Genomic DNA, 72,089 nt, shown 5'->3' with positions numbered 1-72,089 from the left:
TGTCAACAAAGGTGCCATGAGCGTGTGTCTCTCGTGGATATAACTAATCTGATGCTACTAATTAAATACAGTGAGGGTGTTTCAATTATAAATCTTTTTTTTTTTTTTTTATTATAAATTATAGTAATCTTTAAAGTAAGGGTCATTTTTCTGTGTTTAAAGAATTTAAAGACATTAATAGGTCTCCTTTAAAGTAATGTATCGACTCAAAGGGCCTGGCTTCTGTACGTCACACTGCCTGAACTTGCTCTTTTCTGTCCTATATTGCCCTCTTGTCCACCCTGGTAGTCGATAGGATCTTTGTATGTGTATGTTTTCACTGTAACATTCTAACAAGCAACTGGAAATGATTAGCTTAAGGATTTAAACTACATAATAGCTCTTTGATATAAGAGAAACAAAGCCTGCACTAACGCCTAACTGGCTTCTTGCCTAGTGTGTGGTGCCATTCATTCCCGATTTGTAGATATTAACCACTGTGTCTGACCTACTGCAGAGGGACATTCTCCAAACAGGAAATGAGTTAACAGACCACGGACTGCTCATATCTCTTGGGTATGCCAATTGGTCATTGGCATCCTGTAGGCTACCTGCATGACAAACCCTCTTGTGTGATATTAAAGCAGAACTGTTCACAGTAAAAATAAACAGCCATGTTCTGAGTCACTGCTCTCTGCAGCCACAACAAAGGAGAAACCAACTTTAAATGCACCAGCTGCTGAGTAAAAAGTGTCAGACAAGAATTGCCCGTAAATGTATTTGTTCAAACCCTCTTTAAAATCAGTGTGGTCAAGTTACTCTCTACTAGACAGATTAATTAAAAAGGTATGGATTCATATTGTCAGGTCTAGAAGATGCAAGAACAAAATTATTTTATTATGAAAAGGTAACGGACATTCACTTAGCTTCACAAGAGTTGCAATAAGGCTTTATGAATTCATCTTTTTCAAATCCTAGCCATTGCTAGGATTGGAAATTCAAGGGTCATGAACCCACAAGTTTTGCCAATAACCCGAGGGAGTCTGTCCTGGGTAGTGTTTGCGAGAATGTATTGTTTTGTGTGTATTTTCTTAAGTGTTAGCAGTGTGGTCTGAAAAGGCTGTTCGTGAACATAAATACTATTGGAAGGCTAAAATATTTGAAAAAAAATTCCAATCACACTGTATAAAGAAATCCCTTGTTATTTTATGATTCACAAATTGGTCAATTCTGGGGAAATCCATGTTGCCAGTGTATTGTGCATGTTGTCACGGAGTGACTCTAAAACCTGTCTTCCCTCGTACAAGATGCAAGCACCTTTTTTGAGTGAAAGGTGTACGCGGCAGGGGAGTCTGACTCTGATAGAAACAGCTTAATTTATTTCAGGTTATCCCAGTGATGATGGGAATGAGAATGTATATTGGCAGCCCAGCTAACAAGATTTAAGTTGTTGCAGGTATCAGGCTTTTAAAGACTCGCCCACACCTGTGGTGGCTTTGACAGACTAAGTGAGAGCAGAAACTGACCCAAGACTGTCACTCCTGCTGGAAGCAGGCTGATCTTTGGGATACAAATTGAACATCTGTGAAACTGCAACAAATATTGTAATGGGTTTTAAAGAATATAAAACCAGTAGAGGAAATTATTAGTAGATCTGTGTAAGGCCTGTGTGAAGAAGTTCAGGTCAGGCTGGCCTGATGAAAGTTCCTAACCTCCATTATCAGGCAAAAGCATCTTTTTTAATTAGACTCAGAACCTTAAAACATTCTGATCCAGCGAGAGCAGAATGGCAAACTCTATGGAACAGAGTTAATATTCCAGAAGCAATTGAACTAGGATAGGTAAGTGGTTTGTTTATAGTAAGAAAAAACAAAAGTATTTAAATAAATAAGAAACCTAATATAATAACATTAAATAAATGTATGAGCAGTCTTAAGTTTTAATATTCAACATTGAATAAAATGAATAAACCGGAAGAGCACTACTACTGCTCTGATTCATTAAAACTTCAAATTAAATGAGTCTGTGTGATTTTCTTGATTATTAAAAGGTTGTCTGGACATATAGCAAGCCCAGTGCTTGAACAAAACCACTCACAGGAATTTAAAACATCTCTGTCCTCTTTAAACGTCTCCCCTGAGTTTAAGAGTGTGCTCAGAGCATATATATAAATAAAAGAAGATCATGCATTTCTGACAATATAATATACTTTCCCGTATAAGGGCCCTTTTCAAAATATCACAGAGCACCGTATAAAGAAAATATAAAAAACAAACAGTTGCTGGGTGACTGTTACTTTTCTTTTGCTAATACACTGTTTTACTCATCTGCATTACTTAAAAGAAAGTTACATCTTTAAACAACAACCACAGGATTTAGAACCAACCCATTTTACAACGTACTGTGTAACCCTAAAGTGGATTTCTGCTGGCAGGATACTGGTTTTAATGTTATATAAGAACTTTCATGTGTATTAAAAGGCAATGTAGAGCATATTAGCTCTAACTAAGCTTTGTGTAATAAAGATAGGGGATGCATAGGATGACAATCTTGCTCCACATTCATTGGGACAATTTGGGACATTTCATAGTTTGTAACTGTAATGCACTGCACTCTGGTACATGTAATTGTGCAACTCTTAGAAATCTCTCAAATAAAATATACCATAATGCATTCTGATGCAAGTTTTTTTTTTTTTTTTTTTTTTTGCACTGCACTCCCAAACTGTCATAGGGAACATGGATCCATATGGTAACCCTAGGGATTCAGGGATTGACAACTACAACTTTAGTTTTGGGGAACTGTTTGTAAAATAGTCTGCTCCTCTGATAAGAAAGCAAAAAACAAATAAATAAATAAATAAATAAATAAATAAACAACATTATTCTAGCAAATAACTGTACAGGAAAACTAAATTACATCAATAGCAGTCAAACCCAAACCAAGCAAAATGTGAATAAATAATTCTTATTTGCCATAGGCTTGCACTACTGCACCCCTTTGTAAGTGAGCCAATTTGTTTTCCAGTTGTATTGGTTTTTGGCTACCACACACACAATGGGATATTAATGTTCAGATTACAACATCCCCTACCAATGAAAACACCTGACTTTATTCTAAAATGCATTCTCTTTGAAGTTCCTGAGTGGACTTATCAGCCAAATCATATGATGATCAACTCTTATACAGCTCGGTTGGTTGTCACAGCTAGTTCCTCTTAATTGGTTAACATGTGTGAAATCAAATGCCATTAATCTGATGTCAAAAAATGTCAAATAGAATAGCAGGTCTTGCCCTTGCCACTGTTCATTGAACTGGATTGTCTGCAACTGAGCCAGGCGTTTTAGACGGAAATAGCTGTCATGATAGTAACAATGAAATCCACTGCTGAATCATTGCTTGATATATTGTAAACAATTGCATGCAATATATTTGTATTTGTTGTTTATTATTGTTTTATGTCTTGTCAAGTATAATACATAACTGCTGCATACTATTAATTGAATTGTGTCTGATGGACCAATCTAATCTTTAATGATTTCCTCCTAAGGTAAGGTCAAAAAGTACTGTTGTTTATTTTTCATTACAGTTGAATAAACTGCAAAAATAAAACATATATGAATATTATCAGTGGAATTTCCATTTTTGTAACTTACATTACATTAAAATATAGAACATCTCTGTATGTGGTACCATCTTGATGGTCACCATTGCAGTACACCCACTTAAAAAAGAAATATCCCACTCTGTCATTTTGCATTGGTATTAATTTGATAATATTTGGGGTACAGATTTTGTATACCAATTTTTGTATATGAAATTGGGCTGATTATCTTTTCCAAACAAGGGGTGTGTGAGTAGGGTTAATCAGGCAAAAATGTACCCCAGTACTATTTTAAAATATTACTAAAAATGATTCATGAAAAGTGTACACATGGCTGGAGTATGTTTTACATTAACAAGAAAGAAACAAACAGGAACAAGTTGTAATTACACACCCTTGCTATAACGCCCTTCATTATAATAAACCTTCGGTTATAACGAATGTGGCCGCTGGACTCCAAGTAAAAAAAAACAAAAAAGAGAATATAAAGACACACTGTCAACATCGTGGTCAGTACTCCATGCATGCCACCTCCACAGTGACGTCAACCCTTTTATCTTAATAAAACACATGTGCTGTGTAACTACGCCTCCGAAACCAAAATCACTTTATGCAACAAAGCTGGAAACTAGATTGATCATTTAAAAAAAGCAGTAACGCAGCCTATCTCGGTCGTGAATATAGGTTGTCAAAAACTACTTTTTTGGCTTGTTCAGCAACCATCCGGCAAAGCAAAATTGATTAAAGAAACAAAAAAAAACACATAAAACTGGCATACCCAATTATTTATAGGCTCAGTTCACCGCTACCATCCCTGCGCTGACTCGGGAGAGGCGAAGAGAACACACGCTGTCGTCAGTACCGTGTGCTGTCAGCCTACCACTTTTTTTTCACACTGTAGACTCGCCATGCAGATACCTCAGAGCTACAGTGTCGGAGGACAACGCAACTCTAGCCAGACTGCAGGGGTCGTTAGTGCGCGGTGAGACGAGGACACCCTGGTCGACTTAAGCCCTCCCTCCTGCACCTGTACACAATCAACCACTTTGCCACACACATTAACAATTCTAGGATCATTGTTACATATTTACTACCCACTGTCTGAATTCATTGGGGATTGTGATTTACAGTTACAGTTATGGGTTATAATTTGATTATTTATGTGATTAATTTAATTTGAAACAACAACTAAACAAAAGTACAAAATATGAACTATACACAGATCATAAGATTGGAGCCTGCAACATGTACAGTAGCACGCCAAGCTCCTTGTTAAAAGGCAGTATTAGTAAAGATGGGTATGACAGTAAAAGTCTAAAAGTTTGATAGACAAGTCCATTTAATGGTGTATTTCTTACAAAAACACCTTGTTGCCACAGCCAAGTCCAATAAGTCCTGCTCCCGATGATGCCCTTGGATCCTATGGCGATAAATGGCTAAGTACATAAGAATGGAATGATAATGACCAGCAGGATGGAGACACTATTGGCAGTGATAAGGGCCAGCCAAGGGTACCACACTAACATAAACATGTGCCAGTTGCTTCCTTTTATTAGATCTGCGGAAAATTATATTTAAATTAAGGTGGTACACTACAGTATTAGATACATTCTGGTTGATATTTACTGTTATAATTACTGTTTTAAATTGTTGCATTGCTTAAATATGCATTTGTATGGAAATAATTGATTAGGCAATGTTATGCCAGAGTTGGTTCCAGACTCCCACAAGTGGGTAAGAAAATGCCTCCTATTTTCTGTTCTGAATGACCCTTTATCTAATCTCCTTTGTGACCCCTGGTCCTCGTTTCTTTTTTCAGGTTGAAAAAGACCCCTGGGTCGACATTGTCAATACCTTTTAGAATTTTGAATGCTTGAATCAGGTCGCCACGTAGTCTTCTTTGTTTAAGACTGAATAGATTAATTTTTTTTAGCCTGTCTGCCTATGACATGCTTTTTAAACGAGGAATAATTCTAGTCACTCTTCTTTGCAGTCTTTCTAGAGCAGCAATATCCTTTTTGTAGCGAGATGACCAGAACTGAACAAAATATTCTAGACAAGATCTTACTAATGCATTGCAAAGTTTTTAAATTACTTTTCTTGATTTAAATTCACCACTTTTCACTATATATCTGAGCATTTTGTTGGCCTTTTTATAGCTTCCTCACATTGTCTAAATGAAGACATTTCTGAGTCAGTATAAACTCCTAGATCTATTTCATAGATTCCTTCTTCAATTTCAATATCTCCATATGCTATTTATAATGGACATCTTTATTGCCTGCGTGCAGTACCTTACACTTTTCTATATTAAATGTTATTTGCCATGTGTCTGCCCATTTGTGAATGCTGTTTAGATAATTTTGAATGACCTTTGCTGCTGCAACGGTGTTTGCCACTCCTCCTATTTTTATGTCGTCTGCAAATTTAACAAGTTTCTTACTATACCAGAATCTAAGATAAGGAAGAGCAGAGGACCTAATACTGATCCATGTGGTACTCCACTGGTTACCCTGCTCCATTTTGAGGTTTCTCCTCTAAGCGGTACTTTCTGTTTTCTACATGTTAACCACTCCTTAATCCATGTACATTTCCTTGAATTAACCTTTTATGCAGGATTTTATCAAAAAGCTTTCTGGAAATCTAAATAAACCATGTCATATGCTTTGCAATTATCCATTGTCAATGTTGCATCCTCAAAAAAATCAAGCAGGTTAGTTACACACGATCTGCCTTTCCTAACCATGCTGACTGTCTTCCCAGGATGCTGTTACCATATAGGTAATTTTCCATTTTGGATCGTGTTATAATTTCCATAAGTTTACTTATAATAGAAGACAGGCTTATTGGTCTATAGTTAACTGGTTCGGTTTTGTCTCCCTTTTTCGATATTACGTTTGCAATTCTCCAGTCTGTCGGTACAACCCCTGTCTCAAGAGACTGCTGCATGATCTTAGTTCATTTGTTTGAATACTATTGGGAGGATCTCATCTGGCCAAGACGATTTGTTTACTTTAAGATCTCCTAGTCCCTTTAACACTTCTGCTTCTGTTATATTAAAGTTATATACTAAAGTTATTTAAAACTGGATAGGAACAGGACAACTTGGGGCATGTGGTCCATATCATCTTTTGTAAAAACTTGTGAAAAGTAATCATTTAATATATTTGCTATTTTTTTTCTCTTCTTCTATGATGTTGCCGTTTGTATCTCTTAGACATTTTACTGTTTTTAAACCCCCTTGGCAATGTTAATTTCTATCTCTACCTTGGCCTTTCTAACTTCTTTTTTGACTTGGGCTTGCAGTTTTCAAGTACTTTTTCTGTTTACTTTGTTCCTGGTCCCTTTTAAACGCTCTGTAAAGTGCCTTTTTTCTCTGAATATTTTTTTATTTGATCTATTTAGATTTTTATTTGTCTGGTTTTTGGATGTATTCGTTTTGCGCCTATGCAAATGTTGGTATTAGTTAATTAAAGGTTATTATTGTGCATGAAAAGGGTCAAAACATATCTGTGTACAGCTAATGGGAATGAGAGATCGAGCAATCTTTTGGTTATTGTAAGCTAACCTGACAAGCAAAAACATTAGACTTACAGGCTGATGTTGACAAATTTGCCAAGATGAAAGTGAGACCCTGTCCCTGCTTATTTTAGTTTATTTGTGATTACAATTTTGTTATTGTTCATATTACATAAAATTTTAAGTGTACAAAAAAAAGTAATTCAGGATTTGTTTCTACAATCTTGCACATTTTATAGATTGGCACTCGTGTCCTGTTTTTCACTTTCAAAGCCCTCCCAGTTGACTTAGCTATATAGCGTCTTGGGGGTACCTTTGAGCATTTTACATTACATGTGTATACATCTCAAGTGGAAATCTTTAAAAGCCTTTTTCAAAATGTTTCGCAGCCAACAAAGAATGTGCCATTCAAACCTGCCCCCATGTGTGAATGAAGAACTTGGTCACGTGACATTAGCACGCACATTGTTTCACATCACAAAAAGTTTTTGTTTTCTCATCAGGAATATTTAATAAAAAGCTGCTGGATCACACTGTCAGAAACATTAACAGCTTCCACTGTGTTCTATGCTCAACTGACTGTAGAAGCTGTGGGAGTCAAAGCTTCCCCCAGTTGCTTCTACTAACTTGGTCAGGCACAATAAAAGCAGATCCAACTTGCATCAAAAACACAAGCCAAGTTAGTAGAAACAATTGGGGCAACCTTGACCCCCACCGCTTTTACAGTTCTGCCTATTTGCTTGGTGATGGCCAATGTTGCCCCAATGGTTTCTTGAAACTTGGCTTGTGTTTTTGATATCTCCACTTTAACTGGCTGGGTACTTTTGATAACTTGCCATTTTTTTCACATTTCCAATGTGTTTTTGTTTCAAATAACATAAACCAGCATGAACATTTGTGCTCTTTCTCTCCTCAATAACTTCCAGGTATTTAAAAAACTTCCCATTGCTTTTTTATTGGTAGAAACTAGCTTACTAAAAGTAAAAACAAAAGTTTTTTTTTGTTAATAGGTAGCTTTAGAAACCACATTTTTTAAGTAATAAAAATACGTAATAACCAAATCGCACTATCAGAATTTTTTAAAACATTTTTTAAATAAAAACACATCAAATATAAATTTAACTCAGTTCCAATGATAATACAATAGCAATTGCTGGAGTGGTATGAACTAGTGGTAGAAAAGCACCACAATGGTATTATAATGCAATCCTGTAAAAAGGGTGTGGGAGTCCATTGTGAGCGAGTGTGAGTCAGAGGGATTGCAGCTGGAGCACCGCACTGGCTTTTGTGTTTTATTTACAATATTCCAGGAGACTTCTGCACTGACACACCTCTCAATATTGGCAAAGGAATAATTCCATAAACTAAAATTAGCCACACAGTCGCAAGGATTCATAGCCGCTGATAATAAATAAATCAGTTAGCACCTGGCCAATCTGCACACATGTGCATAAAACTGGCCAATGCCTTAAAAGCCTGAAAGATTTGTCTTTATTGTTTTACCTCAGAATTCTGTAGTATTCAATAGATGGGTTTTGTATTTTATTTTCACAATGCAATGCCATTGTTTTACACGTCACATTCTGAGGGGTTCTGAATTATATTGTTAAAATAATTCCCTAAAGCTAACCTGGCTTACTAGGAGAATGCAAACTGGCAAAAACTGAAATTATCAGCCTTTCATTAAACGAGTGGAGCCAGCAGAGTTGAAAGATCACAATGGCTTGGTTTACATGCAAAAATAAAAATAAGTCTCACATTTTTCTCATGCTATTTTGGTAGCACCTTTCAGGCAATGTGGGTGACAGAAACTATTTAGGGTATATTTAAATATGTCTGCCAGTGTTCCAGTTTGGCCTTGCGTAATTATTGATATCATGCAGCTATCTAGTTTTTAAGTTGTCTTGAAGAGCCACAAGTGCAGCTTGCCTCACTTGGCCACCAAAACGCAAGGGCAACAAAACAAAAACCCATAGCATTACACAACTGCATATATATTTATATACATATTATTATACACATGTATAATATACACAAAGTGGCAGTGTGGTACTGTGGTTAAAGTCCAGGGCTTGTAACCAGAAGGTCACTGGTTTAAATCCCACCTCTGCCACTGACTGGCTCACTGTATGACCCTGATCAAGTCACTTAACCTCCTTGTGCGTCATCCTGTGGATGAGATGTTAAATTAATGTCCTATTGTAAGTGACTCTGCATGTAATGCACAGTTTACAGCCTACCTCTGTAAATCACTTTGTGATGTTGGTCCACTATGAAAGACACTTGTGGTGAAATGTCCCACCCCTTTATGTTTATTAAGTGTTTTATGTAGTGTCTACACGGGATGTAAATATGGGTTACAAGCACAAGTGTTTAAAATGTATATTTGTATTTAGGCACAAGGATTGCACAACATTTCATGTGCAGGTGAAATGTAATATGTGAACACGGGGAATTACACTTAATTAATTCTCATGCAGTTGTACTGAGACTCCAATTGAATGATTGGTTAGCAATTGAGTCTCGGTACAGCTGCATAAAAGCAGCATGTTTTCACTCACTCGGGGTTGTGTGTTTGGTGAGTGGAGAGGAGAATTAAAAACAAAGAGAAGGAAAAGTAACTGATTTCACTCACCATGTTTGTTTGTTCATCCAGTTTGTTTACTGTCTTGTCATTGTATTTGTCTATTTTATTTGGCGTCAAGTGCCATGTGCTGTTTTGTTTAAATCTTTTGTTTATTATTATTTAATAAAACACTGGAAGCCGTAGCGTCTCAGGTTCACCGCCATTACCTGTTTTGGTTTTTGCGTCCTTCCGGGTCTGACGTCACCACTAGAGTCAGCCTGGTCACATCACATCTATATTATTATTATTATTATTATTATTATTATTATTATTATTATTATTATTATTGTTGTTGTTGTTTCCTACACTTCTGATCCTAGTATACAAATGGAGCTAAAAAATATCCAGTCAAAATATTTATTAGAGTACATTTTCAAAACACTGGTAGCATATCTGCAACAGGCTACCTTCATCACCCACGACTAAGTGGAACAGCATATCCAGTGTTGGTAAAACATATTGCATTTACCATATGAAAAAACATACTGAGGGTTCAATTCCTAGAAAGATTACTAAAGACTACATTTGTTAAAGGTTAAATGTAATTTCCTTTGCAGCAAAGGTCCATGGGGACTAGGAAGGAACAGGTGTACCAGCTGTACAGAATCTGAGCATGAAAAGTCCAACTTATAAATCATTCTAATGACTTATAAACATAAATCTTACTAAATCTTACACATATCCTGACTTACATTTGATAAATTAAAGTTTGTTCAAAGATGCATTAGCTTTTTACTTTCCCACAATATACAAATCTGGCAATATACAAGGCTATGCTTTAGTAACAGGAAATATATACGCCTGTAGTTACCATAGTTTCAGTGTTTCTATTATGCAATATTACAAAATAAACTAAACCAGAATACTGTAGCTGTGTACATCCAAGAGGTTACTTTGTCTAAACAGATGCAACTACATCTGTCAAGTTTATTCCAGTACATTAATGTTACATGTATGCACATTATGCCAAATCACATAAGTGTAAGACGTACATAACAATAAGTAATGCACAGCAGTTAATATTTATTACATTATTTAATTAGCTATACCCCTTTAGAACAATATAGTGGGTAGTAAACCCTGCTCTCAAGATTCATTGCTAAAAGAGACAGTACTATTAGCAGGAGGTACAGGTGTGTCTTATGCCCCGTTTCCACTGCCTGGTGCTCCCAGCTATGGCTGTCCACAGCAACAAAACAGGGTGTGTCCAACGGTCACCCAAGCTACTGGGCGGCTGTCTGGTCAGGCTTTGTTTCTCATACTCGATGTAGCCAAACTTGCTATGAAGGAAGTGCACCATCATATAGCCAGGAGGTATTTAAGCTCTTTATTACATGAAATACACTGTGTAACAATTTTTTTTTTTTTTTTTTTTTTTTTGGTTCCTGGGTAGTAAGTGTTATTTCCTAATTGCTTATGCCTCAAAAGTATAGAAAATGGCTATTATTCCCCAAAAACTTTGCCTTTGTGACCAGGACAGTGATATTTTGAAATGTACCTATTTTCTAGAACATTCCAGATAGATTCAGTGCTGAGTAAACTTGAAGTAACTTCTAGAACTTTCTAGTAATATAAATAGTAGTATAACTACAGGGGCCTTAAGCCCACCAGTTCAGTTTAGTTCCAGCTGCCTAAGTGGATACATATCTGCATTTTTCTGAGATGGCATCAAGAGGCTGCAAGCATCCGGCAGACGCATTTTGCTATGTTTATCAAGACAAGAGCGAAAAAGTACTCCGTGGAAGCATCTGCTAAGATGTGTGAGGCCTACAAGGCATATTTCGGCATGCCTGTCGGTGATCAAGACAAACCCTGGGCACCTCATTTCACCTGCGAGCACTGCAAAAAAACTCTGGAAGGTAAGATGGACAATTGTTGCTTTGAATTTTATGTTATAAAATTTGTTAAAAGTTTTAAAATTGTAAAAGTTTTTAATTTTAAAATGTTTTACAATTTTCAATGTTATTGAAAAAATATATCATATATGAAAAATGAAAGAATGTGAATATGAAAGAATCTCTTACACATTAGTCATGGGTGAAATAAATGTATTTTTGTAGGATGGTACAAAGGGGAAAAGAGAGGCATGAAGTTCGCTATCCCAAGAATTTGGTGGGAACCCACTGACCACTCAAGCAACTGCTACTTCTGTATGGTGGACCCTTCTAAATGTCGGACTGGCAAGAATGCACCTGCTATCACATATCCGGACCTTCCTTCATCCATTGCCCCAGTGCCACACTGCCATGAGCTCCCCGTACCCACTCCTCCGGAGAGAGAGCAGCCGTCTTTAGAAGAGAGCAGCAATTCGGAGAGCGAGGAAGTCTTTGTAGATCCAGATAACAATTTCAGAGGTGGAGCTGAGGAGAGAAACCCATACTACCCCAACCAAAACAACCTCAACGACTTGATTAGAGATTTTGGTCTCACCAAGTCCAATGCCGAGCTTTTGACATCTAGGCTCAAGCAATGGAACTTGTTGGATGAAAGTGTGCAAGTCGCAGATCAGAGGAAGCGTCACCAACCTTTTTCCAGCTTCTTCACCCGTCAAGGTGGGCTCTGCTTCTGCCACAATGTGACCAGTCTGTTCAAGGCAATCAGAATCGCCTGTAACCAGAATGAGTGGCGCCTTTTCATTGACAGCTCATCCAGGAGCCTCAAAGCCGTGCTGCTCCATAATGGTAACAAGTACCCGTCTCTTCCCCTGGCTCACTCGGTGCACCTCAAAGAGGATTACAACAGCATCAAGACCTTGCTGGACGCCTTGAAGTATGATGAGTATGGCTGGGAGGTCATAGGAGACTTCAAAATGGTGGCATTCCTGATGGGTCTCCAAGGTGGTTTTACCAAGTTTCCCTGCTATCTTTGCCTTTGGGACAGCAGGGACACCAAGGCGCACTACCACAGGCGGGATTGGCCACAGCAGACCGAGTTCTCTGTGGGGAGGAACAACGTCAAGTGGGAGCCACTGGTGGACCCCCGGAAGGTGCTGATGCCACCACTGCACATCAAATTGGGCCTTATGAAACAATTTGTCAGAGCTCTAGATAAGGAGTCGGCAGCCTTCAAGTACCTTCAAAACTTCTTCCCTAAGCTGTCTGAGGCAAAGGTCAAAGCCGGTGTCTTCGTCGGACCACAGATAAAGAAGATCCTGGAGTGCAATGAATTCCCCAAGAAGCTCACTAGTAAGGAGAAAGTGGCCTGGAACAGCTTTGTCGCAGTGGTTCGGGGCTTCCTGAGCAATCACAAGGCCGAAAACTATGTGGAGCTGGTTGAGACTCTGGTGAAGAACTACGGCACAGTGGGCTATAGGATGTCCCTCAAAGTTTATATTCTTGATGCATCTTGATAAATTCAAGGAGAACATGGGAGCGTACTCGGAGGAGCAAGGCGAGCGCTTGGATATACTGGACTTTGAACGCCACTACCAAGGACAGTATAACGAGAACATGATGGGAGACTACATTTGGGACCTGATTCGTGAAAGTGATTTACAGTATAATCGTAAATCTCGAAAAACTACTCACTTTTAAATCTTTTGTAGTCATTTTTGTATTACTTTAGTATAAATACATGTTAATTTGGATTCATATGTTGTTTTATTCTGACAAATTCGCCTGTTTTCTCAATGGAAATAGGTAAATTTCAAAATATCACTGTCCTGGTCACAAAAGCAAAGTTTGTGGGGAATAACAGTCATTTTCTATACTTTTGAGGCATAAGCCTCTTACTACCCAGGAACAAAAATTGTGTTACATAGTGATATAAAAACCAAGCAGCATTAGTTCACAAAAAGGCATTTTTTCCTACACACCAGTAGCTGCATAGGGTTATTAATGCATTTGTTCAAGAAGTATAGATGTATTGTTGTTTTATGTTTAGCAGTGTGAAGCCTTCATTTCATTTTTAAAAGAGAACACATAAACTGAAAGCTAAAAGAAAAATGAAATCATTGTTGCTATCTGTTGATGAAGAACAATCAGATTAACTTTATGTTGTTTTCTTTTGGAGGGTTCATTTAATTGGATCTCGAGAGCGCTATTTAAAATCGTATGCAGTGCCATAATGAAAATAGCAATGAATGTTCTTTCAATTTCAGCTTCCGTTGCTCAGCTGCTTTGTTCTAAACTCAGTATTAGGTTGGTTTCTTTAAAACAAAGCACAATATGATCCCACAATCCCCCACTGACCTTTGACACACAGCAAGAATTTTCGTGGTTGGCCAGGTTTGGAAAAAAAAAGCACTGAAACTCTTTTGATTTCAAGGGCTAGCCGTGGGCAGAAGAAGCCTGTAGCACCAGGCAGTGGAAAGATGGCATTGTATTACACAGCTCAACTACCACAGAAAGTTCATTACCATTTCTTGCTCATGATTTAATTAAGCTACAGTGATGCCTACAGCTAACTACAGTGTAGAGTAGATGATATGTAGCACCCTGTCTTCTAAGTGGACTGTCCCAAACATTACATAATTTTTATAATTATTGAACAGTATTCCTGAGATGTAATACACTAATGTTGGGTGGGTTTAGATAGAAGGCTGACAGGTGGCACTCAGTTTTGCCAGTGTGGTTGTAACTGTTGAAATCGGACGGTACTCATATTGGCACAGTAAACACGATTACAAGCTCTGACCACAGTTACAATGATGACTTTAGACACTTTTTTGTGACTTTAGGTAAGTTTTAAACAGACTAAATCTTAAAACCAAACCAAGAAAAACAAAGGAAAACAAATGTCACAGGGTTTATCAGAGTTATGTATTTTATGTTATGAAAAATGATGTATTTGAAATTCCACATGTTCATATAATTATATTATTTAAACAACTAATCAACCCAATATGTACAGTGTTTACTACTTGTTGATTAAACAAATGGTTTGCCAGAATTTTGACTGCAGTGAACTCTCTATATAAGCATGTGAATCAGCCCTTAGCCTTGCAGAACTGAATGGAGGCGCACCTAACTGTTCCAATCAGAGTCAATGTTCATTTTCAAAATCTAAAACTGGTAAAAGGCTTAAATAGTAAGTAAGATACAAGAGGAAAATGTATTGTTTAATATTTGGGTGCTTAAGTACGGAAGCACATTAAAAAATAATAATTATATCACGTAATTACGTGATTACAAATTATCATGTAATTTCATGATAGGGATCATTTATGGGGGCTTTTTACAACCATGTTGTTTGAGTAGATAAGCTGTAAGTACGATATAGTAACTCTAATAAGCACTTGTATTGCCCTTACTCATGAGTAAATCCTTTACCAGCTTTGGAAAATGTAACTTTGTGATCACATTTGTCCATGCATATCGTTTATGCTATTCTATAAACCTGTTAAATGAAATAAATGCATTTTGTTTTTTTTTAAAAAAAAGCATTTTTGGTTGTACCATTAATTTAATAGAAGTAAACAAACAACAAACAAGTATCATATGACACACCTGCAGAAATAAAATTTTAAGCCAGTGTCACGAGTACACGACTACACAATCATTCTGAATATAGAGAAAGCTTCCATGCGACTCAGCATTGCAGTACCATGGGTTAAGAATTATTACATAATTACATAATAATTCCCTATCACGAAATTATGTGTTAACTCCCTATCACGTATTATGTGATACATTATGTGATTTTTTTTTTTTTTTTTTTTTATATATATATATATATATATATAATATGTGGCCATGTGTCATGTTTCTGAGATCTAAATCAATAAATATTAAATATTCATGCTGTAAAACATTTTCTGTTGTATTTTTGTATGGTGTGTACCATAATTAAGAAAAACAAAATGAACAGTCTGCTTGTCATCTTCACTTCCCCTTAACTGGTTAAATGAAATGCAAAAAAATATATATACTATCTAATGCTAAGCTGTAGGACTGAACTCAGGCAGGAGGCTTAATATGGCCTTCTAAACATTTGAACTGAGCTTCCACCAGTTGAAGCTGGTAGACAACTTCATTCTTTGTTAAGCCACTGACTAAATATATTAAGCTACTGATACAACTTACATATGTACAGTGCAATACATATGCAGTTTATTAAAGTAGAGAGTACAATCAAGTAATGTTCCAGCATGTTTCACAACTAGGGGTCTCCCTCCTACCGCTTGAGGAAGTTGATATTTAAATAAATGAGCATCAGAAAACCAATTAGCTTTTAGGGTTAGCAAACACACACTGACTAATTATTGTCACTACATAATGTTACTGTTAACATAAACATGATTGTTCTGATGATGTTATGCCCATGCTCTAGGTCCATGTGATTAGAGGATTGCCCTGAAGGAATATCATTGCCCACCACTCAATGTGTCTCAGGAGGCCACTGTCAATTTGACACATAACCCTTTTGTCATGAACAAATTAATGACAAAGCTATATTTCATCCCTTGCAGTCCTTATTTTATTTTTCATGTATAAATAACACGTTATATCTAATAAGACTGTTGGATTTAGACTGTTGGATTTTCCCCCCAGCCAGAAGCTGTTTTGATCAGTGATCACCTATTCAAGGTGAGGCCACTGTCACAGACAGTTCTGGCACGTCTCTTGTGCTATACATCATTAGATCCTTTTGCATGGAAGGCTTCGCTTGCAAGGATGTGCGGTCCTTTGATGGACCCAGATTCAGTTAAAATGTGTTTGCCCACTGATGATGGGAAGGAGAATGTAAAGATGGGAGCATAGCTAACCCTGATCACCCACACCTGTGATGTAAAACGCTGGATGCACAGGCCTATTGTGGTTTTCGCAGAACCACTTCGAGCTGAGCCAGAAGGAGAATTTGAATCTTGTTGTGAACAAGCTGACTTATTAGATATGGAATGGATGCTATAGAATGAAATACATTGCTAATAGTAATGTTGTAGGATCATGTATTTTGGATCCTTTTGAATAAGTCTGTGTAAAGTCTGAAAAAGAGAGCTCCTGATATCAATAGGTCAGGCCGACCTGCTGAAAGTTCCAAACCTCCCTTATCAGGCAAAAGCATCTTTAATTAGACTCAGAGCCTTAAAACATTCTGATCCAGCGAGAGTAGAATGGCAAACTCTTTGGAACAGAGTTAATATGCCAGAAGCAATTGAACTAGGATAGGTAAGTGGTTTGGTTATAGTAAGAAAAAACAAAAGTATTTAAATAAATAAGAAACCTAATATAATAACATTAAATAAATGTATGAGCAGTCCTAAGTTTTAATATTCAACATTGAATAAAATGAATAAACCGGAAGAGCACTACTACTGCTTTTCCGGTTTATTCATGTTTGATAATAGTAAGAAAAAACTTCAAGTATTTAAATAAGAAACTTAATGTAATAACATTAAGCAAATGTTATTAAAAAACCTGCTTCAACTGGATTTTGTATGAACAGAGAAAGAGGTCAGATTTAGTTCAGTCACTATAAATCTATCACATTCTAACATGTTAACAATAGATGAAAATAGCTGGACCTTCCATTGAAAGCTTAAATGACTTCGTAACAGATCAATGAAATTGAAACTGTTGAAAGAACATCTTAAAAGTGTATTATAACAGAAGTTTGACATCGACAGTGTTATAGACAAATTGTTAAGACACATTTAAGATAGTGTTCATTTAATTTGATCAATTTAAGAATTAGTTCAGTTTCTGTCTCCAACTAAACAAAAGTCTTTTAGACATTAAAATATCAATTAAACTAAAGAATATAAATGTTTAGTTTATATAAAGGTTAAGTTTGAATGTAATATAATAAAGTTTAAACTGTACTGGATAACTTTAGCATACAGTAAACTTGCTGAAGGAATATGATTAATTCTGTGACCTCCTTCTTCACTTGCTTACAAGCAAAAGCAGTACTCGGCATGAGAAAAAAAATAGGTTTTGGTAATCAAAGCGAGATTTACTGGTCGCCAGCAGTTTTGAATCAAAAGCCTTTCTATAATGAGTAGAATTAACTCTCATTGTTATATCATAGAAATGAATGAAAACTTGGCAGCTGAAGTGACCATTTCATTTAAATTTGAAAAGTTGTCTACAGTATCAGTCCTTAGCAGATAGATGTCGGCTTTAATTGGGATAATGTTGGAGAGCCAAAAAAATAACTTAATGCAGTAAATTTGGAAACGTGCTTACAGTGGAGTTTCATATTAATTAAAACACTAGCCTTGCCAAATAAAACACAAGGTGTCTGAAACCTGCTCGTGTAGATGACTTTTTAGGAACAGAGAGGTCAGGTTTAGTCCAAGCATGGCACAGTTAAATAAGGCTGTTATATTTAACATGTTCATTATAGCTTCAATTTAAATGGAAATAAGTGAACTGACCACTGTATGCCTAGTACTTTCATACAAGGGCTTATGATAAACCGCTACAGTCTTTGCTCAATAAATTGTTACACACACACCTGCATATAAAAGTAATCTCATCTGAAAAGGTGAAATGGTGTACTGCTCAGAGATCTATTGTAGACCCAGGTTAATATAATCACACAAAAAGTTAATGTTATATATATAAAACAGCATTTTTTTTTTAATACATATATAAACTTGTATCATTGTATTGTAGCAAGGATCATGTGAACTTTGGTTCACCTGACTTTTTAGAGAAAAGAGGGGTTGGAAATGTGAACTATGAGATCATGTTCTAATATTTTTGGAAATAAGTTATATCCAATTCTGATTTTTTTTTATAAATTACCATTTGTATTATTATTATCTTATTAACTCAAAGAATTGATCAGATGATTAGATTTAATTGGGACTCCTGATGTATTCAATGGAGGAAAAATCCTATACAAGCCCAGAGCAAGACCCCCTTCACCACCACTGAACTTGATCTTGCAAGCTGATGTGGTCCATGCTCTGAGGGTCTCTGAAAAAACTGATGTTTGGTTGTATTTATGAGTCTCTGCCTTTTGAATACAGTTCTTACATATACTAGAAGGTAAGCATATATTTGAATTTATATCTTGTTAATATTGGGATGCATTGAAATAAGGTATAGGATTTATATTTTAGCTTTGTAGGACATAGCAGTGGGTGCTTTAGCTTTTTGCATTATATAGCCTGAAGGCTAAGCATATGATAACCATATTTTATTATGGTGTTGAAGTATTTATGCTGTTAAACCTGTAAAGATACTGGAAAATGCCCAGACTGCCTATTAGCAGGGATCCAAAGTGGCTTGCAACTACTCTATTCATTTAAAGCAACAAACCAAAAAGAGCACTACTACTGCTCTGATTCGTTAAAACTTCAAATTAAATGAGTCTGTGTGATTTTCTTGATTATTAAAAAGTTGTCTGGACATATAGCACATCCAGTGCATGAAAAAAAACACTTACAGGAGTTTAAAACATCTTTGTCCTCCTTAAAGGTCTCCCCTGAGTTTAAGAGTGTGCTCAGAGTAAAACTATAAATAAAAAGAGTACATGCAATTCTGACACCACTCTTGAACTTTGTCCAGCAACAACTGAACACAATCCCAATGGATAAGAAGATTTGTGTCAGTGAGCAGATTGTGCCATTTAAATGGATTATTGCAATGAAACAATCCCAAAAAGCCTAAAAAATGGGACTCAAGGGGCATTGCCTGCAACTTTGATATTTACAGTGGTTTTGTTACACATGAAACTGAATGTTGGCCTACTTATGTTTTGGCAAGTACATCATTCAATGTAGACAGTTCAGCTTCACAATATTAAAACTAATGTATGCATACCTTACTTTAGTTTCTTATAGTTTTACATTGTGTCAAATTTATGACTGAGTGTGTAAAGTTACAGATTAATTTTGACAGAGGGTTTTGTCTGTATATACTGTGACAAAATTGTCACAACAAAGTCAGACACTGAGCACATAAGATGCTATTGCATATTATTACACTGAAACCATGTATGTTTTTATTTTTGTAAACAAACGTTTTTTGTAAAGCTAACAAATGCAAAGTTTTGTGGGAAGTTTTTCTTTTTCTTATTTACTTCAGAACATTAATTAGACATGATTGCACACTGTCTTGTATAAATGGCAAAGCTGCCGGAACGTGTTAAACAATGGTATAAAAAAATCCTATGTAAAGTTAAAATACTAATGTACAATACAAGTGGAAATCCCACTCAACCACATTTTGAATGAAGCAAGGAATTCATCAATGTAAAGTTTGTTTCGCTGTACTGGTATTAGTTGAATTTACATACACATGAGCCCCTGTGGAAAAAGTTTGGTTGTCCCTGGACTAAAGTAATTTGACTACCCTCCTATTGAAATATGACTTTGGTATGTGGTTATTTTTGTTCCAACATCCACCATTTTGGCAATGTGTTCAGAGATGAAAAATCTCAGCTGATTGGTAGTTTTCCGCTTTTATCCAGTCCCCCGGAGCTACTGATGTGATCAGTGCAGATCCAGGTGGAAAAAAAATGTTCCTAATGTTTTTGTTTTTTTTAATCTTTAATTTTTTTTAAGATAGTAGACCAGGTCCAACATTACAATTTTTCCTTTCCAGTCTGACATCAAAAAGATGTCAAGCACAGGTCTCTAGTCATTTTTTCTCTGGAAAAAAGCAGAGAAACCAGAGAAACGTTCAATGGCTAAGTAAGACCGATAAAAACCAAGAGAAGCCAAAAAAAAAAAAAGGAGGCAGATCTGAGCATTGCGCATAGTCCCTTCAACACAGACACAACTCGAACATAAACAAACAAGATAGCTGCTTCCTCATCCAGCGCTCAAAGAATACCACAAACATTTGCCAGGTTTTTTGAGATGTTATAGTAATAAAACGATGACTTGAATAACATTATTGAAGAGTTTGGTGAAAAATGAGTGATCAGAAGATGATTCATCAGTATGTATGACTATGAAGACGTTATGTGATAAATACAGAGAACAAGGGGTGGGGCGGGGCTGGAGATGCAGTACTGAGTGTCCTGTTGATATGCAGTGCCTCTTAAACTTGTTTGAATATGAATAAAATTACTTTTAAACGGCATGTGTGAAAATAAATTGGACATTTTAATGTATAAAATGAATTATAAATAAATAAATAGATACTTTGTTAGTCGATGGTAACATGTACCACAGGTTATTTAAGAGCAGAGATGAGTCGTTTATTTTTTCAACCGGATAAATAAAATATGTAGAGCAAAAAAAAAAGTATTTTAATACTAAAACGTGTTACTGGATTTATTGCTACACATCACGACATTGCACAAGTAAGCTTCCAATGATTACTACACATGGAGTTTGTTAAAAACGATTTCTTCACTTACCTAAGAAAATTGGAATACTGTTATAACTTGTTTAAACAAAACTATGTTGATAATAAGTAGGTTATCCTGCTGCAGTCCCTGTGCTAATGTTATTTGCGCTGTAGACGTCACTCAACACCAACAGAAATCTGTGCAGATTTTGCATAGTCCAGCGCAGCTTTGAAATGTTACTGCGGGAGGCTGGCTGCGACTGTGAACCAAAGAAACGATGCAAAGATCACGAGTGACCTGCTAATCGTAATGCAAATAACCACTAAAACTACTGCTGCTTCCTTGTTAGCGGAGGTGAACGATATGTTATTATTATACAATAAAGCCGTGAACAGCCTTGTCAACACTATATTAAATAAATTAAAAAATTAAAATAAACATAATGTACTAAATCTGTGATAAATGATGTATAATTTTACAATAAAGTTAATGTTAATCAATTACATTAAACTGACTGTAATAATCCAGACAAATGTAAATATAGTATGTTGAAATGTATGCTATGCTGCAAGGTTTGGAGAAGGCGTTTCTCTAAAAGCTGCGTGTGACGTCAGAAAGACAGCAGCCAAGAGCAGCTGGCGCAGCAACCTCTGGGTAACAGAATGCAACAATTGAAACGTGTATTCTGTGTCGTTGACAGTTTCCTTCAAAATCATTATCAAAATACACTATCAGTTCACAAAAAAGATCTTCCTCAGACACTTTGCTAAGGCTACAAGTACCTTTTGTTGAGCAGCTTCGAATGTAGTAAGATGGTGTATTTCTACCTCGTTTCCTATTCTGCCTGCTATTTATTAGCATTATCAGCTCCAGACGGGCTGTCTTGTAGGAGCTTGTCTGTATCTTTTTAAAACACGGCAAGTTTTGGAATTTTTTACACTAAAGCTGCTTCTTTTAAACATTTTTTTTTTTGTTTCCATTTAACACCCCCGCTTGAGTAGTAATGGTTGGTATCCAAATCCATGATTTACTTATTAGCCTATCAGCGGCAGTTGAAATACGTCTTTCACGCTAGTGTGCACACGCACACAGTGGTAGTACATTCATTACTTATTCATACTGCGGATCAAGCTCATTGGTGTTCCACTAAAAACAGGCAGGTTGCAAACATTCAAATCATTTTCAAGGGAGGGGGGTGTGAAGTGTTATTAAATAAAAATGTAAAATTGTAAACAGCATTCATTGCTTAGTGATATACACATAATACAAATACATTCTAAGGCTCCGTAAATAAAACAAATGGAAGATTAAATATGTAAGGTCATAATTATGGGGCCCCTAATTTTCTGGGGGCCCTGGGCCTGAGCCCCATAGACCTGTCCTTCAAAGTGTGTGTGCCCTGGTGTGTGTGTGTGTGTGTGTGTGTGTGTGTGTGTGTGTGTGTGTGTGTGTGTGTGTACATTGAACACTCATAGTTCTGTAAGAAAAATAATTAACATCAATACTAAATAAGTAATCACTACTTATACAAGTAATATACTACAATGGACCAAATTCATAAAGTGGAGAGAACCATATATATATATATATAATATATAATATATATATATATATATATATATATAGAATATATATATATATAGATATATTATATATATAGTAGATATATATATATATAGATAGATATATATCAATTTTAATTTCACTGTACATTTACCACATTAGCCTATACTAACAATTATACCATTTACAATATAAGTTTATGTTGAAAATTAAACACTCATATAATATTATGTCACTAGCTCATCTTCAGATTCTTAACTAAAATCTGTGTGACAAAGTTCGGCATCCAGGAGGGGTCGAAATTGGCAGTTTTTAAAAATATTAATTATCCATATTTCAATAAATTTTTGGGCGGTGCAGTTTATATTAAAAAAAAAGCCAAACATATCATACATTTCACAATAAAATACATTATATCATTGAAAACAGAAACTAAAGTCCGTTCTATAGATATATTGGGTTCTAATTTCTGGTTTAAGGTTGCCAAACCAGAAGCGATATACACAAAGTGGTCATATTCAAGCCCAAATATGGTCATTCTACCTAGGTGTCAAAGGGTTAAAGCACTGTATGGTCACTTTGTGAAAATCAGATGAAAGCTTTGTGGTATTTTGGGTGTGCCAAACCCACAGTGGTTTCTGCATATGAATATGATTAAGAGCATAAGCAATGGGCTCTCTGTACACCCCTAGCTAGACTTATATTTAATACATTGTTTGAGTGTTCTTTTTAATGAAACAGAACAGCCAATTATACAAAGTGTTTCCATGTCCCAGAATTGTTTTAGATAGAAAAAAAAGAGAATTACAGTAATAGAAATTATCAATAGTAATATGTAATCTTTTTTAGGCATAGTCATATTTATCATTCCATCAAGCATTAACTAAACCAATGGGATATAAAGAAAACCAGAAAATAAAGAATAAAACATTGAAAAGAAAAAAATACTGTTTTTAAAAAAAAACAGTATGTAGGCTACTACAAATGGAGGTATATCATCATGTATTTTGTGGGATGTGCAGAATTAACCACAGAAATGCTTGTACTAATGACGGGAATGAAGCTTCAGCTGGTTCAACCCTACATAAACCAAATGAGGCAGTGTTTAGCAAAGCTTAATCTGGTTCAGTTCAACCATTACACATCACCTGTGAGTGTTCCTTTTAGGAATCCTTTAACGTTTCAGGCATTAATAGTGTCGTAGGAAATAAATTGACCGGGAAATAAATTGCTCGCGCAAGTGCAGTAATGCAAAAGTAGGCAAAAGTAAGGCGGGACAACAATTCGATTAAAGGGGAGCTTTACTGCATGGCTTATTATTTTTATCTGAGCGATTTGTTTGCAAGACTGTATGTTGGTGTGTGTTCGTGCTATTGTCTTGATGTAGTTTGTGTGATTGGAGATTTATTTATATATTAAATGATTTTACATGTCAAACTGTTGTCAATCTTTAATCAAAATCAAAATGATTCAGTAATATAATCTAATGACATGCTGCATCCATAATATTAGTATAACAAGGTCGTATTTTTACATTGTAATATTAGTATAGCTGTAACTTTACTACAGTGGCAGACGTGGCAAAATGTAGACCTACCCACCCACTGTCAGTTTAAAGATTCTAGGTTTAGGGTTGTGGTTTTTAAATTAGGATAGGGTGAAGAAAATTAACTACAAATAGCTAAACGAAAGTTTATTTTAGAAAGGAGTTGTGTCGTGTACTGAGGTTGAGTATTTAAAAAAAAAAATCTCTCATGCTGTTTGCACAGGATACATTAACACGAATGCCATATTTTTAAAAGTAAACATGACAATTGTATTCCTTGCAGTAATATATAGTATTACTAAGGGATAAGGTTTGTACTATAGGACTCTGTCAAATCCTCTGTAGATAGGACAAATACAGAAATGAAAAACGCATGCCTAGGTAGATATGATTGCTTGGTATGCCTTACATGGTTGTTACACTACAGGAATTTACCACTGATATACAGTAGCCTGCATATACTGTATGGTCTCCCTTTCTTACAATAGCTGTCTTGTTTGGCATTGAACTACAGGTATTTAGCACGGTTTAGCGAAGACGTTAACTCTTTCGTTTTTAACTAATTAATGTATTGTTTCTTCCCAAACTTGCAATTGAAATACATGCATGATGATAACCAGTCTCCTGTTAGTTTTCTGTCCTAATTATTACTGTAACTACTGTATGTAAAAAATAAATGAAATAACAAAAGCACATAAAACAAAGTAATAATACTGTATAAGCAACATTTTTCAACTACATCATGTGCACCATGGCCTGGTTAGTAATCGCAGCATAGAGCTCAATTTGTACCATGACTGAAACTCATGCTTTAACTTTTGGAAAATCGCTCACATACCAGTCCATACAGTAGTGCTTCCCAAAACAAGAACACCTACAGAAATGCAAAATAACGTTAAATATGTAACACGTTTTGCTAGTTATAGATTGTTCCACAAACAGAAATGCACATTAGTATCACAGGCTAATTACAAATGTCATTTTAAATTATGTATTAGTTGCTAATATATCTGATCTACAGTGATATTCACATTCTCTTATCTAGCGTCATACTGTCGAAGACATCTGACTCATTTATATAAATGATACTTACAAAATTCATTTTAAATGATTTATTTTTTATTAATATATCCGAACAACTTATTTCCTAGGCTCGATCCACTTATTTCCCAGCCTAAGCTCGTAGACATTAGAAACAATGGAATCTCCCCTTTGAATTCTAGAGCTTGAGCAACTTATTTCCCAATCAACTTATTTGCTAGGAGAACGGTACTGAAACGTAATGATTTTACTGACACTGTCCAATTTTTAGAGCAGTGCTCACAGTGCCCTGTTTCGGGCAAGCTGAAAAGAACCACTTTCTGCAATATTTTTATAAACGCAATTAATATTAACCTGACAAGTACTTCTACTAGGAAGCATTGTCTATCTCCCCAGTTAGCAGATGGGTCAATTGTAACCTGCTTTAGCGATGGCACTGCTGTTAAGTGAACAAATGGGTTCAATTCACTGCTGGTTTGGATCAGTATATCTTTTACTGAAGTGATGGTTCTAAGGGCTCAGTGATTCACAAGGCTTCACTTTTACCATTACTAGCATGTCTACAGAATATTATCTTAAGATTGTTCAAACAATGCAGAAATTGTTCCAACGAATGTTAAGTATGAAAAATGAGTGGTCACCACAGCTTAAGAAAATATTTGAAGTACCCATTTATTACCTCAAGAAGAAACCACTTCACTTTAAGACGGTGGTTTCCAACTAGTTCTCCAGGAACCACTTAACCCTTCCGCTACAGCCCTGCTAGAAATCATTCATATATCAACGATGATGTAATGGTGACATTAAATGTCCATTGGTTGTTTACCAAATGACTGACCTCTCCAAATGCAACAACAACCAATCAGGGGTGGTTTTACATACTTTTGAAAATGAAAGTAAAGTTATACAGACAGAATGCTAGACGAGTGAGTTTTAGTTTTTTGTTTTCTGTTGGGAGATTCGGCGATCACAAATACAAGCTTACCAGAAATCATAGTAAATCGCCCAAAATGTTTATAAACCAAAAGATAGAATTGACAAAAAATATGAACTGTAGTGAAATATTTATAGGATAAACTTCAGGGATAACTATCCAATCAAAATGCATTTCACTAAAGCTCCAGGCCAATAGAGATAACTTTTATTATGATGTCTAGCTATTCATTTTCTGTTTTGATTAGTGTATATACTATGATTTTAAAGCTCAACATTACCTGAGAGCATACTAAATTGCTGTACATAACCAAGAAGGTGTACCGATTCGCAAATAAGATCTTGATGAGTACATCTATCGGATGGCGAACTTCTTCACATTACACAAACTGATTTTCAGTTTTTAGTCGATAAAAACCGATACCCCCACCCCCCAAAAAAAGGAAATCAATGTATAGCCAATAAACACCAGAAAAACACTGCAAATGGTTACTCAGTTCACATTGACGTCACCCCTTTCCCTGTGAAAAAAAAAAAAAAATCTACATAAAAATACAAATTCTAGTGCAGTTGGGCTATGTCCCTCTTTCCTGACTTGTATCTTGCATTGATTTGTTCTGAATACTTTAAACCCACCCCAACTACTGAGTGGCAGCAAAGTCATACATTTCTATTGGAGGATTGTACACAAAAACCAAGAAGAATATGTCCATGACCATAAGGATTTTGTTGTGGAAGACAGCAAAGGAAAGAAAGTACACCTGAAGTGCATAATTACTGTTGCTACTATACATATAGTGACAGAACAAAACAAAAGCAAGTGAAAATGTAATTTCATACAGTATATATAAAGCAAAAGCCCCGAAAAAAAAAACTATTAAAACTCAAAAATAGCTAAAAATAAACCGAAAAATGTCAATAATAAAACAGTAGTGGATCTTAATACTGATGCTTATTATCTCTGTATTTCCTCATTTAAATATACTGAAGTATTCCATGTTAAAGGCATAAAAATATCCAGTGATGCATAGTAAAGAGAATACTGTATAGACCTTATCCGAAAACCTTATAAAAGAATTTAATAAAACTAAACAAACAGAGGTTGTTGATGGAGTAGGTTTACAAATTGTACATGCCTTAATATTGCAGCTGTTCATTACAAAAAACCACAGCATCTCAACAACATACTCTGTGGACTCTATGAGATAAACACTGCCGTCATTTGCATCCTAAAAATAAGAGCTCTTCGTGAAAAATCGCAATGTATTTTTCTTAAAAATCTACAAAACACCAAACTTGAAGCAGCAGTTTCTACAGGACAACTAATTTCAGCCACAGTCAGATTACACAGGGGAACTCATCAATTATGTTATTTAATGTTATGCTATTTAATCACAAATAAGCATATCCCAAATCTATCTTCAGCGTTACGAGATGTGTTCATTTTAAGCACAATGCGGTGCTTTTGCACCATTTGCCTCGGACGGAAGCTTAATAATTACACCACCAATCCTTCTTTAATACAATTAAATTCTTAAAGATACTGTAACATATTTCAGGTTGGCCTCCTTCTTTGTACTGTGAAGAAATATTTCCGGTGTAATTACAATTTTATAGACACTCATAATTGGTAACAGGATTTCACTTTTTTTTAACGGCAAGTGAAATGCAGTAATAAAGTAAAAGTTGAATCTGGCAGTAGTTAAAGTGAACAAACAATTTCTCAATGAAAATGAACCGTGTACGAACAAGTTAATTATGATTCACACACAAAAAAAAAACAATAGATTGTTCTTGTCAAACAGTACTAATTTATAACTATGATAAATTATAGAGGCTTTACTAAAAACACATGTACAAGAAAAGGAGGTTGACCTGCTGAAGCACAGGTATAAAACATAATGGTCTCAAAGTTTATTTTGCAATTATAACTAAAATACTGTATTTGGAAGTCTAAAGGGACTGGAGTGAGCTCATTTTGTTAATTGAGAGGTAAAGTGGGAAGCTGGATCTTAGTAAACACAGGGCCAACATTTTCAAAATTATACCTTATAAATTAAATCAGTCACAATATTAGTGTTTGCTGCTACCGAATTTAACATAAATTTATGTGGGCAAAGATTCTGCCATTTATATGAATCAATGAAAATTATTATTTCATAAAGTAAATGGATAGAAAAAAGTGTGTTTAATAGTGAACCGATGTTTATAGCAAGCTGAAAAGAAGTTCATATGTGGCGTAAAAGAAATGTAAAATCTCTCTGCATCTACCTTGTAGACCATTTATATTACATTTGTGTATAATACAATACTGTTTTATACAACATTTTTAAATATGTATGTAGTGTGCAAATCTCGACTGAACTGGCACAGACTCTTCTGTGTTAGCCTCACATGAGCATGATTGCCAGTGTCAAATCTCTCAATAGCAGGTAGAAGGTTAAAGTTTAGGCATACAAGATGCCCAAGGATATTATGTCATGTCTACTTTTATAATTTGGGTAACTTTAATGGTTTTACTTTTAAAATAGAGCAAATCTTCAAATGTAAAACCGACCAGTAAATAAAGATTTTATCTAAGCTTTAATTTCATTCTTAAAGTTAATTTTCTATCCAGCGTTGTGAAAGACCTTTGTATATTTTTGGTACTGTATTTTTATTATTTACTGCCACTGAGATTAACTATTTGTTCAGATTTGTAAATCTATAATATCTTTTTGTTGTAGAAAGATAGTCACTGCATACCAGAAAAAATAGTTTTACTTTTTACTATAAAAATACTGCTTAAAGGTGTTGTGTTTTGTATTCCAAAATGCATAATCTACTCCTGCAAGATTTGAGAGACACCCTGTGTGTGTAGTATTTGTAACAGTATCCATTGTTTCTGAGGGAAGTTACTGTAACCACGTTCACCGATGGCAATATCCAAACCAAGAAGAGCCGTGGCCTCAGCTTTAATCTATAATGCCAACATATTTTAAAAAACACCAAAAGTACAACGACTTCCAGTGATGTCACCAACCTAATGGCAGCTTATTAAACAAAGCTCCCTTCCTTACCAAGAAAAAAGAAAGGTTGTTTTAATTGAAGTATTTTTTGGTAAGAGTTAGAGTTGCCTTTCTGTTTTTTTTTTTGTTTTTTTTTTAATTTATTCTCTTCTCCTCTGCAGTAAATATTTGAAGCTTATTTTAGGCAAGTTAATAACACCATGCTTGTTATGTAAAGCTACAGATAATCATTAACATATAATTGGATGGATTACTGGGGGCGGAAGAATCAGGGGTGGAGGGCTTCTTAAGGTTTGATGCCGAAAACAACTGTTTTAGTTAAATTTAGGGGACAGGGAGGCAATATAAACAACATCATGCAGCAAAGGGCCCAGACACTGTTATTGTAGATCTGGTTACTCCCTTTTCTCTCAGGCATACGTACAAAAATTCAGACTGCCCATAACCAGGGGGTAGTTTATGATGAAAAGTTAGTTCACTCATATGTTTTGATTACGCTGACTAACAATGTATATAATACAAAGCTATGCCGAGGAAGATACCCGCGATGGTGGGTCAAAAGTGACTTTCAGACAGTGTTATTTGTGTATATAGTTCTGATCACAGATAAGGAATATGAAGAGGGTTTCTACCCCCCCCCCCACCCCCCCCCCCCCCCCCCCCCCCCCCCCCCCTTTTTTTTCTCTCTCTCTTATTTATGCCCAACAGAATGGTAGATTGATTAAAATGACTAAACTTTTTATATGGTTACAATGCAGGGTCTAAAAGTTATTACTTACAATGTGAGAGGACTACATAGTCCTGTTAAGATAAAGAAAATGATCAGCCAGTTGCACAGTGAAGTAACATTTTTACAGGAGACACATCTGACGTAGAGCGTCTTAAATTGGGTAGAACATGGACCAATCAGGTGTTTTTCTCTTCCCACCCTCCTGGCAGAAAACGTGGAGTGGCTGTACTAATACATCATCTGTTCTCAGTATAAAGACAAAGATGGTCGATATATATTGGTAAATGAAACACTGGCAGGGGTGAAGGTATCATTAATCAATGTGTATGGTCGGACGAGAACAATCCACAGTTTATCACCAGAGTTTTCAACCTTATATTAGAGAAAGCATCTGGAACACTTCTTTTGGGGTTGGTTGATGTTTGGAGAAATTTACACCCAAGAGGGCATGACTTTACTTTCTACTCAGCTCAACATACATCTTACTCCCGTCTATTTTTTTACTTCTAAATCTGAAACTCACAGGATTGTTGACTGTAAAATGCTGTCTGTTACATTGTCAGACCGTGCACCAGTGATTTTGATATGAGAGCTGAGTAGGTCTATTTCAGCCAAACAATGGCGTCTAAATGCTTCATTGCTGAATGATTCAGAGTTTTATTAGTACTGAGTTACAGCAATATCTTGAATTTAACATGACCCCCGGAACCTCGCCTGTAATACTTTGGAAGTGTGCAAAAGCTTTTTTTGAGAGGTCGCATAATCTCTTTTTCAACTACTAGGAAAAAAAAAAGATTCCATACATATTGCACTGGAAGAAAAAAATGTATAATTTAGAACAGCAACATAAACAACAGCAATCTTCAAGAACTTTAAATTTGCCTAATGAAGCCCGTGGATCTCTCAATTACCTATTGATTGAAAAAATAGAAGGAAATTTGCGATTTCTGAAACAGCGTTATTATGAATATGGTTGCAGGGCCAGTAGACTTCTAGCTTTTCAACTGAAGAAGCAACAAGCTTCCTCCATGGTACAGAAACTTCAAACCACTAGCAAAGATAACAGCTTCTTAACTAAGCCAGAGCAGATTCATGGACCTTTGCTAAGTTTTATGAAATGCTGTACAAAAACACAAATACTTGTACAGACGCGGAACAAATTAAGGATTTTCTTCAGAATATAGATAACCCATAATTACCGATAGCACTGTCAAAGAAAATAGATGAACCCATTATTGTAATGGAAATAAATGAAGTAATGACGGCTGTATAAATGAGTTCTACGAATGATTCCAAAGACCCAACTAGGTGTGGATCACATCGCCCAATCTCATTACTTAATTGCGACCTAAAAATATTAATAGCAATTTTAGTGCAAAGACTGAATAAAATTATGAAGGAAGTTGTCCACCCTGATCAGACAGGCATTATAACAAGGCATTACTAAGGAGACAATATCCGTAGACTTCTGAATGACAGGGATGCATGCCCCCTATCCCTCCTTTTATTTGCAATATGCCTAGAGTCTTTAGCACAGTTAGTTGGGGATGATGTGAACATAAAAGGTGTAAAGGTGGGAGCGGAGGAACATAAACTGTCTCTGTATGTGGATGATGTTCTTGTGCATTTGTCTGAACCTTTGACATCCATTCCTAACATGCATTGAAAAATGTGGGTATTACTCTGCTTACATAATTTATTTAAAGCAAACTATTCCAAACTTATTGAGCAGATTAAAAATGATTTAAATGGCTGGTCTATTTTACCCCTTTCTCTGTTGGGTAGAGTGGAAGTTATCAGAATGAATGTTGTGCCCAGATTGCTCTATCCATTTCAAATGTTACCTGTCAAAGTTCCAGCTTCCAATTTGATTTGCTTTATTGTTTGACATCACGTTTCATTTGGCAGGGAAGACGTCCCAGAGCACGATTTAAAACACTGCAGCTCCCTGATAAAGCAGGAGGCCTTGCACTTTCCAATGTTAAATTTTATTACTGGGCAGCTCAGTTGCGACCCATGACTTCTTGGCTGATGGACAGAACAGACACTAGATAGTTAAATATGGATAAGTTAACAGGTACACTGGTGCCCTTGTCAGCATTACCTTGTATAGGAGGGACAGGTAGTTATATTAGTATGTCGGTCCAATTTACACTCAAAATCTGGAAAGAAATTTCCAGAATGCTTTTGACAAGAAGTCCCGCAAGAAAGATTAATTATCAAACTGAACGCATTAGGGATTCAAGGAAACACATGTACATGGATTAGGGAGTGGTTAACATGTAGAATGAGGGAGTGTTAACATGTAGAAAAACAGAAAGTACTGATTAGAGGAGAAATCTCAAAATGGAGCAAGGTAACCAATGGAGTACCACAAAGATCAGTATTAGGTCCTCTGCTATTCCTAATCTACATTAATGACTTAAAGTATAGTAAGCAAACTTGTTAAATTTGTAGATGACACAAAAATAGGAGGAGTGGCAAACACCGTTGCAGCAGCAAAAGGTCATTCAAAATGATCTAGACAGCATTCAGAACTGGGCAGACACATGGCAAATTACAGTTAATAGATAAATGTAAGGTACTGCATGCAAGCAATAAAAGCATGCGTTATAAATATCATATGGGAGATACGGAAATTGAAGAAGGAATCTATGAAAAAGACCTAGGAGTTTATATTGACTCAGAAATGCCTTCATCTAGAAAATGTGGGGAAGATATAAAAAAAAAAAGCCAACAAGATGTTCAGATGTATAGTGAAGAGTGTTGAATTTAAATCAAGGGAAGTAATGTTACAACTTTACAATGTATTAGTAAGACCTCATCTAGAATATTGTGTTCAGTTCTGGTCACCTCACTACAAAAAGGATATTGCTGCTCTAGAAAGAGTGCAAAGAAGAGCGACCAGAATCATTCTGGATTTAAAAGGCATGTCATATGCAGACAGGCTTAAAGAATCGAATCTATTAGTCTTGAACAAAGAAGACTATGTGTCAGTCTAATTCAAGCATTTAAAATTCTAAAAATACTTTTTCAACATGAATAAAGAAACAATGAACAAGGGTCACAAATGAAGATTAGATAAAGGGGCATTCAGAACACTTTTTTACACAAAGAATTGTGAGGGTCTGGAACCAAATCTGTTGAAGTTTACACCCTGGGATCCTTCAAGAAGCTGCTTGATGAGATTCTGGGATCAGTAAGCCACTAAAAACTAAATGAGCAAAATGGGCCGAATGGCCTCTCATTTGTAAAATTTCTTATGGTCTGATGGTAATGTTTTGACATTATTCAAAGATGCCCTGTCCCAGGTTGGCATTATTTATTTATTTATTTGTTTATTTATTGCAATATTTGTTTTGATGTACTGCGATATGAATTTCTTCGCCTGATGTTTGATAGATTCTTCAGATTGTCCCTTGAATTTGATACATGTTTATTCATGGAACAATGTTAATCGTACCAAACTGGCACTGGCCTACTGTCTCCAGACGTTCCACGCTTGGAACGCACATTTCCAAAATCTAGAAAACTATAGTACAATGGCAGTATGATCACATCAAAATTCTAGAAAAAAGTACATTACATTCTGGGTGCCAGAAGTCATTGTAAATGTAGCCTGTTTTTAGAAAAAAGTGGTGTGTCTGTATTTATACAACTAACTTGCTGCAATTTTACATTATAAACATAACTATGGGGATACTGCCGTTAGCTGAGGAGAGAAGGTGTAGGGCTAAGATGCAAAAACAGAAAGACAACAGCTTCCTTTAAACAGGGAGATATTATTTCAACCATACTGAAAAACAAATGTGCTATCATGAAACTGAGAAAGCAAATTCAAATATAACTTGCTACTACCAAAATGACTATGACCTGTTATCAAAACCTATGTATGCTGTTGCTACTCGGTCATATTTTTAAAAGAGGATACTGTCCATCTGACAAAGTTACTGCTTTCTTGGAAATGCAGTTTCATTCATAAAATGCAAGGTCCACTCTTTAATTTAGGATATTGGCAAAACAGACCATTGTTTTGGAAAATGTTACTGTAAGTGATTGTTTGTTTTACAATTGGATTACATCTCATGGGTGTGCCACGCTAAAAGAAAATGGGGTTTGAATAAAATTGATGCATTCTGGCACTAGATGTTTTTTCTGGAATCAAATTTTACACAATGCATTATGTGTTTATTTGTTAAACAATCAACTACAGTAAAACTGAACATCTGCATTAAATCAACCTAATTTTTCTAATTTATAAAGTATACTTTGAACAAGGCTCAGACTGTTTATACTGTAGACAAGCCATTTTGTTTAAAGACACATTAAAGCATTTACAGCCCAATACATTACTTACCATTGTTTACTGTGTTGTATTTCTCCAATATCTTTTTCCAACGTAATTGTGATTTTTGATACGCATTGTGATTCTGCCACTGGCTCATATCACATTGAAAATAAATGCAACACAGAAAGCAGCGGTGGTAAGTAAAGCGTTTTGCTGTAAATTCTAACTTAAACCTAACCTTAACACTAGAACCGCCATGCAGGTCATTGTGACCCATTTTGCACTTAAATTGTTAATTACAATTATTTTACACTTTTCCTAAATATATGAATTAAATATCCTGATGGCGTTTGATAGACAGAATCACAAAAATGACAAAATTATAAACAGTTCTACCTAGAACTGCCACATGGGTCAATGTGATCTAGGCATTACAATACATGTCTTTTTTTAATATAGTGTAAGATATTCTATTATTTCTGTAAATACTGCAAACAAGACATGCCTCCTCCTAGCACACGTGTTTTACTTTATTTATTTATTTATTTTATTGCAAGCCTTTGTTTGTAGACAGGTAGGATAACAATGTATGTGCATAATATGAAATATATGAAACCTTTACCTATGTGCGAGACATTTCATGCTGTGCACCGACCATGCCTCCTTCCAGTGGTTGGTTAGTTCCAAGGAGCCCGAAGGCAGAAGGCCCGATGGTAGGAGCAACTCCAATACGATTTTGCCCTTCAATACCAAGCTGGCAATCGTCTCCAGAATGCAGACACCCTGTTGAGACGTCCCAGCCGTCTGCTGCCACTGTGACAGGAAAGAAAGGAAGGAACCAAGACTAGAGAGGGAGCGATAGGGAAGGTATGCTATGAGCTTACCATTGTGTCAGCCACAGTGTGAAGAGCTCAACAGGAACAAGACCCGGACAACCCATCTTCCTATGGCTTAAAGGGGGTACGTGGCCTGCCTGGGAAACCTGCTCCCCCACTATGAAAGGACTGTGGGCACAGTGGGACAATTTGGCCTTCCGGGAAGAGGTCCTGCAGCAACACTGGTTGGAACCAGTGTCAAGAGAGGAGAGATGGCAATTGGTATTTCCCTGTATGCTACAGTCTGCAGTCTTGAGTGTGGTACACGGAGTACATGGCACAGGGCACTTCAGGGTAACCAAGACCATGCGACACTTACAACAGCCCTACTACTGGGGCCACTGCGGTCAGGATGTGGAGGATCACTGCCACCATTGTGACAACTGTGTAGGCCGCAAGTGTCCCCCCGGAGAGTCCTGTGCGCCTTTGCAACAATTCCTGGTTGGAGCGCCTATGGAATGGGTGTATGTAGACATCCTCGGCTCCCTGCCTGTGTCTGACAGTGGCAATTATTTTTCTAAATGGCCAGAAACATACCCCCTACCAAATCAGGAGGCATGCACGGTGACGGACACCCTCATTGAAGTTTTCTTCTCCCGGTTCGGAGCCCCCCAGGAGTTGCACTCTAACCAAGGAAGAAACTTCAAGTTGCAGGTGTTTGCTGAAGTCTGCCACTGCTTGGGGATTCGAAAGACCAGAACCAGCCCATTCCACCCTCAAAACGACGGTTTGGTGGAACGATTTAACGGATGTGCTCTGCCCAATTGGCCATCGCTACCAGCCACAACCAACAGGATTAGGACATACAGCTGCTGCTTATCCTGCTCACTTACAGAACCGCGGTGCAGGAATCCACAGGTTGCACACCGGCCGTAGTTATGCTGGGGGTGGAAATACAGACCCCTGCAGAACGGTTTTTTGGGCAGCCCCCACACTCAAGGACATTACCTCCCAGACCCAAGTATGCACACAGGTTACAAAACCAGGTGGACGCAGCCCACCAGTTCGCACAAGCTGCAAGCTGCCGGCATGAGTCAGAAGCGCAATTCCGATGTGAAGCAGATGGGATGGCACTTTGAAGCAGAGGAGCTCACCTGGGTCTACAGGCTTAAAAGGAAGAAAGGTCGTTGCCAGAAGCTTCAGCCCGTGGTTGGGTCCCTGTGAACCCCTCAAGCGTCTTGGCGAGGTGGTATACTGGATGAAACTACCCCTCGCTGTCTGCCGTCTCGTGCAGACAGAACCAGGCCACATCACTGGATCTGACTGCCCCATTGCTTCAGGACACAGGTCAGTTCTTCCAGGGCCAGGAAGTATCAAAGAGGGGAACAGTGTATTGGTGGGGGCAAAGTAATACCATGATTACATCCACAGCTGGGTGAGTAGCGAGTAGCGAGCGGCTGTGGCGGAGTAATGGGGAGGGGACTGGTATACATAAGGGAACTGTGCAGTTGATTCATTTGGTTTTGGTGGGGGAGAGTTTGGTGCGGGATGAGCAAGGCAATTAAAAAGTAAACAAACCACTCAGAGTGCTGAATCTTACGACTTTCCCAGGAGGACTAAAGAGCTGCCGCTGAGGCACAGCAGGGACAGAGGTTCAAGGCAGGGACACGGAGCTCCAGTCGACAAGATTGAAGCAGGAGGCAGGCTGCGGGGCCATTCCTGGGAATGCCAAGAAGCTCTACTCCCATGTTGCACAGTTGAAAGTATTGCATTGTAAATGTTAATGTAAATACCTGCACAAACCAATTACACAGATAAAGTGCTGTGTTACACTGGAAGTTCTGGACTGCCATGTCATTTTATTATACACACCCCACACCCCACCACAATCATGTTTTACTGATTTTGTTTTATAAATTGAATTCCACATTTTGCATTTGCATTTAACATAAACTCCACACATGGTTGCAATCTTAGGTGGAACTATGACCGCATTATGCAAAATATCGCCATTTTGCTTATTCTCATAAATCAATTACACTGGGAACTTGGAAAATCAGTGCTAACCTTTAATCAGGGACTTAATCTTAATTTTAAAAATTTGCAGTGGTCGGCCAAAAGTATTAGAATGCAGTGGTCAGCCTAGAAGGCACTGATTCAAAATAATGCATGTGCAAGGTGTTTAAATTACACTTCAGCATGTGACCATTCCTTGGGGATGACCAACTTCTTCAGGGAAATTAAGGATAGAAATGTGCAGCAAAGCCTGTTCTCTAGAGAAAGACAGAAGCATCACTTTTGACGATGTTCCTCTTAAAACATCAGCCTTTCCCAGCATGACTGAAACTAACCTGAAACAGAAAAGGGCAGCTTTGTATTATAAGGAATACATGTCAGGTATCCCATTTGCATAAACTAAACTCCTCACTTTATAGCTCTTGTCTCAACACCTGGGTAATTGATTTATGTTGAAGTATAAATTAACCATCTCATTTAAAAACCTTCTCAAACATCTCTATTACAAATCAATAAGCTGCCTGTATTCAGTTCAAGTTCAAGTCACTCACGCAGTTCTTGCTTAAGTTACCAACATGTTATTTCTTAGATCTAAGGCTGCTTTGCATTTCAGACAGTGCCTCGGATAAATTTGAAGCCGCTTGTAAATATTATAAGCATCAAGTTGGAATCTCAGTGAAATCTTCCTCAAACTTCCTTGTGAATCTAAGGGTAAGTAAGTGCTTGTTACGCAATTACATAAACATTGCTCATGGTCTTTAAAACAAACGGTAGAAAAATAGGCCATGTTGAACATAGCAGATGTCATTTTAATGAGTGTAGTTAAATCGTGTTATGATTCAAGTTATAGCTGTTTTGAAACTGTAAATATGTATGCTGCATACTGGATAATATTTTGTGTAAATATTAATGTGATAATACTAAATATATGATCATGTAAAACTTAATGTGTTATGTTTCACATCATTGTAAAACATTTATAAATATATTTGAAACAGAAATCAAAACATTTGAATATTTATAAATGTTCACAACAACATTATTTGAAATATTTAAATTATTTAGAATCATTTTGAGAAAATATTTAAATAAAATCAATATTTATCCCAGGTCTGCAGAGCAGCAACATGCAAGTCAAGTAGAATATTTTACCAGAAGCCATAGCTAACTGCTCAGCAGGATCAATACAAACCAAAAACAGCAGTTATGAGCAACAATAAAATGCATTTCCTTCAGTAGAGAAATTATTATTATTTTGAGTCGACACCTTGGCTGTGAGATATAAAGCACGTCCAGGAAAGCAAAATTGCGTCATGCCCTTTGTATGGTCTAATATTTAAAGAATCAGGGCAGACACATAGAGGGCCCTTATAATCCCATACTAAGCGTAAGGTTACAGTGAAATGCAATCTGCACCTTCCACAAGAGGCTACGAGTATATAACAAAATAAACGTTTAGTGGAGACTAGTGCAAAATCAATGCAGCAATAGTGTTCACCCTGAAGAGTGTGACAGACTGTGGGTCAGTTAAAGTTAAATGAAATGCAGAATTAAAACATTAGTAATGCTTACCAAAAGCCATTCTAGACACTGTACTTTACAGAACATGGATTCTAGCCATGTGACAGTTTTAAAGGGAATCCTAATATGTTGATGCACATTCATAGGTGTGGACTATGTGGGATTTTCTCTATAAATGAAGTTGAACAACAACTGATTCCGTTAAATTAGTTGCTTAAAAGAAAGAAATTTGTTTTTTTTTTGGGGGGGGGGGGGGGGGGGGGGGCTGTGTATGCGCACCAACAACGCATAAATGAATAAATAAATAAATAAATGTCCCTGCTGCATTGTCACATGACAGATGATTTCGAACCTAACGAACTCAAAGTCAAAAGGGAAGCACATATCGTTACCATCAATGTGACATAAACATATAGTAAAAAATATAGTAATGCTAAAATACAAAATTCTAACTTCTGATAGTAAAGTTTATCATATTATAATAACCAAATGCAATACAAATGTCTATAGATGGCCAGGAGTGTATGTTTTGAGTTTGAGCTCATGGACTGTCTTATTCTATATCATTTGTGCTCATTTGAATATATAGTGGGCTTCTGACCAGAGTACACTTAAGTAATCATCATGTTTTCTTGTTTTTCAGTAACTCTGTAACCTATGCAAGGGTAGCTAGTTCTATAATGAGTAATCCTGTTTACAATTTAACTATAATATCCAACTGTTATTTTAACCCACTTCTAACATCTGCAGGGACGTGTTCATTGTTTTAAATCAGCTGGATGTTAAGTGTAGTAATCCACTTTATTGCTCTTGTGTTGCAAAGTTATAGTGCTGCTCAAAGCCACCCGCTGTTCAGCATGAAGGGTAATTCCTGTGGGAGCAATTTGCATGTTATTGCACATGTAGATCACAGTTTGGAAAATGAACACATTTTATGATGTGCATGTTCGGAACTCACTTATCAGTGTGTTTTAGTGTGTACCATTATCAGTGGTGTAACTTTGGTTTTAAAACTGGGGGGGGGGGGGGGGGGGGGCAGTTTCTGTCGCTGATGCATGGATAAAGATTATTCTATCTGAAATAATGAAAAAGTGAGGGGGACATGTCCCGTGTCCCTGTGTAAATTACCCCTATGACCATTGTTTATATCATTGGTATGTTAACATATGAAAATGTAACCGCTCTTGCCAATGACTTATCTTGCCATTTACAATTATTGGCCTATATTATAGTGCAGAACCATGACATCTGTGTTTTCAAATAATTGTACTGATTAGCGGTGAATGGGCCTCTCACATGATGAAAGCACAGCCGCTCAAGGTTGCCAACCTTGGCTGGAAGGGTTCAGTAACTTGATAACATCCATTACTAAGATTCGGCTACACCCCATACTAGGCCAAGGTTACTAAAACTATTAATATAATTATTACTGGTTACTGTTCTATCTGTTATAGCCTGCACAACATGCATTACAATTGAAGACTAACAGTAATCCTGTGCTAGGGGCATGTCGGTTTCAATGCAGTTAAATAGAGTTACTGCCTTTGAGAAGCAACAGTTTAAAATAATTTAAGATTGAATTTTGGAAGAAGTCATGGTCTCCACGTTCAGTATTTAAACACAGGCCATCCCAAACTTGCTGTGCCTAAAACCCAGCAGTGTGCAGGGGTAGAGGTGATGCAGTGCTCAGTAATAACAATCCAGCAGTTCAATGTTGAAAAACAAAGCTTTACTATTAGCTTAAATAATAATACTGGCTAAACACAGCAATGGGTGAAGCCAATTAAAATTGCGGGGTTCAGTCCCAAAATAATAACAGTGATCCCACGAACAAGACAAACACAAACACAGTCACAAGTCCAGAGTGAGTGATATTGGTGTAAGTGGTGAATTACGAGTTTAAACATACACAATGGTGAAGTATAGTCCGAATTTGTTTGCTGGCTGTTTAGCTACAGCTCCCAGAGTTTAGCCTTCTACAAATGACTAACGTGACTGATTAATAGAGTCAAAACAAAACACAAAAACTCTAGGTTTCTTTTTACAACAGTATGTCCTTTACAGGTCTGTCTGTAAACACAACAAAGGAACAGATTGCTTTGCCACATCCTCTGATATACCTTCAGTCACGTTCTCCCTTCGGTAGCTAGTGCAATCACCTATCCTCCAATCCATGACTGACACATCGCCTACCGCACTGAGGCAATGACTTCTGGTGTTGTGACTCCGCCCCCTTTCTGGATGGCCAACTTCCGACTGACCCTGGAATGAACTGCCAAACCACACAGTCCGGGGAACACTGTTCCTCTTATACCGTGCCCTCACAGGTCAGGAGGGAGACTGTTGACTATGATTCATTCACTGTCTGTCACAAGGGGTAGGTAAGGGAAAATGCAATGTATGTGCCCAAGAAACATTAAAATTACATTTTTATATTTTACCAATTCATTTTTACAATCATTCTGGATGTTTTTTAAGCAGTTTTAATGCACAATTCCTTTAAAAAAGTTTCACCAAAGCATGTCCTTCAACCCCTCATAGGGTTACATTCTCGTTTGTAAAAACTAAAATTTATTTTAAATACCTTGATAATATCCAATAAAACATAGTAGCTTTTCAGTGGAACTAATTTTAAGGTACTGTATGTCAAGTTTGGCTAAAAACATTTGGTTGTCTGTTGGGTGTTTTTATATCCATATGGAGCTTAAAGTTGAACGCTGCGTGTCCCCAGAGAACAGTCTTCTTACATATCAGTCAATTTCAGGTATACAGTAACATTGAGATTTGAGTAACTACCAAGGTTTTTTCAGTTTTTTTTTTTTTTTTTTTTTTTTATTAAATCAAACCCATATTAAATAATATAATAGTATTGTAAAGTAGATGACCTTTTGTTCCTTATGGTGTGGAAAAGAAATGATACAAGTGCTAGTATCTATTTGTCTGTCTGAGGTAACCCTTTAACTAATTGAGATCAGAGCCCCAAGCCCTGGATGCCAGTCATTACCCAACCACCCTTATGTGCTAGCTTGTGATGTAACCCAAATAAAGAAAATTCAGTGACATCCGTTGATCGTTCGATTGATTCATTCTACGAATCTTCTAACTAAAAGTGTCTGTGTGGCTTTGAGAGTAGAGGAGTGCGTGGCAGATATAGTGTTATTTAACTATCCACAGTTTGTGCTATGAATCCACAGAAAACTGTTCATTGTTCAACGAAACCACAGTCACAACAATTCAACAGAAAGAATACCATTTTATTACACAACAATCATTTCAACAATTAGTTACATATAGTATTACACATCAAACATAACACTTAAAAAGGGGCTTAGCATTTCATATTGTTTGCTAAAAGTAATAGAATTATGAATTAACATAATCATCCCTCTAATTTTTGTCTCACATATGTTCTGGACAGGTTCAGGCACAACAGCAATTTCATCATCACTTAGTAAATGTCCATCAATTACACAGACATTAGATTTAAACCCAGCTTTTGCATTGTTTTCATTTAAGTATTGTTCAATCAAGCTGCAGTCCTCTCACATTTTGCCTTGTTGCTCGAAAACCGAACGCTGGCAATGATATTTAGGGCTTCGTCTGTTTTAGGTTCAGCAAAATGATCAGTAACTTTCCTCTCTGTTCCAGTTTCATATTCCTTTGTTCTTTTGCATTTTTGTTTTAATAATGCTACTTTCATGTTCAACATCTGAAACATAGTCCTCACTACTCTCTTCACTTAAAAACAGACGCTTTGTAAATGGGATTTCAAACTCAAGCTCAGAGGAACTCATGACAGCATTGCCTCAGGGTGAGAGATAAACATTTGAAACTGTTTCAACTAAGTGTAACAAAAGAGCAAAAACCAAATCCAATTACCAAATTAACAACCAATTGAATCTCAATATTGAACAAGTATCAATTAGAAAGAAATGTTTTAAGTGGCATAAACAACTCAACGGCCTTATTTATCAACTTTCGCAAACCCTAAGGCAATCGCAAAACACTTTTGCAGACAGTTACAGCACCAAAAGCAGGTGCACGCGTGGGCAAACCTATGTGATTTAGCCCACTCAGCAAGTCAATTTTAGTACTGGACATGGGCTGAGGGGAGTGTCCTCATTCACATACAAATGCAGCGATTTAGCAAACCATAAGCATTGTTAGCCTTTGTCTTTCAATTGACATGTGAAAACCAGATCTAAACTGTGCGGAAAATACACGATCAACTATAAATACCACTGAAACTACCAGGGGAGCAGGCGAAGAGAGAGAGAGAATAAAAGCGAAATAAAGGAAATTTCTACGTGGCCAGACAAAGAGAAGAGGAGGAGACTTCCCTAAATATTTAGAAGTCATCTGTCTTTTATGAGCCTGTCTGACACATAATGTATGGAGCCATTTTTTACGTGCTCTTAGTTTATTTTTTTTGTTGAATCTACAGTACACTTTTCATCATACTGTATTAATGTCTTTATTTTATTGCCGTTACTGCAATTTCAGTTTCTTCCTCCTACTTGTGTAACCAAATTCCATATATTATTAAAAGAGACCACATTTCAGAAGGTAAACAGCAGGCAATAATATATTGATATCATTATTTGAACAAATAATGTTATCTCCAATAGTTCTTTTTTTTTTTTTTTTTCAAAACCTGCCCTGATGTTATTTCAAGCATTCCTCAAGGATCACCTGAGGAGTGCTTGAAATAATTAAGAGAATTAAGAGAATCGCTGCCCTACATAATTTATATTACCCCGTTTATAGCCTGGAACCCCATTTGTGAGTAACCTAAACATGCCCCAGTATTCTGTAGAACTGCAAGTAGTATTAGTATTTGGGACTTTGGAATAGTGTAGTTGCCATAGCTCAGCATTAATGCCTCCTATTCTATTATGACTCTAGATAGTGATCTCTGTAAATCAAAAGTCTAATTTAGAAGCTGCTTACTAAAGACAAGTCAAGAGAGAGAGGGAAGAACAAATGGCAAGTTTCCATACAGAAACAAGGTTACATTGCTTTTATACAAATCAACATATTATCTTGTTAGCAGCAGGCTCTTTTTCATACATTGTTCTAGAGCAGGTACGACTACTATGCTGCAGCATTGTTTTGATAGTAAAAAAAAAAAAAGAAGACAATTTGAATTTTTTTACTGCGCAGCAGCTCTTCTCACATGAAAGTCATTTATTAACATCTTGTTCAAGTTTATTTGCTTTGGCTTTGTTTGACTGCACTGTCTGCCAGGGGTCGCAGAACTGGAAATAAATCAGATGACCCCCATCGACGCTACAGGAAGTGATTAATCCTGCTTCACAGTTTGCGGTGGCAGAAGCACCAGTGATGTGCCCTTTTACCCAGCTGACACTTAATTTCATAGTAATTGCATATTTTGATGTGGGTTTGATTTGGAGAAAGAGTTTTAGGCTTCATACAAGTGATATAAAAGCCAATGATTTGAACAGATTTTAAAAACTCTGCGATTCTTCAAAATACCTAGCTTTGCCAGAGCAACAAAACAAAAGCAATAGATAGGGGGCTGGTTGAAGTAAGTGGAATATGAAAATGTTGTCTCAAATTCACAAATGTACTTGTTGGCTGTCAGTAGATTGACTAACCAGTACACAATTAACTCCTCCAGAATGGGGAACTTGCACTGTTTTCCTTCTGCTTCTACAATAAAGCTGATTTTCACAAATGCTCAATGAAATTATATAGCTTCCAGACAATAATAAATGTTCAATTTTAGCAATATATAATTCATTTTATAGAAAAGAGTGAAGTTGTTTTTGCAATGTCATATACAATTTTAAACTCACAAGGGCCAAAATAAAAGACCACCACGCTGCAATGCAACACTTACTCAAGATCATTAAAAGTATGAGTAAATTTAGTTAGAACCATTTTATTTGATTCTAAGTATTTTAAATATTCTTGAAGTGTTCATACATTTTGTGAAGGGGTGTTGTGGGATTTAGGTCCCCCGCTGTAGAAACAAATTCCATGAAATGCCAGTGCTTTATGCAGCTAGCCAGAATGTTCTTAACCCCCTAACAACCCCTTTTGCTGGCAGCCTACCAGCAAACTTCTCGGATTCAGGTCTCAAAGCAACACTTCTTTCTAACAGTGAAATAAATCATGAAGCAATGTTTGATTACAATTTAAAATACAGTTATCATTCAGTCTATCAGGACCCATACGAACCACAAAATTTGGTATATTTTGTAAATTCAAGATTATGAAATTCTTGCTTTTAAGAGTCTGTACTGTTGTGGTAGTGAGAGATTATTTTTGCTCATCAATTTAGCTGTGCAGTACATTAGGCATGAGCAACCAAGTTATGGGGGGATTGAAGCAAATGGGCCGATTTCATAACAGTATAGTCCAGAATAAAATAAGCAGCACTAAATAATCATTCACTTGGGGTGTGTGGCAGGATACCCCTACTCCTGTGGGTATTTTGTGTTTTATGTGGTGTGTTATTGTTTATATGTATGTATGTATGTAGTGGTGCACAGAGTATGGGTTATGTAGCACAGGTGATTTAAAATGTATACTTGTATTTAGGCACTGTGATTGCACAATCACTTCATGTGCAGAGTGAAGTGTGTATTTGTATGTGGGCACAGGGTATTGCACAAATTAGTTCACATGTAGATTGTGTCAGGATTCAAGTGAATGATTAATTAGCAAGTGAGCCCCGGCAAAGCTGCAGACAAAAGACGTGCATATCACTCACTCAGGGTTGGGTGCTGGATGAGGAGAGATGGAGACAGACAGAAAACACAGGTGTCATTGTCCGTCCATCAACAGTCCAAAGCTTTTGACCATTGTTCCATAGTCCAATTTATGTGTTCTTGTGCATATGTTAGCCTTTTAGTCTTGTTCGCCTTTGCTAACAGATGTATTCTTACTGCAACACATCTTATTAAGTCCTGATTCCAAGAGTGACCTTTGTACTGTTGATTTGATGGACAATGACACCCATGCCTTCTGCCAGTTCTGTTGTCAATTCAACGCTTGTCTTCTTTCTATTCCTTAAGGATATTATCTTCAAGTATTGCTCATCCTTGTTAAACAGCTTTTTAGCACTTCTAGTCCTGGGTTTGTCATTTAAAGATGATGTTCCTCTGTACTTGTTCATTATGCTTCAGATACCACACCTTGAAAATCGAGTGATGCGAGCTATTTCACTTAATGTTTTTCCTTCTTTATGCAAGTCATCGTTGTTATAATAGTAGAAAACACCAGTGGAGGCTTTGAGTAAATTGTTGATGCTAACAATCCATCAAAGTAGAAAAATGCAACATGTCTAAGACTTTTACACAGCAATGTACATATATATCATTTTTTTGTGTTTTTTTTAACTTGTGTCTGAACCATAAAATGTTATTCTGCACCATATAAAGATAGTGTGCATTGCATGACTGAATTGTTTACCTGGCATGGCGAATCATAGTGTTTTTGAGACAATATAATTTAAAAACCTGTAAAAAAATGAAAAAAAAAAGAAAAAGCCCATCATTATTGAGACCTCTTTTTTTCAACTTTGAAGTGTTTTGCTTTTCTATGTGCTCTTCAAATGCAAATATTTTTACCTGACATGTCCAGTTTGGCTGCTATGGTGTCCCAGGTGTTTTGCTTCTTTAGCGTATCCTTAGACTCTGGATGGGACGTATCATACAGTTGAGGGTCTTTCGTTCGCCAACTCTCATTGTACATAGTTCAGTTAATATCACACAATAAGACTTCAGTTGATTGGTCTAGATAGAAATTTGCAGCGTGGTATTTTTAAAAAATCGCTCTGGTTTCCACACCACACGGTTTTCCGCCATGCCACTTTTCCGTTCCGCGCTCAGTGTAATTGCACCCATTCAAAACAATTTTTATTTATTTTTTTGACACATGGTTTATCGCTTCCCGCTTCCGCTCCCAGTGTAATCAGACACCATGGCAACATCCCAAATACAGCCCTCATAATGGATCTAACCAACTACTTACAAATGATATATCTCCAGAAAGAATTTCACCCAAATCATAAATGATAGCTCTACAACTTGGGGAAAAAGTGTAAAAGAAAAACAACAAAAAGGAAAATGATCTGCCATAATTTCTTATAAATTCAGTCCTTAAAGTAATTGGCTGTTGCAAAATTCACACTTCATTGAGAAGATATGTAGTAGTTGTGGGAAATGGTTATTCTGACTGATGTATCTCCTGAGTATGTTGTCATGGTAACAGCCACTGTGTAGTTCATGCAGTAACAACAATTCAGAATACGATTTAATTTTAAATAAATACAAAACATAGTACAAAAAATACAAAAAGTTAAAAAAAATGAACAAAAAACTGTAGGGGGGGGTATTCTTCTGGAAAAGATTGTGACAATAAAATGGTCAAGCAGGAAATACTGAGTAGAGAAGACAGCAGGAGCAGCAGTAGTGCAGTTTGGACATGCTTCTTTCTTATCCTCGCCTCCTCCTTTATAGTTTTGTGATGTGGAGGAATGTCCACTAGGACAAGACCAAAACCACCAAACTCATTTAAATTTATGAACCGAGATGAATTTTGGCCAAGGCATCCAGGGGTGAAGGGAATTTAAGGGTAGTGAATCTGCACCACCTCACTTCCTTCCCTCTCTTTTCAACTTTCAGATCCCTGGTCTGAAGTTGAACATAGGTAGTTGAACAGAAACCTAGTTTATTTGGCTCAAGTCATCTGTTGTTACTGCTTAAGGTACTGCCTTTAATTTTGACATTTTGAGCAACAGATAGGCAGCTGTTAGGAACTACTCTGCTGAGCTACAAAACAGGTGCTTGCTGCACAGCCAGATTAATAAAGTAGTCATTGAACAAATAAATGATAGACTGTGGCAAAGTGGTTTGCAGTGCACGGGTGTAGAGGTGATGCAGTGCTCAAGAGAATGACAACAACAATTGTACGGGTGAAATGATGGTTTATTTTGTAATCCAAAGTCACTTGACAACAGTAAATAATAATGTTTAACTGGCAACACACAATGATGCGTATTGCTCAGTAAAACCATGGTGTTCAGTCCTGAAACAATAAACACGGTCTTTAATAAATACACAATAAAAAAACATGGTCCAAAGTAATAGCCAAAGTGAGTGCCGTTGTGATCATGGTGCAAATACAATTAATCGCGATACAAGTGCAGTGATGTCCGGGTTTTGTGCTGGCCTGTAGCGACAGCTCCAGGTCGTGCTAGCCATCTAATAACAACAAACAAGTATTTTAGACAAGACAAAACCACACAAAACAAAACACTCACGATAACAATTACGTTCTCTTTCCGGTTCAGCATTTAACCATACAAAGAAAAAGATCAGCTGGCTACGTCCCCTTATGAACCGTCAATCATGCCCCCTTGGATAACGATTGCAACCGCTCCTCCAACCTGTGGCTGCCACATCATTTCTCTTCCGGGTCGATGACTTGGTGTAACTTATCTCTGCCCCCTTTCTAGATGTGCGACTTCCACATAACCCTGGGAATGAATTGTGTGGCCATCCAGTCCAAGGCACTCTGTTCCCTTTACACAGAGCCCTCACAGATCGGGAGGGAGATTTATCACCAAGAATCATTCTCTCTCTGTCACATAGACTCAGGATCATTTAATGAATTACCATTGTGTAATATCTCCTGGATTTTTTTTTAAATAGGATCAAACAAATTGTTAACATTTTTTCAAATTCAAAATGGTTGTTCATATTGCTTTCTAATTTGAGAACATTGTTAAGCAGTCCTAGCACTGTGTGTCCCCTACGAAAGCCAATCTACATTCACTCTTTTGAGGTAGATTAGTGAATCCTGACGGGTTTATGGAAATTCATGTGAGTAAGCAAGCTGATAAAGGTGTGAAGTCAGGGCTCTATGTTTAGATTTTTAACTACTGGCCCCTTGTGCCACTGAGCTAGTGTTTTTACTGGCCCGGATGCAATTTTAGCTGGCGCAATAAATTTATATATTTTTTCATGATGGTTTTTATTTTCAGTATGTTTTTAACTATGTATGGTAACCAAAGAGAGCCACGTCTCAAAAGAAAGTGGCTAAACAAAGCCTTTCAATATATGTTACTTCAGCCATTTAACATGTATATAGCAAGTGATATAAGAAATCCAAACTTAGATAACATTGAAATTAGAAAGGTAATTTAAAGTATGATGAACATAAAGACATACTAAATGTTAAGCAGAACAACACAGTAACTATAAGAAAAGGCAGATACTTGGATTGTTTTTTTTGTTTTTTTTAACTCTGGACTGCTGTTCAATGTAAAACATCTATTGTTGACTTTCTGTGAATGGATGGAGTAACGGCAACATTTGCACAGACCATTAAAATTACAACCAGGTGTCCCTGTTTTGAATTATTTACAGTTTATTCAATAAACAAAGTAACTTGATTTTGATTCATCTGATGTCAGTACTTGATGGTTTGTTGTAATTAGTAATGTTAAACTATTGTAATGTTGGAATGCATTTTCTATTTTGGCCAGGTTACAATATTTACACTAAGATTATTTTATAAATATTAATTGTTAGAATTAAACAGATGTAGAATATTTAGGTTGCTATGTGTTATTTTATTCTGAATACACTACAGCAAAACTTATTTGGTGGTTTGTGCAATATTATGCTACTGTTGCTTTAATTGGAAGAGATACGCGCTGTAACATTGCTGCTGCTCATTGAGTTATGTATTTCAATTCAATAAACAAAAGAAAACAAACTTATGCCTAAGGAAATAGGGTAGTTATGCTGTCTGCTTGTGCACACGCATTTGTTTTTTACTCTTAGTGGCGTAAGGAAGCAGAGTGCGGGTAATCGAATACACAAAAAGGCTGCACCCTGTGTATTCAAATAGGAAACTATTCGAAATTCCCACCCCTAATCCTAATAATAAACATTATTAAAACAATATTCATAATACAAAATAATAACAATCCTTCTCAGAGCGTTGTCGGTTGTGTAGCCTCTCCCAAGTCTGCACCAATCTTGCTGAGTGGTACCAGCGTGTCCTGGAAAGTTTGTGAATGGCATTTTTGACCTGAACGCATCGGATCCCAAATAAGTTTAACAATTCGATCACGTATCTGGGTATCCATCGGGACATCTTACTGTAAGACTGGTTATGATGTTATCGAAATTTTGAATTCACAACAAATAAAGCTGCTGTTTTATCTGCAAGTCTGGGAAACTGATGCCAAACAAGGCTAAACGTTGTTTTTTTTTTTTTTCTATGTCATATTGAAGCCTCCACTCTAATGTTCGTCTTCATTTTTTTTTCATAATTACATTCTTTATGATTTAATGATTTCAACTTTTGGCTTGTTGGTTGCTTGGTTGTACAAAAGTTGTAGTAAAACATTTGCTACAAGAACGAGTACCAACACAGCACTTCGGTACGCAGTCTCAGATTCTGACTATACAACAAATATGGTGCACGGCGGGAAAGTTAGGATTAGTTTGTTGTTGTTTTTAAAAAATGGTTTGTAAATTATCAGCTTTTTGACACACAGGCCCATTTTCCTGGATTCATGAAACGGAAGCCATATGCACTATATATATTATACTAGTTAAATGTAACCGGTCCAGTCGGCCTGTGGTGCTTAATAACTACCGGCCAAATTGCGCTCTCTACCGGCCCCTGGCTACCGGGCCATGATTAATAATGTTGAACCCTGGAAGTGTGCATTTAGAGGTCCAGGATTTTAATGGCTACTTCGTGGAGATGCAGGTCATAGAAAGGAAGACTGGATGGAGTTTCCGTGGGTTAGTACGTGGTTTCACCAATGTTTTGCTATACTTTTTTAGGTTTTAAATAAGCAGCTTATAAAGGGGTCCATAGACAGGCTACAACACAGCCATGAGATCAATAAACATATTTAATCAGGATGTGATTTAAAAACAGATCACATTTACTATCAAACTCCAATAATTCAGATTCTTGGGCAATTTTCAAATAACTATGTAGATTGCTGCCCTGACATCATATTTCATGGTACAAATGAAGGATATTTACAAGTTATATATTTTTAATAAAATATTGTTTTACTCTATTCTACATGATACAAATTGCATTATATTTCTTTTAATTTTTTTTTTTTTTTTTTTAAAGTTTTCTAGCACAGATCTCATAACCGACCCCTGTCCTCGAACTAGAATTTTGATTTTCAGTTATATTTTAGTTATTTAAAAACATTAGAAATGCTGGATTTTACTTTTAATTCTGGAAAAGACTTTTAAATACTTTATGAATCTGCAGCTCTTAAAGATAAAAAAAAATCTAACTATTTGTTTATAAAACACATTTGTTGCCCTCATTTTCCATTTAAAATCTCAAAACCTACACCTGAAGCCATTTTGTCAGAAATCATAACATATCAATAAAGTTTTTCAAATGAAGTGAAAGGTCAAGGCTTCATGTCAGTGAACACCACAGACACAGGTAAAAAAAAATCTGCTTTCTCTTTTTTGAAAAATATTCGTGTTTAACACACACTGTTGTAGTGCATAACCAACACCCAAGGAAAAAACTGAAACCGAAATATTAACCCTTTGCGGTCCAGAATGGACAAGAAACTGGAATTTCTCATAACCGACACCTTGCAATTTAACTCATAGCCGACACTTTTCAGCAAACAGAAAATATGTTGGTTATGAGAATTTGCTGCTGGTTTTGTTTTTATTGTTTAAATGATTTTATGTGTTTCAATCCTTAGTTCAGTTGTTTGAGATTCAATGTTTTTATTTGTTTGTGGTTTCTAAAAACAATTTTAATTCATTACATTATTGAACTAAGTTAAATTTAGTAATAAAATCTCATCATTTGTATTATAGAATGGCAGTGGTGGCACTTCCAGTCCTAGGAGGGCCAGTGTCCCTCCTGGCTTTTGTTCCAGCTTTGCCCTAAATTACTTAATTGGACCAATTATTAGTCTAATTAAGTAATTTAGAGTACAGTTGGAACAAAAGCCAGGAGGGACATCAGCCCTCCAGGACTGCAATTGCCCACCTCTGGGTTAGGGTAATTCATAAGAAAAGCATGTTGCTATTGGGTAGATTAGAATCTATTTTTGCCATTTTACAGGCCATGAAAACTAAAGCTAGTCATGCTGAGAAGTATAGAAGGTACAGAGAGAAGAAACAATGACACTGAGAAACACAGTGCTTACTTAGCAAAAGAAAGAGCAAGTAGTAAAAGGATGTACCAGTGAGTGAAGTGTCAAACAGAAAACAGAGGCATAGAAGAAAGAACTGGATAAAGGCTTCTGCCAAAAAACAAAAAAAAGAGCAGCTAGAGAAATTGGCCACATTCACTCCACCCAACACACCACAGTTATCACCACCACAGCCTGCAACACAGAATTATGGTACTGTAGAAAGGCCATCAGTATCTAACAAAAGAAAGGTCTTAATCTGCAAAAGAAACAGAATTGGTAAAAGAAATGATAAAACAGCTGGAAAGGGAGGTGTCAAAATACAAAAAAAAAGATTATAAAGGATAAGTGGGAAAAAAATCCTCTGTCAAAGCTATGGAGAAACTCTTGAAAAATAGCAAAGTGGGAAAAATGTGAGGAAGGCACTTCTCTTTCACCACGTGCTCAAATTTCAACAAAGCACAAAAGCTGAAAAAAACTGGGAAATTTTAATTGTGCCATTTTCAAGAAATACAAACTGCTATATTACACAGAGGATTACTTTCAGAAAGAGCATAGGTCTCTTACTAGAACCAACTCTTCAAAAGAAAAAGTTATCAGTTGGTCTTCAAATTTCTTTCCTGTGGTGACTCGTGTTTTGCCTGGCAAGAGAGATACTATCACCTTGCGCAAAGTAAAAAAGAGAAAGAGACTTCTTTCTGCTCCACTGAAATAGTTGTTCCTGCAGTTCAACCATGAAAATACAAGGTGTCAGAATGTCACACGCTCAGTTCACTCGTTATAGACCATTCTGGATTGTTCCAGCGAGGCTGGCAGACGTGTGTAAAGCACGAGAATCTTCAAATCAAAGTGGATGCCCTCTTCTAGAGAAAGCTCATAAATATCAATGATGCTGAAGAACTTGCAAATACTCAAGTTTGTTCATCTGGAAATAAGCAGTGCTGTTACAAAGAGTATGAGCAATGTGGGGACAAGAAAATGGAAACAAATCCTAGCAATGAAGACCTCACAATGACAGAAATAAACTGGAAAGAATGGACTACGCAAAGAAACTAAGAATGGAAAAAGCAAATCTGTGACTACAGCATTCACGTGTACAGCACGGGGAAAGCTGGAAGCACTAATATGCGTAACAAATAAGGAAGCATACGTGTACTCGCACATTCAATATTAACAATCAGTTCAAAATGAGGAAACAACTGCAAGAAAACCTCACAGAAAACAAAGCTGTAATTCTTGATTTCTCAGAAAATTGCAATTGTAAATCTAATAGTCAGATTCAACGTGCTCATTTTGGCGCATCACACAAACAGGTGTTATGCCATACAGTGGTAATCTATATAGGAGATACGTTTAAGAAATGCTTTTGCACAGTGTCTGAAGATCTTCGTCATTGTGAAGTGGCCATCTGGGATCATATGATACCAGTCTTAAAATGGTTGAAGAAAGAGCTCCCCAAGGTGAAAAGTCTACATTTCTGGAGTGATGGACCAACTAGGTCCTCAGGACAGTGTTAGAAACCCAGTCAAGTCCACAGCAGATAGAATTCTGGCAGAGAAAGAGGATATTGAAGACGCAAACGAGATTGATCAAAAAGTTCAACCACGCACAAGTGTTGCTTTGGATCTCATCACTACAGAAGACATTAGCAAAATCGAAGAACAAATGCCAACGAGTCCTCTTAAACCTTTGAAGGTTTTTTTCATTAAAAAAAAACAAACTATTGTGTAATGAAATTTATAATGGATGTCAGGTTATGATATAAAACCTGAAATAAAAGAAATGAAAAAAAAAAGTTTATATCAAATTATTTTGTACTTTGTAGAGTAAAGACATTTTAGAAAAAAAAAAAGTTTTAGAATACTTTTTGCAGCAGCATCAGATTTAATAGGTTTTTATACTAACATTGGTTATGAGATTCTAGGGGGTTTATTCCTAAAAATTAAGAAAAAAAATCTACATAAAAACAAACAAAATTTGGTGCGCCAATATTTAGATGGAAAACTTAAAAGTCTGCTGAACAGGGGAATGTTTCTAAAAATAAATAAATAACTTTTTTTAGATTTTATTTTTTAGCCCAATCTACAAAGTTATTTGAAAAGTGCCCTCTTATAGTCACCCATGTAGTAATGAGGTCCTCATCTGTGTTGCTCATCACTGACCTATGCTTTTCCATGCTTCCATTTTACTACAGTTTACTGTGCTTTTACTATGGTAAAATCATGTTTTCTTAAGCCTCTGGAAGGCTGTACCCTTGCTTTGAAATGGCCACATCACTAGCTCTGTTTACTGTTTACACGTTACAGTTTAGGGTTAACATGTTATAATAGTTACTCAGTTAGAAAAAAAAAAGACATAACCACGCTGAAAGATTTCCACCCCTGTCAACATAACAGCATGGGAGTGCCATACTCTTGATGAAACTTGGTAGTATATTAGCTTAACTTTAAATATCTAACCTAACGCTGTCACTGTCCTATCAAAGCCCCCTTCTGTGTGAGATTTGGCCCATCTGGGCAAATTGATAATACTTAGATTTCCAAGGTTATTTATACTCACATTTATCTTGTAATCTATTACACTAGGTTTATTTTTTTAAGGGGATCCAGAGAGGGGCTGTAAGAATTTAAAGGAAATGGCTATCAACGGCATAATTACATTTTAACTAGAGCATAAATACTATTTCCTCCAGTGTTACTGACTCGGTTAGTGACCCTAGGTTGACATCAGATACAATATATATATTCTATGAAGCCCGGCAGGATTAATAGCAAATGAAATGACCATTTATTAAAACTGAATACAAGTATGCTTTTTATTTGTTATGATTTTCCTGAGAATAAATAAACTGAGAAGGCCTTGCACTCATTTTTTTTTGTGCTTGTGTGCACTTAACACACCCTACAGTATGTCATACCCAGTAACTAGTTTCTGGTCTGAGGTTGCTTCTGTGTTGAATCAGCGATGGCCATATCCCCAGTATTCCTTCTCCTCTACAAAATGGATCTTCAATCCAGCTATGTAACCCTATAATGTATTATTGAATAATCTGAGCCCTTTATGAGTATTGTTCAGTTTTCTGCTTTAATTTGTTACATTTATTGCCTTTTCTTTTGTTTCTGCAATTAAGCAAATCCAATAAAATATAGTTTTGCATGATCAATACTGTAGTTATGGATGATATTTTGATCCAAACAAGCCATCATCATTGATATTTCATTTTAACTTTAAAAAAATAAGGTGTTAATAAAAGAGTAAACGGTTTAAAAATACACCCCTAAGCATCCTGGTAACTACAGACCAAGTGTTTGGGAAATGGCAATGATGCAAAATAGTCTACAGAGTTACAAGAAATAAAACATTATAAATTACATCTGCCTCCCTAAAAACAGCTTACTATAACATCTGACTCCCAGTGCAGACATGCTGGCATACAACACTTTGCATATGTCTCTCTATGGAGTTATGTTAATAGGTGCACAAGTAGTAGTTCACCAATTGCTTGAATTTTTATCGAATTGTCTTTTATTTGCCTTTACAGAAAACATCTGGAAGGAGTATGTTGATGAATGATAGTAAAGGAAACTGACTCAGTTTACATAGCTCACGTCAGATGTAAACATATAAAACTGCAATGCAAAGCCTGTGTAAATATCCGGTGGCATGTTACAAAGCAACTACACTCACTGCACGGATCTCTTCAGATTACCAACTTTTCCGACAACTACCGGAATTCTTGATGGCGTATATCCACACTTGTAACTTATAAAAATACCATTGGACTACCGTTCTAATATCTGTATATTACCCAGTGAATTACCAAAGGAAACTAAGCAGATCTACCAGCGTACCACAGCATTAACAGTAGCAGCACAAAAGGTCTGGAATAAAAATTACACTGTTAGCAAACAAATTTGGTAACATTGTGTACTGGTTAATTAATAGTGATGGTACATCAGGATATGGAAATGTCCCACAGGCTTCCATTATACAAAACAATGTATTGCTATTAGAAGCCACTGCATTGCCATTGAACATTATTTGAAGCTAATGCACACTAAACTGACAGTCGCATCAATAATTAAGTAGTATACTGTAAAGATTTATCTACAAAATATTACAATATTACGCTATTCCACGAGAGTGTCCATCTATGAAGACTGTTCTCTGGCAGATGACCATGACGGGAGTTATGCATCCCGAGCCAAAGGCATAATATGTGCCCTGTAATTGACAGTGTTACTAACCAACCCCTGCCTTGATAAAAGTAACTGAGGAATGAGTGCACAGAGTGAATGGATTAACCAAACCAACAATTCAGAATAAACCAGAGAAGTTTATTGTATGTTTTTTTATTCTTTCAGATTTAATGATTTAGTGTTTGATGATTCAGTGGGAATGGGTAGATTTCAAATCTTTATCTTTATGCTTTGCCAGTTCATGTTAAAGTAACATCTGTTATGTATTCATAAGGGACACATAAGTGTAAACATCTCCAGATGCCCCTGCCCTTTGATATTGCTCTGTCAGAGCAATCAATTAAGTATATACAAAATGTTCAAATTCAGTGCATTACAAAAGACCTTCCGAACTCAATGTAAATTATTTTCCACAAAATAGGGCTGCAGTAAACATTTGAAGCTTGCATGTAATTCAAGCCTAAAATGTGTACAGCTGGAAAAATCAATTGTTTTAACCAATTCATCAGCTGGTTCTTAAACCTGACCGTTCCAAAAAATATACAATGCCCCACAGGAGGAATATTGAACAATCAATGAAAACGGATGGAAAACTGATTCATGATCAAATGAAGAAAATGAATCTGCTAAGTAATTAGTTATTGTTTCTTAAATAATACCCAACAAGAAAAAGTATTCTCTGGAGGTCAGTTCTTAATCACCAGCCTTTCATCTTGTAGGACACAAATAAAAACAAAACAAATGGTATCTCCTCAACTAATCTATCCCCAAGGATCTAAACTCGAAGCTTAAGGCTTCATAATCCCTGTTTATCTATGTTAGAGGCCCAGTGACACCTCAAAATATTTGTAAGAGAATGAATATTTCCATTGGTATCATTGCTTCTGCTCTGCCAAGTTGTGTATTTATCCTCAAAGTCTAAGGACATCCAAGGCCAGACCCCCAGGGCAAAGGCCAGGGGCGAGATGAGAGAAAACGGCCTTGAGGACTCCAAGACTGTACTGGACCAGCTGTTGCAGCCAATAGCTCTTTGAAACTTACTAAGATTAAGTATGAAACGAAGTGTAGAATTGTACTACTTTCTGCATCTGCATCTTTACTACGACATCTCACAAGATTACAACTTCCCTATGTGATCCAACCAAGAACCTACATGACTAGAATGAGGCAGTGTGTTTTTAAAGAGACACGATGTTGCAACCTTTACATCAGCGTTTATGTTCATGTCAAGTCCTCTTGGCATTGGCACATCGGGAGAAACAAAAAAAAAAGGATCTGAAAAGGTTAATAGTTTTGAGATCAAATTAGTTTCTACAAAAGGTGTAAAACCTTTTTTTACATGCTTTTTTTTGTACTGGTCTTTTTTTTTTTTTTTTTTTTTTTTAACCAAAAGCTATTTTGTCAGGTAACCCTGTAACCCTGGCTGTTCAAGTTCAGCCCTTGCACTTGCCTGTAAGGGAGGTCAAACAGAAACAGCTTGGAGTTCAATCAGTCACTGACAGTTGATGATGTAAAGAGAGTTACACATGCTGTCTAAACTGATGAAAAATATAGGAGGGCAAGCACCCAAAACTAAATTATCAAGTGAGAAGTATTTATGCATTCATCGGCAGTGCTTGGCCTTGGACACGGGATACTCAGAGCGGAAGGTGAAAGCATGCGACAAACCATGTTTTTAAAGACTTGAGCCACAGTGTCGTCCTGCAAACAGATGTTTTGTTTAAAATGATAGATATTGCCAAGCATTGTTGTGTATCCTATTCCTTCCTGGGCCCATTATATTGTAATATCTGTGAGATACGCCTTTCAGTAGTAAGACATGTCTATTGCAGTTAAGGAATTTCAAAATCATCAGAAACAAGTATGTTGTAGATTTTACAACAGTGGAACTGACTACTCCCATAGAGATTGAGGGTCAGTATACCCCCCAAAGGACTTGTCTATCATTTTGGTGAAACTGACAGACTGCACTTTTAAAACAGCTGCCTCTATAATTTAGAAATGTCAAATATGTCAGATTGTCCAAAATTTCTAGTATATTGTGTTTAAATAAATGTTGTTTTCATTTGCACTTAACTGGTCTCCCGTCTCTCTTTAAAACTCAAACTCACCGTGTTACTTCCAGCTCAGTCAAAAATTCTGACAAGCGTCAGTGCCAACACAAATCACACTGTAATCTATACTGACTTTCTAAAGGTATCTCAAAAATATTTTGACAGATAATGCTATAACTGTAGGGCTGGTTTTAACACAGAAAAAAAAAAACATCTCCCTCGCTAGTATAAATAATCCTCGACAAGGTCTCAAGTGTTTCTCCACTTGGGATTCGGTTTATTTCCTCATACTTACATAGCCCTAAAGCTATTGTTTAATTCAATGTAAATAACATGGTTCTTAGGAACAGAGTTATGATCCTATAGTTATATCTGGTTAAAATACCTTCATTGAGTTCACTGATGTTTTTGACCAAGACTTCTCCTGGCATGAGAACAGTGTTGTGCACTGTAAGGTCGTGGTAGTGCATACTGCGATCAACTGACCTCTTTGTAAACCTGAAGGCACGGACATAGGCTTCCTGCATCTCCTGTTGCCATATTTGCACATAATCAGTGTGGTTTGCTCTAGTGGATATAGAATGAGGAGAAAGTTCAAAAATTAGATCAATTGGGAATCATGGAGATCTGCCAAATAGCAGATTGAATAGCAAAAATTCTGTTGTTTGTGACGAGTGCAATTGCAGGTCTTCTTCCAATTAGCTTTTTGATCCTCTGGAAATGTCCCCAACACAGCTAGCAGAGTTATGTTCATTCGCCCAACTTGCCAATTTCCTTCAGGTGGCATGTCGTCATCCTTGACCTTCCAATTTTGCAGAAGTGTTGTAGCCAATGGAAAAGTTGTTTTAACAACTCACCCCCTTGATTATGAAACAGCCTTTTGGTGAACCGAAATCTCAAGACAAAGGCATTAACATACACTTATATTAAAGCAAAAAAAAAAAAAGTTAGAGTGTGTTTCTCTAAAGAATAAGTGAGCATGGAACGTACATATTTTAAACTGCCCTGACTAGCAGTACAAGACATTTCAATTCTGACATTTTATGTTCCGTTACTAAACAACCGCTGCTAAACTTACCCAATGTCAACAGAAACGAGTAGGCGGCTTCTGATAACTAATTACTTATGTTTTAAAAAGATTGTTTAAGGCTTTTGTATTAGTTGTCGATGCACAAGAAGTGGGTTCAAATGGCTTACTGGGAGAATACATGATATGAGAAGATGTACAGAGCAAAATGGACAGTGCAGAATTAGTGCTGCTTTTAGGGCTCCAGAGTGGCGCATCCAGTAAAAGCGCTCCACGTGGAGTATAGGATGTGCCCTATAGTCTGGGGATCACAGGTTCGAGTCCAGACTATGTCACAGCCGACTGTGACCAGGAGTTCCTAGGGAGCAAGTTTCAGAGGACACATGCTCCAGCCTCCGTTCTCCAAGTCGGTGGGGGGGTTGCGAGCGGAGAGCCGAGGATACAAATAACAATTGGTCACATTAAATTGCATAGAAAACTGGGGTAGAAAAATAAATAAATAAATAAATAGAAAAAAAGTACTGCTTTCAAGTCTCACTTGTAAGGTTTATGAATTAAGATAAACATAGAATTAACTACATTTGTATGCTATAAGGATGCCCTAAATGCCTTCCCCATAGGAACTGGCATTTTGTCAGTGTAAAACATGGTTTTGTGCGCTGGTGTTGTGGCATGTATGAGTAATGCTACCACCGCACTACGTGAACAACAACATGTAAGACGACATTTGTGAGATAGTTATTAAAGGCCACTCAAATACTGTATTACTTCAAACTAACCCCAGCAGAGTTCAGTGCCAACATAGCAGGGGATAAAACAAGGGCTGTCTGTTTACCTCATCCTCAGCTTGGATGGTGAAAACTTAAACTCAGGAGGAACTTAGAGCTTTGCTGGTCACTCTAAGCGCTATCCGAAAGCTGGCCGAATTTATCTTCTTATAGGGGGTTTAGTTTTGTTTTTTGGAACTGGAACTGTCAATTGGAATTTTACTTGGTCCTCTACAATTCCATTAAAAACAAAACACGCTTACTATCTATGAGAAAATTTAGTTTCGGTTTCTCTCTCTTGCCTGCCCGTGCATTGGTGTGCATGATAGAGAGAGATCCCTTGGTTATGTTTTAAAACTATTTTTGGTAATTAGAGGGCAGGTAATAATTGGGGGAACAACAGAAAGAAACGTATATTATTTTATTGATATCTTGTGCTTTGTCTTTCTTTTTGTCCATCTAGTGGGGGTAGATGGTGACTGCTAAGCAGGAATTCCTGGGCTGTCTTGAGTGCAAGGAGAACAGCTGGCATTCTACAGAGCAAACAAGATACTGATACAGAGCAGCCGGTGTCTGCCCGGCAATTGTTTTTACTTTTGTATTCGGTTTGTAACTTTATACTCTAACCAATTAGTGGGTGTGTTTTTATTTTAATTTCAGGAAACCTGTTACATATTGCCTTAATTGCATTGAGAAGTAGGTTTTTTTTTTAAATAAATTTGTTGCACACAATTTTCCTTGCATGTGTGTTGTTTTCCTGGGTAGGTTGTTTCATTGGTCTGTTCTCTACTGGTCACATACTGAATTCAAACCTGAGAGTCACAGTAAGTCTAGAGACAATTTGGGACCTGGCACCCACATTCCACCAAGTGACATAGTCGGCTACAACCCGAAGTGTGCCACCTGCGCATATGAAAATACAGTATCAATGGCATTGGGATTTTATGCAGCAGGGTCTTTTCAAAAAGCCATGTCCTGTGTACTGCATCAGGTAACCGATGCATTAGTTCGTAAGGGAGCTGGAATCACCCTGCACAATGGGAAATTAGTGTTGGTAATTTGTATGAGGAAATTGGTTTATTATGTATAGTTTTGGAGTTGATTTGTGTGTTTGAATTATTGTTTACAGACCGGCGCTCGATTGAGACTTATACCTGCTAGGCTTGGTTGAGGGGAAGGGCAGCAAGTGATTGGCTGTGCTGGTCTTTAATCTGCAGGTGGGCGGGTCTTGACGAGTGTCCATCAGTTTAAAAATGCCCACAGGAGATGGCTCAAGGCGATTGCAACGCCATGCCATAGAGGAGCTGTGTGTATTCGGAAGGAGAGGGTCCGATGGTCTTCTCTGCAGGAACGACAGTTACGGAGCCCTGAAACTGCAAGCGGTGCTTGTGAAGGCAATGCCCAGCCAAGGTCGTATGAAGCAGCAGGAGTCGTCGTATGAGTACCGGCTCATGAGTAGGTTAGTTTAGGGGATAGTGATCCCAAGTAATGCATAACAAGGGTTACGTAGTGTAGCCGGTTCCTGGAGCGGGATGCCTCTTTATAAGGCTAGTGCTCACCCTGTGTGGCACCTTTTTATTTGTAGTTTTGTACTGTGTAATGTCACATGACCACCTTTACTTTCTTTTTGTTTGTTAAGAAATCCTGTGCGCCTGTTTCAACTCCACCTCCATGGTCTCTCTGTATTGCTCAAACAGCAGCTACCCACACACATGACACGAGCACCCTGTCACAGATGCCAATTATATTATTTTTCCCCACTGACCAACAGCAGCATTAAAACAAAGATGTGTTTTATAATAGAAGTGCAATTGACTGCACACATGTGGCATTGCAGACACCTTCTAATAGGGTTGCAGTGTACGTAAACAGAAAGGGATACTCCTCGACAAACACACAGATGGTTTGTTGTGCAAACTACATAAACCGAAATGTGTGTGCTAATTTCCCTGGATCCTGTCGTCACTCCTATATCGTCAGAAAACCACATATTTGGCATCTGTTTGAATACAACATCTGCCCACATGCGTCATATGTCATACATGTAATTTTGTAAAAATGTGAATGAATTCATGAAGAAAATGCTGAACCACAGTAATTTAAAAACATCTCCCCTCAATATGTGTAGCTTATATTTACATTTATATGTATATTAATGTATGAATAAAATAGCATGAATGGCTGTATTCATAAAATAAAATAAACTTTGCAGAAGTTGCGTTGTGAAACGCAAACAAGTTCATTTATTACAGCGGTTACAGAACACATCGGGTGTGTAAATCAGTAACTTGTTCATTCACATGTGGCGTCTCAGTGGAAAAAATACAGTGCATGACATGCGTGCCTCTATTATATCTAAGATAAACATCTGGAACGAAATGACAACTCTTCCTCTACTAGCTTAAAGATTGTGTGAATCATTGCACTAGTGGGGATGGAGGAAAAGGTACGCAATGAATAAGGAATTACAGGAATTGTAGCATATTTTAGAATCTTATTCATGTAAGACTAATGGTTAGAAGACAAAATATACAACTTTGCTTTTTAAATAAATGTATCCCCAGAGCCTGACACATGCGAAACAATAGCTGGTTTTCCGCGGGTTCCTGTCATTAGTAAAACCCGGCATAAGTTATTGTTTGAAACTGTTGTGAACTCATAGTTCATGATGATATTCGTTTTTTGTTTACTTTTCCCGGAGGAACATCTGCCTGTTGCTCCCTGTCAATTATACATTTTCTTTTCTTTGACTGAATCCTAAATTGACCGAGTGTGCAGATGGATTTAAGGATGAATGTGTGCTCACCAAATGTCTTTAATTTAGGGGAATTTGTTTGTGTATCGCTCGATTTTCCGACAAAGTGCTAAAAAACTGTGTTCGGTAAAATGTTTGCCACAACACTGAAATACTGACACTTGTGTATAGAGGCCATTGTGCTGATTGCATAAGTATATTCAAAGTATATTTATTCAGTTAACTGATGATTTTAGTGTTTTAATACAATTAGGAATATTTCTCCATTTTACACATTCATTTTCTTTACAGTTGTGGAAATGTAATTAGTCTATTGTCTATTAAAATACACAGTCCTCCTGAAATGGAATAAGGATTGAGAGTGTTAGGAAGGGGTTATAGGATTTTAACTGCACTATCTATTCTTTTCTGTCCCAGGTTGCTGGAGGGCCAGAGAGGGACAACTATCACCTTAGTATTGGAGGCAACGTCTGACCATTGATGGTATGCTGCGTGCAACGGAAAACGCTATCTTGGTGGAGACTGACCAGCAGGGGCAACAGTTAACGGAAAACTGTCCAGCTAGGCCGCCTTAGTTGTAGGCTGGGCTTGGTGGCGGAGTGGTGCCCCCTGTTGTAGGTGAGGTGAATTTGATCAAATTGTTAAATTGGGGAGCAGGAGATTGGAAACACGTCTGGTACCGATGACCTGGCTAGGGGAATTGGTTAGCGAAATCATGGCTTGACTGCTTATTAATTATTCATATTCCTTTTAACATTGTCGCTACCTAAAATAAACGTAATTACTTACTTACCTGGTTGTCTTGTCTGGTGTGTTCTGCTGCTGTTTTCCTCTGTGGATACCACAAACCTGTGTGACCAATGAAAGTGTGTTAAACAAAATTATAAACATTGTCCTGTTGCTATTAGCACAGGACTGGTGTAGTCGGACTACATTTTATAGCTCCCAAGGGTATTGGACCGGACCACCTGATCAGTTGTGGTGCAGTGTTACATAGGCAATGGATCAGATTACCTGAATACCAAGAGAGAACCCTCTTACTAATTATCAATATAATTTAGGCCTTAACACTAGAACCGCCGGATTTTCGAACTACCTAGAACCACCAGGTGGGTCATTTTGACCCATACATTTTGTACTGACCCATACTGCTTTGTTATGAAAACTAAAGACATACTATCGGATACAACTCAAAAGTTTTATTCATTGAACATCATTGAACATCATATCTAACATTTGCATCGCAGAAACACTGTACATAAATGGAAAATTAAACAAAAAGCTTTATTTTCAAAATGAGCGCATATACAGCATGACTACAAACAATATAATAAAATATACATTTCAAAAGAAACGGGTATGTACACATACCAGTTTACAGGTGAAAACCAGGTATATGTACATACAGAACAGTAAAACCAAAATCATTGTTGCTAATACTACATAAAAAGAAAATATAACACTACTTCCAATATGACAGCTTCATTAACTCTATGGAGTATACACATCTGACTGCTTGCTTTGTGCCTGCATCCAGTAGCTGTGTTGTAAACACAGACACAGTTCCATTGAACATTATTGTGTAAACTGGTACGTACAAACCTGTAAAACCTAAATACTTTTTTTTTCTAAAAGTAATATAAAAAAAAAATAATTATTTATTACATACATTTCATATTAGGCACATAAGTTGTTATCCTACCTGTCATTTCAGTTTGCTTTATGCACCTGAGTGCAGCTTGCCATATTCCAATCAAAATAACTACTTTCAAGATTAAATATTTCCTTCTGATATATTCCCAGTTGCATTTCTGGAACAAAATGAAAGATTGCTGTCTCCCAGGTACATTGAGAAATAAAGCAACTACGCTTTCACTGAGTTGGCATCTTGGTGCAATTGTACAAATCCACATTCATAGCAATCTTTGTTTCACAGTCAGTCTACAAACAAAGAAAGGATTGAAATTTAAAAAAAAACGTGCGCTAGGAGGAGAAGGCATGTCTTGTCTGCTGCACTTACAAAAAAAAACCCCAGAATATCTTACATTATTTTTAAAAAAGACATGTATTGTAATGCCTGGGTCACATTGACCCACGTGGTGGTTCTAGGTAGAATTGTTTATAACAAAAAAAAAAAAAAAAAAAAAAAAAAAAAAAAAAAAAAAAAAAATCATGTTTGCGATTCTTGCTATCAAATACCGTCAGGATATTTAATTCATATTTCGGAAAAGTAAAAAATGGACACAAATACGATTTACAACGGAAGAGTAATTAACAATTTAAATCCAAAATGGGTCAAATTGACCTGCATAGTGGTTCCAGTGTAAACTGTTACTCCATTCAAGTGCAACCAACCATTAACCAATCTCTTTTAAAAGGATACTGGTTTACCATATTTCAGCCCATACATTTCTGCACGCTTTATCTCTCTAGTTTAAAACCAACCAAAAATCACCTTTAGTAAACTGGTTTGACATTATACATTTTAGTCTCATATGTTATTCCCAATACATTTTCATCGTACCCATTCATGCTTCTCTCTCATTCTCACTTCCTGTATCTCTTACATAAAGGTCAACCTCAATCAATGTAGGGAACCCTAATAGTCCAAATGCAAATGTGTATCAATTCAAACCTGTAATTTAAAGGTGCAGACACACATTTCAAACACAGTGTAACTAATACAAATTCCTAATGTTGTCATACAATTGTTTAAAAAAAAAAACTACTGGTTGATTGTCTTCATTTTAGTAATTAATATTTTCTTTAAAGATACGATGTAGGTCTATTTGTTCAGCAGAAGTTATTATATTTCTCTAAGTACTTTCAATAACTTGAAGAAAGAGGGGTTTGAGGATAGCAACATAACAATGACAATGTAACATTTTAAAAAGGTGTGTTCTGTTGAGCCTTCTTGGCTAACTCCCCTTAATAACAGTGTTGTCAGTGCATTCACTGGTTCCTGCTCGGTGTCTGTAAGGTCAAAAGTGCTTAAGAGAAACACAATAACATGTGGTAGCTAAAATGGACAGACTCAATGAGGCATATTATAAATGTAATTGGGTATTAATATCATCTGTATAAATTAAACTTTCCAGCAGAAAGATGTAAGTGCAAAATCTATTTTCCCTCCTGGGGGTGAACACAGCCTAGGATAAAAAAAAAAAAAATGCAGGGAAATCCCATCACCCCTGTCAAATCACACCCTGGCTTTAAGTGTGGAGAGACAGTAAAGAGGACGACACAAAGCTGAAAAAATTGAAAAAATAATCTTTTCTTTTTTTGTACACAAGCACCTCTCCATTAGAACAAATACCTAAAATCTCCAAAGAATAAATAGCATATCTTGCAGATGTGTTATTTTCTCTGGTTGATCTTGTTATACTTTTTATGAAGTGAAAAGTTGAAGCTGGGTGTTTTTGAAGTTAAAAAAGGAGTCTGTTAATGTGTGTAGACATAATTTAAATGTGAGCTGTATTTATAGATAAAGTTAAATGATGCAAAAGTATCACAAGAAAATAAATCTTAGTTGAGATCAACAAGAGTGAAGCTGGAATAAGCAGGTAAAGGGATGCAACAGACATGGGCATCCTCATTCAACAGGGCCGGTGCTAGGATCCACTGGGCCCTGGTGTAAGAGTGTGAAGTTTTTGTTTTTGTTTTTGTGTGAGAACAAAGTCATCAACCAAGGACTTTTTGTGATTGTGGTCACATTGACCATTTTGACCACATTTGATGTTTGGATTCCCCAAAGCACAAAATGAGTTTTTGCAATTACTATTAAATTTAACTTTTCAATACATGGTTTCAAGAACATAAGAAAGGTTGCATACGAGAGGAGGCCATTCGGTCCATCTTGCTCATTTGGTTGTTAGTAGCTTATTAATCCCAGAATCTCATCAAGCAGCTTCTGAAGGATCCCGGGGTGTCAGCTTCAACAACATTACTGGGAAGTTGATTCCAGACCCCCACAATTCTCTGTGTAAAAAAAAGTTCCTCTTATTTTCTGTTCTGAACGCCCCTTTAACTAATCTCCATTTGTGACCCCTGATCCTTGTTTCTTTTTTCAGGACACAGACAGAGGAGGGCCACAAGGGCCCACATGGACTGCCCATTCTGCTGTTGGTTGGGTTCCCCAACCGCATCAGTTACCCAGGATGAGGCTGACGGCCTCAGCTGCCAAGGGCCTGGGGAGTTAGGGGAAGTTGTCATTGTAAATAGTTAGGTTAGGGGGAGTGTTAGGACCAGATGGGTTTGGGAGTCAGAGGGTGGTTTATTTTGGGGACTGCCACTCTGGCTAGGGATGTAATTTTAGCATATTCAGGGGATGAATGTGTCTGGGGGAATGAAAGAATGATGCTGGTATCCAGGAATGCCAGTTTACCTCACTTATAAGAACATAAGAAAGTTTACAAACGAGAGGAGGCCATTCGGCCCATCTTGCTCGTTTGGTTGTTAGTATCTTATTGATCCCAGAGTCTCATCAAGCAGCTTCTTGAAGGATCCCAGGGTGTCAGCTTCAACAACATTACTGGGGAGTTGATTTCAGACCCTCACGATTTTCTGTTCTGAATGCCCCTTTGCCTAATCTCCATTTGTGACCCCTGGTCCTTGTTTCTTTTTCAGGTCGAAAAAGTCCCTTGTGTCGACATTGTCAATACCTTTTAGAATTTGCATGCTTGAATCAGATCGTCGCATAGTCTTCTTTGTTCAAGACTGAATAGATTAAATAATTTTAGCCTGTCTGCATATGACATGCCTTTTAAAGAAGACAATGGTACATAGTTTTCTGTGCCCTCTCAATGGCTCTACCATGTGATAGCTGACTTTGACTTCCATTAGCGATCTCTCCTTCGACTCGGGATGCATAACTCCCATCGCGGTCAACTATGACATGGTAGAGCCATCACCAAGAGGGCACTGTCACTATTAGTGCTGGAAGCTGACTGTCGATGGTACTGAATAGTCTTCTAATATTCTTTGTTACTGGGGATCCAGCATACCGGTAGCCCATACATACAAGTTCAATTCCTCCATACAAGTTTCTTTCTGTAAGTGCAACAAGCTGATATTAAGTCCCACTAATGTATTTTTGAGCAAATTTGTGGGTTTTTTTTTGGTTTTCTTTTCATATTTTTGTTCTTGTGAAACAAATCTTGCCCTATGAATTCGGTTCAAGAGATTTTACTTCAACTCTATGCACGGTTGCTCAAGCCCACAGCAATAAAATAGGAGGCCTCTGGTATAAATTCCTAGCTATGCTAATTTAATATGTTTTGGGGTAAAAAAAAAAATAAAATAAAAAAAAAAAGTGTATCATGAATTGCATCTTAGAAGTTAAGTAATACAGCTTTTGTTGTTGACTACAATTGTGTTGGTGTCTGATTATTCCTAATATCTGCAGAGTATTTTTAAATACACAAGTATGTATGACTAATGGGTTCTCTGCAGACCCCTGTTCAGTGTTTTATAGATGCATTATAAAACAACCCACTTGAGATTTTTACATTTGGTAGTATATATATATATATATATATATATATATATATATATATATAACAAATTAATGCACTTACCCATCAGAGATTTCCGACTCCGTCACCAGTATTCTAATACAAAGTTCTTCAATGTTACACCGTACTTGTTTATCCATCACAGTACATAGTTTTTTTTTTTCCTGTCCAATCAGTCTGTCTTTATTGTGCAGTTACACTGCGCTTCCTCCAATTTCACATGACAAAATCGCAGCAAAAAACAAAGCGAATAAGACAAGCTACGCTAATGTAACAGTTCTTCATTAAACAGTTTTATATACTGTGATGCATTTTTTTTTAAAATCTGTAACCTTAGTTGCTTTTGTGCATTTTCATTTGCAAGTGAACGGTGACATTAGGGCCTTATCAAGCACTATATTCTGCAATTTTGAATGCTGACTTTGCTTACTGTTTTAAACTGTAAACTGTGTTTTTTTATCTTTTGTTAAATTGCATTGCCTTTTACGTAGCTTTGTGCATGGTTAACATTTTGAATTTAATTTTGCTGTTGGGTTGTTAATGGGAAATTTTACATACTGCTATAACACGCACCGGATTTAAAAGTATGTACTGTATTACAGTCCACAGTTGTCTCTTTTGGCAAGTGATTTTCAGAATCATATCATTCTGAATTGAAATACTTCTGTTGAAAATATAGTACTGTACCAACAAAACCAACTACAGTACATCTAAATGAAAGCCTACTTATTTTAAACACAGTCCTTTCAGCTATGTATTTTTGAAAAAAATGGACAAGGGTTGGACGGGCCAAAAATAATAATAATAATAATAATAATAATAATAATAATAAATAATAATAATAATAATAATAATAATAATCTTTATTTTTATATAGTGCCTTTCATAGTGGACTACCATCGCAAAGGCTTTACAAGATATGAGACTGAAAATGAAATAATCAGATATGCGTCACGTTCGTTTAACCATCACTGAAGTCACAATTTTATAGAGTCGGATATGTGAGTGCTGACTGTACAAGGTTATTCGAATTTGTGCAAACAGCAACAAAAAAATAGGCAATATGTTGCCTTTTTATCTCAATTACTCCATCAACAGTACATTTTTGAAGAGCAACAGTGAATTGTGAACTCTTATCAAGCTGCATGTGTTTGCTATATGGCTGAGAGTATAGCAGAAAGCTGATTCACAGGTACTTTACTCACTCAATGCAATTAGATTTGTTTAGATCACATCATAAGGAAATCTTTTCTACTTACTATCTCAGTCCAGAATGAAAAGAATGGTGTGATTGATTATCTCCTTTCAGAAACTTTCCTTTCTGTTTCTTGCCAGGAACAAATCTCATGTATAGTTTGTTGGACAGGAAGACAAAAAACATTTTCAAGAGAATGAGATTATAATTGTAACATGATGTTTTAGCTCTTGATTAAAAACTGCAGCATATTGAACATGATCTGGCATGAAATTATGCCAAGTATTTGAACTACCACAAACATTGAATATTACTCTTAGCATTATTACAGTTGAACAATTTTTTTATCTGTCTACTTTTTCCAAAATCAGTTTTCTAATAAGTTGTCAATATATAAACAGCAATCAGCAGGCAGGTGGGCGGGAAGGGGAAGGGGATGGGGATGGGGCTTGATTAGAGTGGTGTTTGATAATTAAACATCAGTAGGCTCTGGTAACAAACTTTCAAAGCAGTTTAGCACCAGTTTTCAAAACAATTTGCAACCCTGGTCCTGACAGCGGAATCTGTCCAATGAGTACAGAGAAGTAAATCCAAATTACTTTCAGGACTCTCAACAAAGCCACTGCCATGAGCATCCGAAGATAGGTGCAAAGGGGGCACTCTCTCCAGGAATCTGAATTTACAAAAAAAATAAAAAATAACTGGTGCACAGTGTTTTTTAGGGAAATTAATAGAAAGATCTTTAGATCTGTGTTGCATTTTTTTTTTTTTTTTTTAAAAAATCATATATTCAGTTTTTTTGTTTTTTTTTAAATAAACAAATAAAACAGACTACCTCTAATTTTTGCGAGCGACATTACGTGTTATACACACAGACACACACTAGGGCTTCTGGCTTTCAGTGTTTTCTTCTGACTTTTCGCCTCTCCTTTACAAATTATTTTCACAATTAACAATTTCTCTGTTTTAATTTAAAAACCAAAACACATTAAACGGTGCTCAGGGTCATTTTAAAAGGGGAGTTACAGTTAAACATGACTAAAACACGGATGCTGGCAAGTAAATGAGTCCTGAGATTAATATTATGTTAATTTAAGGTAGGGCTAAGGAAACGTCCTCGATCACCCATGTGCCAGCAGAGGAAGTTAAATTGATCACAACGAGCTATCATATCCCGTATATGCAACAAAAGACACACTTAAAAAAACACCTCTACAGCAAGCAGTTCTCAGAAATCCTGTTACGATGTCAACACGAAATATACTGCCTGCGAGTATAAAAAGCGGTCAAAATTGACTAAATGGGCTAACACTGCGTCTAAAACAATCTTAATTGTCAGGGTTCTCACCAGCGCTGTTGAGCTAACAAGCCGTTACACTGTTATCTGGAAAAATGACGCTGTAATCAGGCCGTTGCGCTGTGTTCGCAGTTTGCGTAACGGCCAAAAAAGAATAATATTCCTGTGAAACATTGTTGATTACACTATGTACCACAATTTTTGTTCCTGGGTAGTAAGTGTTATTTCCTAATTGTTTATGCCTCAAAAGTATAGAAAATGTCTATTATTCCCCACAAACTTTGCTTTTGTGACCAGGACAGTGATATTTCAAAATATCACTATTTCCAATGGGAAAACGGGCAAATGTGTGTCTTTTCGTTCACATAAAGTCAGAAAAAAACAACATATGAATCCAAAGTAACATGTATTTATACTAAAGTAATACACAAATGACTACAAAAGATTTAGAAGTGAGTAGTTTTTCGAGATTTACGTTTATACTGTAAATACAGGGTAAATTACACGGTGTTACTCCTTCATGTGAGAAATTGGTTTGCTTGAAATGCTTTTTTCAGTTCAGCTTTCAATTCTCTTCAATGGGTTGGTTGTGACAGCATGTTCTTTAGTTTGGTGCGTGTAATGTATGCGACACGGAGACGAGACTGAACTTCACTGAACTTTATTAGCACATTTCCCCAGTTGACAGATGAGACTAGATCCTGGGTGCACCCCTGATACACAGCTCTGTAACAACCAACACCATTGCAGATCTTTATTATTATACCATAACTACATTCCCTCTAGACTTTCATTTAGTTAGCCACTGTGGCTAAAGTAACTTAACATTTTTTAGCCACACTGGAAAAACTTTAGCCACTTAACAATACTATAGGCAAGTTATAAACACACTGTGCAAACAAGGCAACAAGACATGCATTTTATTTGAAAACACGTAGCTATTTAAATGCCAGACCCTACCATTTACAGTACAAATAAATATAATATTTAAAATTGCACTATAACTCTGATTCCCATTTAATAAATGCCGAACTTAGACCCACGTGAAAAAACGTCATTACAGATTTCCTAAATTCTGAATAGTTTTGCAGAGGTATTCATGTACTGCATAATCCTTTACATTATTTTGACTGTGACATAGTTTTTTCTTTTTTTCCATTACAGAACGGTAAAGCACAATTGTGCCAGTAGACAGTGCTATTAGAGTATGTTAATATTAATGCCTCCCTGACCGACTGCAGCTCTAGTTACACAAGATTGTACTAATGTGATAAATAATATAAATAGGATTGTACAGCTACTACTGTGTTTTTTAAAAAAAAAAAAGTTTTATTACCGTGTTCTTTCATCTGTGACTACTGACAGTAATACTGCACCAATTCTGACATTAAAACTGAATACATCATACTGAGACGAATCCTTATTTTTAACTTAATAAATGTGTTTATTATTTTATTAAATTATTCCTCTTTTGAATCCACTCTGTTACTATTTAAAGTAAATTTAAATATATTTTAATACATTTTAAAGAGATAGCAAACAAACGGGGGGAGGGGGGGTCATAGCTGTGATCTTGACCAGAGGGTATGTTTGAAACCATGACTGCATAACCTCCATCTGACTAGTATCAGGGTCATATTTTAGTTGTGTGTAATGGGTGACTGGTATTCCTTGGGCTACATCTTTCAAAACACGATTCTGGTCTATACAATTTGTT

The sequence above is a fragment of the Polyodon spathula genome, chromosome 4, assembly GCF_017654505.1.
Source record: "Polyodon spathula isolate WHYD16114869_AA chromosome 4, ASM1765450v1, whole genome shotgun sequence".
Taxonomy (NCBI): Eukaryota; Metazoa; Chordata; class Actinopteri; order Acipenseriformes; family Polyodontidae; genus Polyodon; species Polyodon spathula.
This window is presented reverse-complemented; position numbering follows the sequence as displayed.